This window comes from Empidonax traillii, unplaced genomic scaffold (genome assembly GCF_003031625.1).
Source record: "Empidonax traillii isolate 1590-97213 ecotype Southwest subspecies unplaced genomic scaffold, ASM303162v1 scaffold1:size7828297, whole genome shotgun sequence".
Taxonomy (NCBI): domain Eukaryota; kingdom Metazoa; phylum Chordata; class Aves; order Passeriformes; family Tyrannidae; genus Empidonax; species Empidonax traillii.
Genome location: NW_020955194.1, coordinates 521,615 through 587,568, shown reverse-complemented (window position 1 = coordinate 587,568; position 65,954 = coordinate 521,615). Strand labels below are relative to the sequence as shown.

At 42.7% G+C, this 65,954-nt stretch overlaps 2 protein-coding genes across 7 annotated transcripts; one reads left to right on the top strand and one right to left on the bottom strand.

Annotated features, from left to right (window-relative positions):
- Positions 1-8,033: 8,033 nt before the first annotated feature.
- On the bottom strand, positions 8,034-28,584 carry RRP1B (ribosomal RNA processing 1B). Its single transcript, XM_027878517.1, has 16 exons — positions 28,409-28,584; positions 23,532-23,614; positions 22,988-23,045; positions 22,010-22,095; positions 20,918-20,979; positions 18,276-18,405; positions 17,593-17,657; positions 16,924-17,087; positions 16,661-16,752; positions 15,734-15,831; positions 15,224-15,243; positions 14,668-14,793; positions 13,133-13,869; positions 10,267-10,413; positions 9,459-9,525; positions 8,034-8,344 (listed from the first exon to the last, which is right to left on the bottom strand). The coding sequence occupies exons 1-16, from the start codon at positions 28,539-28,541 to the stop codon at positions 8,154-8,156; spliced, it is 2,259 nt and encodes a 752-aa protein (XP_027734318.1). The 5' UTR covers positions 28,542-28,584; the 3' UTR covers positions 8,034-8,153.
- Positions 28,585-29,599: 1,015 nt separating this feature from the next.
- On the top strand, positions 29,600-59,124 carry HSF2BP (heat shock transcription factor 2 binding protein). Of its 6 annotated transcripts, none has more exons than XM_027878233.1 (9): positions 29,639-29,719; positions 30,080-30,169; positions 31,478-31,625; positions 35,651-35,754; positions 39,826-39,975; positions 43,757-43,895; positions 45,527-45,644; positions 49,672-49,775; positions 58,394-59,124. In XM_027878233.1, exons 3-9 carry the CDS (start codon positions 31,544-31,546, stop codon positions 58,600-58,602), a joined length of 906 nt encoding a protein of 301 aa, XP_027734034.1. In that variant the 5' UTR covers positions 29,639-29,719; positions 30,080-30,169; positions 31,478-31,543; the 3' UTR covers positions 58,603-59,124. The 6 variants fall into 6 exon arrangements, with proteins under 6 accessions (XP_027733875.1, XP_027733792.1, XP_027734200.1 ...); XM_027878153.1 differs by having other exon boundaries at positions 31,475-31,625; XM_027878074.1 differs by lacking the exon at positions 30,080-30,169 and having other exon boundaries at positions 29,600-29,719.
- The last annotated feature ends 6,830 nt before the right edge of the window (positions 59,125-65,954 follow it).

Sequence of the window (65,954 nt, the reverse complement as noted above, 5' to 3'; positions counted from 1 at the left end):
TTGCAGAGGGCAGTGAGGTCTCCCCTGAGCCTCTTTTTCTCCAGGCTAAACACCCCCAGCTCCCTCAGCTGCTCCTCACCAGGCTTGTGCTCCAGCCCCTTCCCCAGCACCACTGAAGAGTACACCTGTCCAAGCCATGACCAGCCAGTTTTTCCAGAAGAATGCTGTGGGAAACGGTGTCAAAGGCTTTGCTAACATCTAGACAACATCCAATTGTGCATTCCTCAATCAGAAGACCATCTCTATTTTAAGATACTGATTTTTGCTTGTCAGTTCAATGTTTGCTAAGACAGATTGTAAAGCACCAATTTATGACTGTGATAGTAACCATAAGCTATTAGCAACATTTGATGTAGGAGGGACTGTTGTCCACATTTTGTGCCAAGTTTTCACTTGGCCTATATTAAAATGATTAACTTTGTCAGGAATTGTCAAAATTAAGAGATGATCAGAAGATCAAGTGAGCTATCTATTCACTTACACCTCTGACTGGAACCTGTTCTCTTTCACTGACTTGACAAATCTCCATATATTTTGAGCATTTTTACCTCCAAATACCAGGCCCAGTCTTGCAATCCTCACATCCATTGTTTTACTGAGGTAAATGGAAGTGCTTCTGGGATGGCATCCAAGGCGCTGGGTGTCAAGCTGAGAGACAGGCCAGTGATAACAAAGTTCTGTTTAAAATACCATATTGCTGTCAGGAGTTGCTGCAGCTGAACAGCACCACAGAGCATGGCATTCTTGATCCTCTTCTACTAAAATACACCCTCAACCTAGAATACACCTTTTAGTAAAAAACATGCAAGACCACTCTGCTGTGAAATTCTAAGCTAAAGCACTCCTTACGCTGGTACAATTCCCAGTAACTATACACAAATATTTTGGCTGGTGCTGATGTCTGGTGCATGTTTAGGTTCCAGTGTCCATTTAACAGAATTATTCAAGTTAAAGAAAACCAGGAGGCCTCCTTTGCTTGGCTAAGGGAGCTAAAGTGCTTCAGATCAGCTTGCAGTTTTGTCCTGAATGCTCGTGTTTGCACCCCCAGGACCCAGTTCTGTTGCACTCAGTATCCACTACATAATATTGGAGAAAAGAAACTCATTAATTTAGGAGTTTAATGCCGTTTAACCCTGTTTGTCCTTGAAAAACCATTCACCAGCATTAAAGGGGCAACAGGGTAAGTGCAAATATCTCTTTGCCAACCAGTTTATTTCCAGCAGCAGACCAGAGGGGATAGGAGATGCAAACAAAGGGATAGGAGATGCAAACAGTTACAGGGCAATACAGTACAACATGGCTTGTGTCATGATACCAGCTTTAGAAAAATTAATATGAATGTTTATGTTTTGCTTCCTTTTTAAGGCATCTGCGGGGAAAGCATGAAGAAATCGGTGACATTTCGTTGCTTTTAATAATTTGATTTCACAGACACTTCATACCTGGTTTTTGATATTTAACCTTGAAAATTGTTTGACTTAGATTTTGGGTCAGAAATGCCACACACTGCATGTTTGCTTTCTCAAACATGATAACAGCTGGAAAAGAGCGAGGCCTTTCCTGGCAGCAGGAATAAACCTCTCAGCCATGAACTGCATCTCTCAGCAGTTTGTCCTGTGCGTGTCTTGCATCACATGCTGTCGTCTTGCAGTCATGAGTCACTTGCTTCAGCTCCCACTGCTCAGGGATATCAGCTTGGCAAAACCACGGAGCTTATTCCCTCATTCCCCAGGGAAATGTGCACACAAAGCAGTGGGAAGCCAGGCCACTGCTGTGCTGGAAACAGAACAGATTTGCATTTGAGTTCAAGCTGCAGGGTGTACATGCTAAGGCTGATACCACATCTATTTCTAGGTAATTTCATTTTGTTCTTTTCCTTCAGTGGTTACAAAAAGGTTTTCTACTTTAAGTTAAGCTTTGAAAACCTGAATGAAATACAGTAAGTTCAGAAATGAGCTACTTAATTTTTCCAGTTACTCTAATTTTACTAATAAGCAAAATAGCAGTAATATTAGAGTACAGCTTTCAGGAGTCTGAGGGGGGCTAGTTCTGTCCCAGGGTGGAAATTCCTTTCTAATTTGCTCTTTTCTTTGCTATTAGAAGACAATTCTCCCCACTCCTGTAGCTTTGACCATTGTGACCAGTATCTAAGTCTAACCTAAGTAGTTCTGGAAGTGTCATGGATTTTCCTCTTTCGTACAAAAATATAATGGTAGGATGAAGTTAGCAGATGTTAGTGGGACCAGGATTTCATACCAGACTTTCAAAATTTCATCAGGAGTTTGAGAGTGATCTTGAGTGTGCTAGATTTACCATTTACTGGTACACACACACAAACACACACACAAACACAAAAACACACACACACACACACAGAGAAATGCAACTCACACAAATAGCCAAAGCTGCAAAAATTTGGATGAATACTAATCATGAAGTTCCATTCTTGGAATGTGAATAATGAAGAGTTCCTTTCTGGAACCCAGGCTAAGATCCTCTCAGCAAACAGCAGTGATCCAAAGGCAGTGCCCCAACACTCTGGGAAAAGCAAAAAGGATAAAATGAGAACCCAACTACAGACCATTACTATAACATGAGTGAAATGTGTGACATAGAATCTGAATTTACACTTCTGGAAAGGGAGGGCCAGAAACCAGAACATTTTTTTGACTCCGTGTCCCACCTAAATTAATGCAAGAGGCTTCATACAAGATTATTTCTTATGAGGACCTTTCATCTTTGTAAATTTGATATTCTGGGATTGAAGAACAAAGAACGTTTTTCCATAAAAGTTACCAACACAACGTAGTGAAAAACACTAGAAATTTTTCTTTAGGAACAAGATTTTTCTCCAGGAGCAAGATTTTTCTCCAGGATAACTGACAACCTCTGTAATGAAATGAACTGATAATAAAAGATATGAAGATTGCATGAGATAAATAGGCAGAAATTAAAAAATAGCCATCTGGTTCTGACAGATACTTGAGCTGTGTAATAATAGCAGCAGCAGTGGTTAAGTTTCTTGGGCAGCTGACATCATTGCCCACAGCTGGTTAGAAATAATCAGCAAAAACTTCTGTATCATGTGCAAGCCCTGAACATGCCAGTGGCCAACTGCAAATTCCTGTGTCTGGCTTTACAGTCCAACACAATGTTTTCTACTCTTGGCAAGCAACTCCATGGAGCTCAGCCCCTCAGTGGCCAATTTTGCAGCTTGTGAACAACAAAGAGCTAATTTCTTCCCCTCTTGCCAGAAAGGGCTCCTGAATGGATTTCTAAGGAAGAAACAGTGAGCACTGTCTGGTCTCTGACTATTGGAAGGCAGTGCAGACCTGAATGATTCCTGTCCTTCCCTTCAAAGGCATTAATGGCAGGGAAAGATTTGAGCGCTTTCTTTTCAGAAATAAAATTATTCCATGACAATATTCTGCAGAGACAAGTACACATTACTGGATTATACAAGTGCTTAGAGCTTTAGCCTTCATTTTATAGCAGATGTCTCCAAGATGCTTTCCCACAGTGGCAAAGCCTGTGAAAACATGGGTCTGCTCCCTAAACTGAGACTGGAATTCACTTCCCTGAAAAGCCTAACTCCTGGCACTTCCAAGTTTTTTCACAGACCTGTCTCAACAAGGTGGGATTTAATCAGGGATTCTCTCCACATCCCCATTACTTAGTAGTAAAGAGCAACATTTCCTCACTGAGAGCTAATTTAGTACTGTATCCTCCTTTAAGCAAGATCAGGGAGAAGGGCCCAGGCTGGAGCCTGACCAAGCCTTCATTGAACTTAAGCATTCAACAGCAGAAAGAGATTCTAAGAAATATTATTGGATTTAGAGAAGTCTGGCTTTTTTTGTCATTAAGAAGATCTTGAATTCTTTTCATCCGTTCAGTTTAATTCTTTATCTTTCTGACCCCATGTGATGATCTCTCATCTTCCCCCGGGGAAAGCTCTTGGTCCATGTAGCAGTTCCACACTTCCTCCTCCTCCTGGGTCTCTGGCACTGGCAGCACTGCCCTCCACCAGTGCTCCTTCCCACTGATCCCTGAGGGCTTCCAGGTGCCAAGGCCATGGGCTGAGGGGGCAACAGGGGCTGTGTGGGGCAGGGCCCGGGCTCTCTGCCCCTGCTGCCTTCACCTGCTCCCACCAGGCAGGAGAAGGTGCTGCCTGTGCCGACTCTTGTGCCTGGGGAGTGAGAGGGCTGGGTCTTGGGACCAGGGCTCTGGAACATCTTCACCAATGACATAGACTAGACCACAGTGACTGTGCAGCCATCAGGTTTCAAATCTCTGGTGCCTTCCTCCCAAGATGGATCAGGCACAGGCCAGCATGACTGGAAAAGCAGCATCTTTTATTAACGTGTCCGTGGATGAAGCCACCCCCTGTCGTTCTCTCAGGGCCAGCCTCTTTAACAGGACTGTGTTCTGAAGGAAATCGGTTCCCATTTTATCTGGAGGTTTAAGTTTTAACTTCGCTAGCGCCACCGGTATGGATAGATCAGTTTTCTATGTCTGAATAATTATTTTTGCATTTCTGGAAATTCTGTGCCTGTCAGGAGATACAGATTAGTTTTTGTAACTGATCCTGAGCAGGAGCAGGACCTGTCAGCACCTGAGGTGGGGATGCAGCTCGCTGGGGAATTCCTGTCTATACACAACTCCATGGGGCATGCTGATGATAACAAACAGGCCAACAGCTTTCAGAGTGTCCATCTCTTACCTGCTTTGGCTCTCTGTAGTACACATCTCGCCATGTTATCACTCCAATTAACAATTTTCATTGTCAAGCAATGACAGTGTATCATCTACTTGCTTCTCCTGGGCAATCTTTTAGGTGCTGCTGTCCATGGTGAGCAGCTCAAGGTGTATGAACAGGTATATCCAACTGCAAACCTACTCCTAATATGTCTGAGTCTTCATCAGTTTTGGCTTTTTATGCCATAAAAATAAAATAAAAAGAGAGAAAGGGCAGGTGCACGTGGGCAAGAACAGCTTTTTTTGTACTTTCAAGTGGCCTCCCATCTCCCAAATTTACAGATTTAACCAACATACAATGTCCACAAAAAATATGGTTTATTGGTCTAGATTAAATGATGTCAATGCTTAGACACTGTATTTGTATTAACAGTGCTCTTGCAGAGGTACATAAAATGATATTTTTCTGCCTGTAATTAAATCTAAGCACAGGTAATAAATGTCAAAGGGCGTTTGATGCTTTCCAAGTCATGTAGCTTTCATAGACTATAAAAGACCTTGCATATCCAATAATTTAAATACAACTTCAACTTTTTGCCTTGCTGAATTCATTTTGTGCTTTTGAGTTCTCTTGAAGCTATAAAGAATTATCAACTATTAAAGAGCTTGAGGAAGTTGATCAGATTCTTAACAAAAATGTAGAGACAATCATTACAAAATACTGTCCTTTAAAAGTTATGTCACATTAGTTTTGACTCAGAGCATAGCTGGCAGCTGGAAAGATGGGATAACACTGAAAAAAAGCTATTAAGCAACATCAAACAGATCAGATGAGGTTTTCCTTTCTTTTTTCCTATCAATACACCTCTCCTTACAGTGCCATTGTGTCTGTGCAGTGGATATCCCAGATGTTACATTTCTTTCTCATTTGTTTTTGTCTTCAGTGTTTATTGGAATTTTCACTATCCAAATATTTTGGGTAATTTGTATTCCACTTAACCCAACCAATGCTGACTAAACTGCATTGACAGTGAGTTTTGTTGGTAAAGTTGTCCTGAGTGAAATTCCGGACACTACTGAAGACAATACACACTGTATATGTAATATTTACAAAACATTCCATTCCACCAGATTCATGGCACAGATGGATTATGGATGAATCCCAACGAGCAATCACAATCACATCACTAAAATTATAGATCAAAATCTGGCTGCCATTTCTGGCCTCTCCTTTTAACACCATGGGCAACAAAATATTTGTACAACCAACGGGTTCAATGGATCCACCATCAGCAGAAAAGGATCCAGACAACCATTCAAATACATTTCCATAATAAGTTATATGTATTAAAACCAAACCAAACCCAAACCAAACCCCAGTGTGTCCTGATCCTGGATTTTTCTGTGCACACCGGATCCACTGACTGATTGTTTGCCTTGGTATCCTTGGAGGAATGTGGCATCTTCAACCTAAGGCATCAGCAACCATGCACATACAAATGCTTTTTATGCATATTCCACAACAGACTTTTCACCCACAGTACAAAATAACAGTACAACATATTGAACAGGCTGTTACACCCTACTTACCATCACCTCGTTTAAAAAAAAAAAGAAAAAAAAAAAATCCATTATGCTAATATACAATGAGAATTTTTTTAAAATATAAAGGAGCAATACTTGCTCAAACAAGTATCATTAATTTTATCAGTGTATTCTCCAGAGTTCTTTATTGATCAGTCAAACAAATACAGCCTAAACCAAACCCAAAACCAAATGAAATTTAGTCCTTCACTGTAAATGAGAAAAGACAAGAGCAAAGTGACTTTCTGGCAGTACCACAAACCATGGACTGTTGCAAACTTAGTGCAAGAACTGGGACGGATGAGAATTGAGCAGCTGAGACCAACCAGCAATCTGCAAGCACACCAGTATTTTGAAGCAATTCTAGATAAGCTACAAAAGAACAGTTTCAATCAAGAGGAGTCATCTGGCAGAGGACAGTCAATAACAAGGACTGGTAAAAAAAAAAGCCCTGAAATAAGCAAATATGACACAAAATGTAATTCTGCTGGCTGAAGGAGCTAAATAAACATTTATCAGTTTATTTAACTGATAATCCAGTTACCATAAGACAAGGGAATGAAGCAGGTTCACCCTCTCTCTTACAGAATCCCAGAAGTAACAAGTGGGAAACTTCAGGAACAACTTTGCTCTGGCACCAGGTTGTGCCTTCAAGCTGAGCTCTAATGTAGAGATCTGCTGCAAAGCCTTTGACCCATCTGCATTAGCAAAACTTCCAACAACAACAACAACAAAAGTCAAATCTTCCAATCATATCCAAAGAGTTTTTATTTTCATTTGCTCTCCCCTTCCTCACTGTTCCCCCTAAGAGAACATTAATGGTCTCTCATGGAAAGGCACCTCATTCTTTACCGAAAAGCAAAGAAAAAAACCAAAACACGCAGAGTAGCAATAAAATACCCAAATAATAAAAACTTAACGCCAAGAAACGCTGCAGGCAAGAGTTCTTCTGGTTCTACATCAAAACCAAAAACCAAGCTGCCTGGGCTTTAAAGTTTTACCTGTACTGAGAAGCATCAAAGCTTTCAGAGAGATGTGCGTCCCACCCAAAGATGCAGACCTTCAGGAAAGGCCACAATTGGGGGCTGGGGGAAAGGCCTGGAAATATCCAAGATTTCTCCTGTGCAAGAGCACGATTTCAGTTAGGGCGGAGGGAAGGAGCCAGCTTACAGTGGGACAGCACAAGCCAGCTTTGGCACTTGTGTTACTGAGAATAACGGGGTGGCTGTCCCCACCTCAGCAGGCAACCAGCTGTGAAGGTTTACTTGCAGCAGTGACCACTTGAGCAGCGAGGCATTTCTCATCCCAGGGAAAGCTTGCTTGCTACCTGTGAAGCTACCCAAGTCCAGCTGCTACTAAAACAGAGACACGAGGTAATCGCTATTTCCAGAAGAATTAACAGGATGCCGAGGGTGACACACGAAAAAATGTCAGAGTAAAATTTTAAAATAATGAACACAAGTAGGCTTAAAATCTACATTGCCTTTTTTTTCCTTTTTAAGCCCTACCCAATGAAAGACAGTTTAACAGCATGAAGTGCAAGTTGTCTTGCACTGACTCAAAAAAATCAAACCCTGAACATTCCTTAATTAAATGGAGAAGTCTCTTGGGAATGACACGGGCAGAGACCATACTTTTTGCACACCAAACCTGAGCAGAGACTGGATTTTGTTTCTTTTCTGTAAATACACAAAACAAGTATTTTTCAAGATACAGCTGAAGTGGTTTCAAAATAGCCATGACCCAGGTCACAATCAGAATTTTGTATATACAATTCGTATTTAACTTAAAAAAATAAAGAAGTTCAAAATACCTCCAGAGAACATTCTAGCTTAGCAAAATGTCCTGTACAAAAGTAGGCCACATCTGTCGCTTTAAAAGAAGTCCACAGCAGTTGGTCTCTTCTTAGCTGACATAGTAAATGGTTTCTTCATCTGGGGCTCTCTCGCTGGGGTAACTGTGGGTGACTTCAGCACCCCATGACGAGGTTTCTGTTCAGGATTGAAAGCCACACGGGAGGGTCCCTCTGGGCTCACTAATATACTTTTGTCAGTCTTTTTAAATTCTGTTGAAAAACAAGCCAACAAGTTAAAAGAAATGCATCTCCTGGAATAACTGGGCACGTCAATCAACAGTGGAACTGCCCAGCCCTGTATGTCTGCCCTAGAATCCTTAATTGCACTAAGGATCAGAAGCCTAAGGCTGCAGAGAAAACGAAGAGATGGTGGTGAAGCACATCACTTTATCAGAGTCCCTCGGAGAACAGGGTCTGCTGCAACCCACTGAGAGGCTGTGAACCATTCCCATGGTTCCACAGACCACCAGAGACTCTGGGCCTACTCCTGAGACACAAGTGTTCCAGCTATCCTGAAGCACACCACACTTGAACAACGTTGTTTAAAAAATGATGATGGCTAAGAAATGTCTCTACTGATTGTTAAACAGCACTGCTCTAGTGTCTCAAGGTCATCCCTTCTGCCAGCAGAGGCGCTTATCTATCATTTTGTGCAGCTGTGTTGCACTAACATAAAGATACATATCTAAATACACTGTTCTCCATGTAAAGGTGACTTATTGCACACCTCAGAGAGTTAAAAATTAGCTAAATGAATACATGGAATACAAATCTATGCTATGGAGCAAGTCATTTATTTAACAGGTAAAAAACCATTCTGCTTAACAGAAGGGAAATGACATTTATCAGCTCGTGACCATCAGTAAACCACCGGCAGCCAAGATAAAAAGGAAACTTTTTATAACATAGGAGACCATGTTAAAGTCTGATCTTTTCAGCATATCAGCACCTTTGTCCCGGGAAACAAGTGAGCAATGAAACTGCGAAACCCACGTGTTTCCCTCAGAGGTGCCCTGCAAACAGGCAGCTCAGGAAGGCGACTCCATCGCTCTGCTGCAGTTTTCCATCTACGAGGCTCCTTCTGCAGGTCAGCAATGCAGCACCCTGGCATTGCTCAAGTCTAGCTGTTGGGCTCAATGTCCTAAACTTTCCCATCTCCTCTGAAAAGGAACCTGAGGAGGGTTTGTGAACTGTATACAATCATTGCAACAAAAAAGGATCAGAATCATCCTGTTCTAGAGGTGTTCTCTAGGTGTGTGTGAGTGCTTCCCCCTCCCTCAGCCACAAGAGACACGGTGGACACACACAGATGCATCAGACTCACCAGCAGTCATGTTTTTATTCAAGCCAAATGTGACTTTTTTGCAGCTGGGTGACTGCAGCTTGTTCAGCTATAAAACAAAATGGAGACATGAAAAAAAAAAAAAGATTTGTGAGGCAATGCTGTGAGTTCTTTTATCTGCATCCCACCAGTGGAAAGCAGCCTGCTTCCTTCATCTGATTTGGAACTGTCACAGTCCTCTAGCACTGACCCCTGCTAAGACAGCGCTCTTTTTCTAGCCAAAAGCAAACACACTCCATTTGTGGAGATATCACAGACTCTCCCTAATGTCATTACATAATTCAACAACAAACAAGAAGATATTTGTGTATTAAATAGAGTGGCCCCACTGCACTCGGGCCTCAAAGTGCTGAGAGGGCTTGAAAAGATATTACATGTTAAAAGGCTCAGAAAAGAGGGCAGTCTTTTGAAGCCCTGTGCTGTTAAAATCTCCACAGATGGGAAGAAATGGAGGCTCAAAGTCCCTTTGCAAGACTGAAAGTCAATTTATGCTTTTGCTTTCTTGTGAAATGAGCAGATTCAGAATGGTGTGTATTCAACAAGAAAGTACTTTTGAAAGCAGAGGGGAAGGAAGAAGAGGTTTTAGAGGTGCCTACAACTCATTTTCTGAAACTCTGCAGCCATGTGTGACTCCGTCCACGGGGAAATGCAACAGCATTCCCAGTTTTATCTGCTCATGTTAGGAGACTAAAGCAGAGTGGAAAAGACAGCACGAGTGAGGTCACACCCTTTGGTGGGGCAGGTCTCTTGGGAAGAGACTTGTACCCATCCCTCTGTGAGATCACCTCACCTGCAAGGGTGTCCTGGTGGAGGAGATGGTGCTTCTTGCTTTCCTGAAGAACACGCCCTTTGGTAAAGTCGTTTTCTCAAATTTTACAAAATCGCTCCCTGGTTTTGCTTTCTTTTTCTTTAACGGTGACAGAGCATCACTGCTTTCCTGTGAAGGGGGGAAAGGATCAGTACAACAGCACTGCAATTAACTACACCTAGTACATAAGCTCATGGTCAGGATTAACTCTTAAGACACAATTTTGCAATTAGCATGACTGAAAGCAGAAATTTAAGGCAAGCTCTGCACAGAAATAGGAAACTGTCAGTGCAAAGCACAGAAGGAAGAACTTGTAATAGATTTGCCAAGCCCATCAGAGTGCAAACAAACAAGCTTTTCTCCATGTGGATGAGATGAGGCTGCCTTGCAACTGATCCAGCTCTCCTGCACACAAGTGATTTTTTTTTTTTCCCCCTGAGCAGAAGCAAAAACCATTCTGTGCTACCTCTGGATGCATAAGATACACAACTAATGACCAAACCCACCTATGGGCTAAGATGGAGACTTTGGAGAAAAAAATTAAGCGGAGTATGAAGTCTTTACACTGTCAGAAATCCAGCTGTTGTGTATTGCAGCTGGTATGCTGCCTCAAATTCACACTCTTGTGCCATTTAAAGTAATTCCTCCCTCCAGCAGAAGGCAATTAGAACCTGTACTGGAAGAGCTTTCTAACATGCTGTCTACAGACTGTGGACCAGTCAGATACCTCTGGACTACAGTCCACAGTTATGCTTTACATCAACCTACAGATGGGAAATTCCAAAAGCAGTTCACTGACAAGCTGTGGAAAATGTCCAGGGGATATGGCCTCTTTTGATTTGAAAATCACTTGTGCTTAAATAAAGTGAAAAATCACAGGACTTTTAGCTTCCTGAAATTTGGATACACCCGTGAAATAATGCTGATCTTGTCTGGTTTTTCCCCTTCTCCTCCTCCTCCTCCTCCCTCTCAGGATTTGAAGCTAATTCTTTGGAGGTTTGTGTTGCCCTTGAAATCAAGAATCAAAACATGCCCCTCATTTCTGGGCACAAGGCCAGGATTACGCAACTAAAAACCAGGAAATAAAACAACATGTTATTTCTCAAGCAATGAAAACAAAATTAGCAAAAGCTTTATTTCCTCTGCATTTGTGCATTTTAGCTTTACCCTGCCCTCCTCTTTCTTACCCCAGTACTCTCACTCTCTTCCTGATTCCCAGATATCTCTCCTTCTCTCCATCCCCATTGCTCCCACACAACCACCTGGACTGGGGGTTGTGCTGCTGCTTTTCCCCTCAGTGCCTACGTTAATTTGTGCCAACAACTCATTTCCCTGAAGTTTGCAGGAACTTATCTTGAATCTATTTCAAGTCCTGGGAGCCCGCTGGGCAGCTGCAGCAAAGTTTTACAGAAATAGATGGGGGTGGCATAATCCTATTTTCTTAGAAATTACATAGACAAAGACAAGGTATGCAACACGGAATATTTATTTAGGCTACAGGAGACAAAGCCAGTGGTTCCTGCTTTGGAAGCCCTGCAGTGAAAGAAATGCAGTGGGGAGAGAGAAATGTTTTGTTTTTTTCCTGCTCAGTACCTTACCATCAAAAACCAGGAAATGCCAAAGCTATTTTATTACTATTTAAGCAATGTTTCAAGATGCATTTTTCCTCCCTTGAAGGGCCGAGGAGTTAATATCAAGTTCATTTACAAGGCTGCATTACTAAAGTTTAAAACTGTAGGATTAGTTAAGTCAAACAGAGGTGAGCTGACGGGCTACAAATGTGCACTTTTAAGCCAGAGGAAGACAGAGTTGTTTTGTATTCAGTATCTCATTTATGTTTTAGGAATCGTCTTTCCACTGAAGTGAGAGTGCCAGCAAGACCTCCAAGAATGTAACTGAACCCCTAAAAGTGTTAGGGTGAATATGCACATGGGAAGTGAGCAGATGAAAAGAACTTCAGTGGCAGAGGAGGGGACAACCCCTGCATTCTCTCTCATAGCCACACTATCAAAAATATACAGTGAAAAGTGCTTTTTGACTCTCAAATCACTGAGCAAAATCAACCTTATTCTACTTATTGCCAAGAAATAAACAGAGGTGGGAGGTAGAGGCAGGGGAGAAAAATTTCCAACCTGCAATGCATACATCTTTGAACCAGACTACAATCAGACCTTCCTAATGAAAAAACACTGTCTTTATAAGAAACTGGACTGCTCACAAATGTGATCATACAGGCTCTGATGACATTAAAGGTCACAGGACCACATTCTCTGTTCCATCTTCCCCCAAAGGCTTTCCCCAGACAGCCCTCTCAGTTTGTTTAAGATGGAGAAGGGAGTGAGCAAGAGAAGCCACTCCCGGAATTGCTGTGGGCAGCTTCACAAGGAGTTTATACTAATCTAAGTGTGTGCTGCTGCTGCAAAAAGGCCAAAATACGCCCTTTGTGAACATGCTGTGAGACCAACCAGAGACACAGTGCAAAAAAATAATTAACCCAGGGACAAAAAAAACCAAAAAACCAAACCAAACCAAAAAACCAAACCAAACCAAACCAAACAAAAAAAAAAAAAAAAAAAAGAAGATAATCCCATCCTGTAACATCCCAAATTTCAGCTAGATGGGCCCTTCAAGCTGAGTATCTGGCACAGGTTTTAGTGTCATTGCACAGGAGGGCAGGAGACTGTAGCAGCTGTGGATTTCTAGGGATAATTGAGCTCTTTTTGGTGACAATGTATGACGACATCAGCATTCAGCCCACGGAGCCCCACACTCAGAAAGCTAAAGCCAAATTTGAAATTGAGCCTGGCAGCTCATGAAGAAGGCAGAGGAAAGAATGAGATGTACATACCCCCTTCCTGCTTTTCTTGCATGCAGTCTCCAGAATCCCATTGGCTTCGACAGAGTTCAGCACCTCTTTCACTTTTCTCTTCTTTTTCAAGGTTGCTGCATTGTGACTGGAGACTTTCATCCCTTCCAAGCCAACCAGCTTTGTCTTCAAAGTGACCTTTCCAGAGGGCGCAGATTCAGACCCTGCATTTTTTGGCAGGGTCCCCAGAAATCCCTCCTTGTCGGGTTTCCTGTCACTTTGCTGCAGAAGGGGATCCCCATTCACCACGACAGCCCCTGCTTTCTGTTTCTTCTTCACAGCCTTAGGAGTTAAGGGTGTGTCAGACGGGCTGGCATCCTCTGCTGCACTGGCATTAGCCGGTCCATTCTGACACGCTGGTTTTGCAGGAACATTCTGTACTTTTGGATTCATTTTCTTCAACTGACTCTTCTTACTGTGTTCTGGGACGGTCAGACTGTTCTGTGCAGAGATACTGGGATTTTCTCTGGTGTCAGTTGCTACATTTGTGGTCTCATTGGCCTCATTTAGTAACAATTTCTTTTTCTTCTTCTCTTTGATATTTTCTGGCACCTTTTCCTGGCTAGAAACATTAGATCCAGATGTTTCAGCTATTCCCTCCTCACAATTTCCATCAGCTGTTCCAGGATCAGCCTTTGGGCTGTCCCTCTTCTTCCTTTTTTTCCTCTTCTTCTGGGGAACTGATGGCATCTTCACACTTGAGGGCTCTTCCTTATCCTCTAAATCCATCACAAAAAGAATACCATATAACACAGATGTGAAACACCAAGTTGCTTACAACAAGTTAATTCTATCCTATTTTTGTTCCTTTCCTTTTCTTTTGAAACAGGTGTACCATTTTCCTGCTATCAGCCTGCACAACAGTTTTACTGTTCCACTAGCCAGGACACTGCAGTCCACTGACATCTGTCCTAATTAGTATTTTGCCAATCCTGCCTTGCCACAACTAACTTCTCAACCATTCCCTGTGAAAACCCAATTTTTTACAGCAGTATTTCTAGAAAGAGTTGTTATTACCCACCTGTTAAGCCCATCAGAAGGGCAACTCAGGGGTTCGATAGTTTGGTTGGATATTTTTGGGCAGGGCTGGGCACGTGTCACATCAACATAAGCCATGATGCTACAGACACTTGCACCTTGTTCTCAGTAACTCTCTTCACCTTTCAAGAAACACCCCCAAATTCTTCTATTCTAACAGTCATCTTGTTCTAAGACTGACATGTTTCTGTTTTCCCATACCAAATGCAACTGCTCAAAGGGGCAATGCAAACACCTGCTTCCAGTTCTGCTTTTGATAGAAATTTTTGGGGTGATGCTTGACTCAGAACTGGTCAGAGAATTCCCATCACTTACGAAGAGAACTTCATTTCACATTTAACCTTCGTGGCAACAGGATACAAATCAGCACATCCTGAACAACAGTGTTGCCCTCTTCAGAACAGCTCGTATCTGACACTTTGCCAAACTGCTCAAGTCACTGCAGATTGTCTCTCTTCCAAACGTTGATCTTGCCTTACCTTTTATTTTGTCCAACTCGTTTTTCTCCCAAGGCTTGACAGCTTTTTTCTTTCGCCTTCGCCTGTCAAATTCGTCATCGTCTTCATCCGGAGAAACATCTTCAGGAATATCTTGGGGGAAGATTCCTGTTGAGGAAGGATAAGGTATCAGGAAACTAATAGTTTTATTTCTATTATTATTATTTTATGCTGTTCATACACAGCAGAACTCCCACAGAAAGAAAAAAACAACTCCTTTTTCCCCACTCAATCTGAAGGAAAAAATCACTTGACTGATTCCTATTTGTTTAAGTAAAAATAATCATCTTTCATTTAAGGACAAAGCACAGGTTGCTTAAATTGTGAAGGGAATTTGGCCATCTCACCAAAAACATGTAATGCATCTTAAAGAGTTTTAAAAAAACCACAAACCCCTAAAATAATATTCTTGAAATACATATTTTAAAAAAAAAGAATAAAGTATTTCCAATACACATTGTATGGGAACATTGAATATCCTTTAATGGAAGGAAATTACTGTCTCTGTGTGGTGTTTAATTACTGTGTCTGCCCTTACCTTCTGCTAAGTCCTGGAACCTGGAGGTGGGGATGGAGGGAGAAAAGAAAAAACAAAACAGTATTACTGGTTAAGCACCAAAAATAAGAGTAGCAGAACACTATCACTGTACTTACTATGGTTTTGTCAAAACAGGAACCACGTATTTTGCACAGGAAGTTACAAAGAGCCCACTCTGCAAGAGACCTGCCTCAGAAATCCCTAAACTCAAACCAAACCAACGAAAGCACCGAGAAAACAGCGATTTAACACTTCTACACCTGTACCTTGCAACACACACAACCTGACGTCACATCCTGCAGCACAAACCCACCCGAGGCAGACAAAACCTCAGCTGGCCGCAGCTGCATCAGCGAGGAACAGCAGCACAGGCAGCTCGTGCACATCATCCAGGACTGTGACCTGCTCTCGTGACAGTTGTCACTGGGACAACTGAGGGTGGGCAGAGAGCAAAGGGACAGTTGTTTAGGGCAGGGTGGCACATGCAAGGTGTGTTTCCACGGGACTCACTTTTTGACCAGCTTGTACAGACGCTTCCTGTTCAGGGAAGGTGTGTTTTTCTTGCTCGCCAACTCGAAGAGTTTGTCAGCAACAGACTTGTAATCGAACTGTCAGAAGGAGAGTACCACACAGCGTTTTTGAGTTTGTTCATGCAAGATGATCCAATGCAACTCATGTTGCCAGTACTTCAAGTATTGAACTCAGTAGACAGATGGTAAAGATATATATCTTTAAACAGCCACTTCCTTTAAACCCAAAATACTTTTCTCTGTTGAAGTTTATGCCCCATTCACACACATATACTGACTTTTCCAGATTGTTGCTTCATTAACAGAACAGCTGAACTCTGTATCACTGTCTCAAATGTTCTTAACCTTATTTCTTGCTCAACCTACTTCAAAACTCCCATAAATATTTAGCTAAATATCGGATTTAAAGTGTGTCACGTCCTAATTCTTGCTTGAAAGCCACAGAAACACGAAGTGCATCTGTTTGATGGGTGGATCTGTCAAAAACACACTTCACTGCACTGGGTTTAGAAAACCCAAATTGTAGCATACTACTCTCGCTCCTATGTATCCCACCATCCCTTACTTTTGCCTTTATTGTCAGTGAAACTTAAGATGATTTCTTCACCACCCACAGTGACCTGGCTTTTAGGACATATTTTTTAACTCGTGAAACAGGAAGGGAGAGGTAGAAAACGGAAGGCAGGGGAGAGAGGAAAGAAGAATTTAGAATTTACACTTGGATTTATTTTACTACAACTCAAAGGATACACATTACACTTAAGATCACCTTACATTAAATCAGAAAGAAACTAAATTTTTGTAATAGTTATCCATTAATGCCTTTTACTTTTGTACCTTTTGAAAGGGATAGGAAAAAAAGAAAAGAGAGGAGAAATATCAATAACAGAGCAAAGAAGCCACAAACCTGAAGAACAGTCCCGATCCCATAATCAGTATTTTCATCAATATCCTCTGTTTTTTCAGAGCTCTGTGCTGATTTTCTTGAAAAACGTCTGTCTGCTATGACAGAAAAAAGACTGAGTATTAATACTTGTTGGAGATAGTAAATCCAAAACTGCAAGGAGGGAAGACAGGAAAACACAATTATCCTTACAACACCCCGAACAGAGCAGAAATGTATTTTCGAGAAAATCTTACCAGGGCGATTTAGAACCTCTTCCTCCTTACCTTTGGTTTTAGGCACCTCCTCTTTTTCCTGTTTGTCGTCTTCAGAAACATCCTCCTCATCACTGTTGCTACCCAGTTCTCTCATCAGGTCCTCGATGGCGAAGGGGGACTGATCCACAATCAGCTCAAAGATTCCGGTGGCTACAGCGTGCAGCAAACACCGGCTGTGCGAGGAGAGAGCAGGGGCAGAGCTGAAAGGCAGAAGTGTAAACACCCTCCCCCCTCACACTAAATAAAGTGGAAATCTGAGGGACACAGAGAAAGAAGTAGAAGAACATCTAGCTCTTCAGATGAGGGAACTGGACAAGTTACTCCCTAAACAGAAGTCCTTCAATCCAGTGTCCTGCTGGTGTCCCTCTCTTAAATTTCACTGCTTATACATTGCAACAAAGACAACCAGCTCAGCTGCTCTGTAAATGTTAAAAAAATAAAATAACTAGATATATTAACCAACAGAGGTTGGTAATAGTCCTTATAAACCCATGATTACCTATAGCTTTGATAAACACAAGTTATTTTCAAAGGACTGTGCACACTACTGGTAAAATACCCTTCCTTTCTCTGCATTCTGAGGTTAAGACACTTCTTCAATCCATTTATTACCACGTGGAGTGGCAAATTCAGATTTTCTTAATTTTTAAAAAATATTTGTCTTCTCATTAAACTTACTCCTTTGATTTGGCAGCAAGTCTGCAGAACGGTTCAATGAACTTGAGATTCTGGTCTGCTGTGAGCTGTATGATCAGAAAGAAAAAAGCAGTGAGTACAGTAAATATTGTATGTGTACACTCAAATTCCTGGAATATTTGGTGTTTGGGTGATCTTCTTTAACAAAGTCTCTCAGCATACTAATTCCAACTGAGAGGAGTATTTAAGGATTTTTGTTACAGGCACTTCTCTGTTGCAGAGGCCTTTCCTCTCACACCCCACAATCCAGAAGCACAAAAGCTGCGGGCAGGATTGCCTGCAATACTGCAAGGAATACAAAAGCAAAATTGCTAACAGCTTTGCCCATTGGAAGGAGAAGGATCAGAGGCCAGAGACAAGGGAAGGTAACTGAGCAGGCTTGATGTCAGTTTTTGCAAAAGCAAAGACTGAAAAACATGTTCACACAAAGGAAAAGACACTAAGTCCCTTCTGTTGAAATAAACAAATGAGACTGGTCTAACTTTTCTGTTGCTATTTCCAACCTCAGTTTGGAGCAGCATAGCACTTTCTTCATGGTTACTCCACGTGGCTAGGTTACAATTAAAACTGTTAAAAAATACATAATCTAAAAATGACATTTCTTCTAAAATGTTTCATGCTACGGTTAACATAAACAGGAAGAAAATGACAAGGTATTTTCTAACCTCCTTTGCACCAACTTTCGCCAATTCATCCAGATAGATATCAATGAAATGTAACTTTATCCCACTGGGAGAATTGCTGTCTGGGTCCATAACTTCTTTCATTAGCAGCTGCAGCAATGGTTCAACCAGACTAAAAAAAAAAAAAAAAGAAAAGAGGAAAAAATTAGAAGAAATTCATATTCAATTGCTCATGCTTTATTTGCCTTGAAAACAAACTCTAGTCATCCACAGCTTTACTAGTTCTTTACAGTTCTGTATGGATATCCAACACTCATGAAAAATAAATCCAGAGATCAAATTTCACATCTTAAAGCAAACTTTAAAAAGATCCAACTATGATCAGAACTCCTTACGATCTAGGTGACTTTGCAGCATCAGACAATCCACTCAGCACAGTTTGCTACAATGAAAATCACTGTTTTAGAATCCACACCTCAATTTGGGCTGAAGTTTATTATGCCATGCTATTGATGGATAGGAGGAGGAATTCTACCATTTGAGCAGCTGTTACATGAATCCATCCTCCATGGGCAGCACCTTGTACCCTTCCATTTGAAGATGGAACTCTCTGCCACTGTTAAAGCTGGGTCTGGCATTATTGTGAATGATTAAAATTGCCCTTGTTAATGATGAATAAGAGAAAGCTGTAGGTGGGAAGTTGGAGTGAACATAGACAAGGGAAGAGAAAGGGTATCTGGAAAGAAAGGGAAGAGAATGTGATAGAACATAACTTGTTTAGACTGCAGGTGCCAATGGCAGTAAATAGAGGGAAGTGAATAAAAGAAAGAAGGAAATAACATTCATTCACTTGGGTCTGTGAGGGGAAGGATGCTGCAGTCAGTGCAGTAAAATTCAAGGTACTCCATTTTCCTTTTTTCTAGAATCTACCTACAGAGGCACAAATGAGACCCAATTTCTAGATACAGGACTACTTCTACATAGCCAGAGATGCCAGTAATCTTCTTTTATAGTTAGACCTGATGATAGGAAAGGAAGAGAAGCCCATGAGACAATTTCCATTTTGGTCAATGCCCAAGGATTAAATTTAATACTGAACCTTCTCAAACTCATTTCAGCTGTGCAGAATTTGCTTCCGTTAAATCATGGTATTCACTGTCCCTTACAGCAAAACAACCACACTGAAGAACAGATTGAGAGCTAAACTAGGCATAAAAAAAATCACCATTCCAATTGTTCAAGCCAGAACTGACTGAGAAGTCCACAAGTAGCTCTGTGGCTCAGTTATTCACTTCTGGGGTACTAACAAATACTGCTGGAGTGACATTGCTCAGAGACATGCTCTCACTGCTGCAGCTGAGCAGCAGTTGGGACTTTTTTCCTTTTCTTTTGTGTTTTATTTTTTTTTCCTTTTTTTCCCAAGGCCTATCATTGCTATCTTTCAGGAAAGTGAAGCTATTTATATTCCAAGCTTTCTCCCCTGGTGTTCTTTGGCCCTTCCTACAATTTTACCCAGAACAAACATTTCCAGTCCCAAAGAGAATTCAGAGCATTCAAAACCATAAAGATTATTTTAGTTTAGTACACCTTCTTTCAAAAGCATTTTAAAAGAAAAGAGAAATGAAGGACATGCCAGGCAGCTTCCAGGCTCCACTTAGGAGGGAAAGGCAGTTCTTGAGCTCCCTCACTCTGCAAAGAAAGGAATCATGAAATTCTCCTCCCACACTGCCTCCACTGGTGCTGAAGAGCCTTCAGGAAATCCTTCCAGTGGCACTGGAAAAATGGAACCCAAAGCCATAAGAAACCTTGTCAGAGATCAGTTTGGGTGATCTTGTCTCTGCCATGGAAATGTGTGTGGGGAAGAAAAGCTTTGGCTGCATCAACCCCCCCTCCCACACCTTCTGCTCCTGTCAAGGAACATTTTCATCTCTTCAAACCTGTGGGCATTTACCCAGTGCAAAACTAAGGTGGAACAGGAGGGACGTGGTGGACTTCAGCTCTGCATTCCTTTGTGCTTCCACAAAAACATGCCTGGATGCATTCCACATTTCAGAAGGCAAGAGAGGGAAAAGATAACCTTAACAGGTGGTTATCAAGCCCTTTCAATTAAAATACGTAAATCTCTCCATCAGTTTAATGACAAAAAGCTTAGAAGTGGCACAAGAGCTCTAGACAGGGCAAGTGACTGCAATTATTTGCCTTTTGACAGAGTATAATACAACCCAAATCACTGATGTATAGAATGAAAAGGAAGATAGTTTACAGTTAAGGAGTTCTGCCTTATCAAAGGAGAACTCACTATGATTAAACACAGTAAAATAAAAATAAAATAAAATAAAAAAAACCAACCAATCAGAAAAACAACATAAACAAACAAACAAATTCCTTTTCCATATTTTATGGTTCCCTGTCAAATCTCTCTGCAGACGATATTGCATTGATAGTTCTTCTGTCTAAGTCAGAAAATGAAATACATTAAATACTGTATTTAACTTGAAAAAGTATAGCACCTGACTCTGTTTCTAAACTTCATAAGTGATCTGAAGAACAAACAACCCTTAATGTTAAGACTCCATAACAGTGCCACCTATGGAAACAAAGGATCTATTAAATGAAAATATATTGGATAAAATGTAAACTAGGTGACTTCTTTATGATGCAACTCCATTCAGGAATCTCCTTACCTTTCATCCCATTCATTTCTTTTCAGCACCTCAAAGGACTGCCTCAAAATCAGACGCATCAGCTGCAAAGCACAAAGTTTGTTATACATGTTGTTCGTGAAAACAGGCAAAGGGGTCACTGCCACTGAAATATGAACAGACTTCTCAGTAAACCTCTTTGTAGCACAGGGTGGAAGCTGCCTCGTGAACATTCTGACAGACTCCTCTATCATATAAAGAAACAGAAGGATGCTGTGAAGCTCAAAAGACAACAAACTATTTTCATATACTAAGCACAGAAACATCCATGACCATTCCCACTATCAGCTTCCTCTTGCTCCATCACCCTGATTTCTCCATAACTGCTGCCAAATCTAAGCTTCAGCTGAAGAAACATGGGACAGATGACAACAATAATAATTTAACTTCAAACTTGCAGTAAGAGACAGTCATATGTAAAATAGCTTCATTCAGCTTGCTCAAAACACTTCACTTACTGAAATAACTGGTATCTGCTAACACTGTGAAACAAAAATCAGCAGTGAATGTGCTGCAATTAACTTTTTTCCAAAGACAAGGATTAATGGGATTCTGTTCCTTACAAAAGCATGTCTTTTAAGTTTCTTCTTTCACTGATTTTACTGCTTGTTTTAATATACTGTTTCCTATAGAATGAATTCAGACAGCTGAATGTACTACAGCGGATACTTTAATGGTAGAAAATTGGAGCTCTAGTTACAATTACTTTACACAGAGCCATAAAGAAGTCTTTAAACAGTCTGATCTGAATAATTATGTTGGTACAGTGTCCTTTGAGATTGATTTGTATATGGAACATAAACACTATGAGGAAAATGTTATAAAGGCAGATAAGAAAGCACTTGTATAAACTTGTATAAACTTATATAAACTGCGATGCCTTTTAGATTTGCAGTGGTGAGTGAAAGACTTTAAAACAAGTATCTCTTGCAGTGGGTCAGGAAGATGGTCCCTTGTCTTGTCTTACAAAATATATAAACGCACATGCAGGGAAAGTTGCCTTCCAGCACATTTATTCTAGGAGAAAAATGTATTAAATTTAAGTACAGGTTGATATTTCAGGTGAGTTATTACCATGTAGTACTTGTCGAGGCGCAGGTTGTCTATCCCGCTCCATTCACGGCTCATCGTTTGCCAAAACGTCTGGAGGAACAGGTGTCCTGGGAGAGAGTGAGGGAAAAAAAACACCTGCAGGTCTGGCACAACAGGTTAATCTTGCTAACCTGAAAGAACCTCAGGAAATCCCTTCAATGTGACAAAGGGATGCAGTTTTTGGTTTTTTTTTAAAGTAAATTCCCACTTTACCAATAGTTTTGTGCCTTACTAGGGACTTATTTTGATAGAATACTTCTAGCAATCAACACATTTATTTCTGTATGAAACTAAATCAAAACCCCTCAGCAACCGTAACGAAAATACTTCCAATACAGTTAGCCTTGAGTTGTAGGAACACCCGAGTTTTAACAAATATATTCAGCAAATAATATTTTCACTACTGACAGCATAAAAATTCTAGCCAAATTCTGACATCACAGAAGGAAAGTATTACATGGAAAATAAAATTCTACTCTCAGGGAGAGTTGCTCAAAAACTGGATCTTTCATGACAACAAACAAGTGAGAGCAAAATATCCGTTCTGCACCTTTTTCTACCCATGCAAGTTTTAGCACTGACCGAGCACTCTATTTCAAGTGCATTTTGAATTATTAGGGGCTTAACAGTCATGAAACAAGAATGGTTTTGAGCAGTAAATACACAGAACAGTCTGTGCAGAATGGAGAAGCAAAGGAAGAAGTTTGTTTTGCTGCCCATCCGGCAAAGTCTCCCCTTTATCACACTGGAGATACAACTCCCTCTGCAGCAGCCACAAACAAAGGGTATTTCGTGCTTCCCTTAATGCAATCACACACACCAGCTGGACAAAAAGGGAAAGGAAAAAACCAGAGAGCATCCCTATCTGTCTGACTCTATTCTGGCACTGTGATAGTGGCCTAAAAATCACCAGAAATTAAAGCACCTCAGTAAAGCATTAAATGCTCAAATAGTACTTACGAGCCTCTGTGTTTTGAAACACGTGGATAAGCTGTGAGATATTTGCTGCAAGTTCCTCCTAAAAGTAAATAAATATAGTTAGTGTAGCACGTTTCAGAGCTTGGCCTCCAGAGCTTGGCCTCCTCGCTAAAGAGACAACCAGAAAAAGCAAGAAGTAAAGATTTCATGAAACATCTCTCAAGATGAAAAATATTCTCTCAACAGCTGCTTTAGTACTACAGTTATCCTTCCACTGGGTCAGCTGGAAGAGACATTTGGGGGGCATCAGAACCTGTTCATTTCACCAGATCGCTGCACAAATTATCTTTCTGACAGCAGACAAAATTAGATGAGGAGGAGGAAAATCCTGTGTACTTGAATTAACAAATGATATAAAACTTCAGGGGAACTCTTTTCAGATAGGTAAAGACAGTGGAGCTGTCTGTGCTACATGTGAGAAAAATGTTCAGACAGACAAGCGATTGGAAAACTGGTTAAATGAGGTTACTGAGAGCTGGTACTCCAAAACCAGACACAAAAGAAAATATAAAAACAGTTACTATACCTGTAGCAGCGGTTTATCCTGCATCCACATACAATAGAACAGGCCTTTCCATATTTTCAGCAGTTCTTCCTGGCTGAAGCCACCTACAGTGCAGAAGAAGGAATTAAATGAAAAAAAAAAAGCTCCACATTTTCACAAAAATATATTCATGCAGTTCCCCGCTTTCTTCTCTGGTTTTGTTGCATCTCTTGGGTAAATGTTGGTTGCTACTGTGAACACACTGACTGGAAGGCAACTTGGCATAGATCAGTGATTCCACCTGGTACCAAAGTGAAAAAGACTGCAAAGAAATCACAGATGAGATAAATACCAAGATAATTCTGATATATCTCTAGAATATTTTTAGCAGCGAGTCTAAAAGACATTTTTAATGAGGGCATCACAACTATTTTTGCCAGAGAGGTGATGTGCAGATCCTCAAACATAATTGATACGGCTTTTTTGTTTGTTTGGGTTTTTTTAATGTAAATTACCACTTTACCAACAGTTTTATTCCTTACTACAGGCTTGTTTTGATAGAATAAACTTCTAGCAATCAACACATTTATTTCTGTATGAAATGTAAATCAAAAATGCTCAGCAACTACAATCAAAATACTTCCAATAGAGTTAGTCTTGAGATATAGTAACACCTGAATTTTAACAAAAATATTTAGCAAGAAATATTTTCACTACTGACAGTATAAAAAATTCTAGTCAAATTCACATATCAAAGAAGGAAATTATCACATGGAAAATAAAATTCTACTCTCAGTAAGAGCTGCTCAAAAACTGGATCTTTCATGACATCAACTATATTCCTGGGAGGTAAAATTATAACAGTATATTGGTACAAGGCAGCTACAATGACCTACTACGGCTATTTTCAAACTATGACCTACTAAGTACTCCCAAGTAATTGCAAGAAAATCACTTTAGAAAGGCAATCATCTTCAGTGAGCTCAGATCTGCTCCAAAAAGATCACTTTTGACAAACTTTCAGGGGGCTCCCAATCAAAAAGCCCGAGACCCAGTGCTAGATCTAAACTGGGCACCTCCTCCTTGGACCAACACATGCATCACTTAAACGAAAAAAAAACCTACGAACACAATAGTTGAATTGTCTGCAGTTGGGCTTGGTTAAAAGGAAAGGAAGCAGAGCTGAGTGAGGGAAATATGCAAAATGCTATGGAGGAAGAAACATGTTCAGTAATGCTAAGCATTAATTATAAATTTAACTTAGATTTGACACTAATGTTAAGAGTAAATATGAAGCAATTTGGTTCACTGATTTAATATGCATTGAAATATTAAAATTAATAACATTTCTTAACAGAATTATATGTTGTATACCTATCAGTAAGAAGCAGGCTGAATCTCACACGCAGATTAACCCTACAGGGACATGGGACAGTCATTTGCTGCCTGTGGAGATGGCTCAGGAGTTCACAGAATTGAATCAGACAATCATTTAGGTTGGAAAAGCCCTCTAAGGTCATCAAGTCCAACCATTAACACAGCACTTACCAAGATCACCACCAAGATGTCCCTCAGTGCCACATCTACACTGTCTTTTAAATCCCCTCAGGGAGGGGGACTCCACCACTGCCCTGGGCAGCTGTGCCAGGGCTGGACAAACCTTCTGGTGAAGAAAACAGATTTTCCATGGGGTTGCTTTTCATACATAAAGGGCTTTTTAAAGTGTCCTGGGCAGTCCTGTGTCCATTTGACACAGGATTCTAGACAAAAAGTTTCAGATCAAGCTTCTTATCCTCCTCGCTCGAAAAGTAGTTTCGAGATCGTGTTTTCTGTTTTTCAACTTTGTGTGCCATCCCCAGCCACAGCTGGAAAACAATAATCATTCAAGCAAGGTTATTTTAGAACCTGGATGTATTGTATTAGCAACCACAGCGCACAAAACTGAAGGACTTCTTTACCTTAAAGCTATCTTGAGAAATATTTTGGCTTTAGGGCTTGAATTGTAACTCTGTCCCCCAGTGTGCGGGCTTGGATTAGTAATTTTACTCTCATTGATACTTTAATGCAAGCTTTGTCAGCATTTCTGTTTGGAACTTTGCTTTGATATTGCTACCATTAAAATTGTTGCAATTTTTCCTATTCTAGGTAGTCTCCAAGGAGGAGATCCACATAGTCACGCTTCAGTGGAAATTACATAAATCCTTTCTAGATCTGGGCCCAAGTAAATGCAGCACTGTCAGACAGAAAACCACCCAGGAATCTTTCCTCTTTTACTAAGTTATTCCCCCTTTACTATTCCTTCATCAATTCTTTTATAAACACACCCTCCTATTTTTCCTGGCACGGTACAGCATGCTCTTCTCCTTCAAGGCAGCTAACAAGAAAAAAAAAAAAAACCCGACAAAAAGGATCCCTTCCAAGGAATAAGGTGCTCATCCAAGCTCACCTGCACACATGATGACTTCAGTAGCTCTACGAATTCCACAGAGTTTAATTTCTCGCTGGAAATTAAGAGCTCTGGCTCTCTGAAGAAGCTTCCCCAGCACAGACCACTCTGAGCAGTCCTGCCTATGAAACATCTGACTGAGGTGAACATCAGGTGAACTCCAGCACTTCCTTCAAAACCCAGCATGTCCTCAACTCCTCAAGTCAGGGCATCTTACCTGGGCTGTGAGTCTCACCCTCTCAGAACACTGGATGAATATAAGGCTGCTAATTAGTAAATTAATTTTAAAAAAAACTTTCTCCTGAACATGCTTTCCCTCCAAGCCCAAAGAAGCAAACCTTTACTTCAATGCTATCAGCTTGAATAGTACTTAACAGCAAGTAAATCTAAGAGCTCTGGAAATAAGTCCCCCTTGTTTCCAACTCATTTGCATGTCACGGTGTGCTGATTTTAACACGCAAAACGTTCACATCCCAGCTGAGCAGTTCCCCCAGTGGTGGTTTCATAATGTCTTAAGGCAGTAGCTGCACCTGCAACCTCTTCCCTCAGTCAGGGCTCTCCTGTCTGTCTCGTGGCTGCTTCCACAAACTCAAAGGAATCTGCACTTTGCAATGGGATGCACAGAGCACTGCTGAACACAGAGAAGCCATGAACGGCCTAGGAAACCTCCAGAGCTAAAAACAGCAAGAGGGTCAGAAAGTACTTGGGAGGTATATGATGTACCTTTGCTTGTACTAGTCCTCAGGCTATCCCTAGGTCTTTGATAACTGCCAGAAATGGGACAACGGGCTGTTTGGCTCCCTGGCCTGACCCTGTAAGGTTGTTTTATGCGTTCTTCCCTCTGTAAACATGGCTAATGGGTCAAATACTATTCGCGCAGGGAAGAAACAACACCTATTCCTCAGTGTCTCTTCAAGGAATTGACTCATCTCCAACCAGCATTCCAGGTGCAGTTTAGCTCACGGGGTCAGGTCTAAGCTAATTCCCCAAAGCCAGAGGGGTGTGGATGCATAAACCTCTGCAACAGTTTCCCAAATGCTGCAGGAAACTTTATGAGGTCAGACCCAGTGCTCTGAAAATGCTCATGACCAGCTTTCCCTCATCACTGTGTCCAGCTTACACCACAGTGTGCTGGAAAAAGCAGTCCAGAAACACTGGAGACGCCCAAGATCCCTTGGGCATGTCTGCACTGTGCTCCTGATCACTCCACCAGGAAGGTTTACTGAGCTGGATCCATGAATTCACATAGTGCTATGACTGACCTCACAAGCTTATAAAATGTATAAATAAAAAATATAAAAATATAACATATAAAAATATAAGAGATAAAATATAGACTTCTATCAATAATATATGTATAATATACGCCAATACACAATATAGACATACTATGTAATAATATATAATTTTAATATGATATATAATTAAATAATGCATAGAATAGCTTATAAATATATATTTTATATAGAAAAATTGTAATTATTTATTTATATGTTATATATTACCTATGTTATATATCCTTTTATAGATAGATAATATAATACAAGGTTATAGGAATAACCTGCATCCATATGGAAAGAGTGCACAGGAGGCACTTTTCAGGTGTAGGCAGCTTCAGACTGGCACTGCCAGACTCAAACTGTCTAAAGTGTCTCCAGGGACACCACTAGGTTCTAAGGTGCCAGTACAACGCTACAAATAGGATTTTTGGAAACACTTGGGAAAAAAAGTTTTGGGTATGTGGAGCTAACGAGTAACCCAGACGGTTAATACAGAATCAACAGCAATTATACAAGTGCTGAAACACTCCTGAGCTTTCCTCAATTCCCTCCAACGCTCCTGAACATGATTCATGGAAGCAGGCAGCCACCACCTCACAGAAATAACTGAAAATAAAACTTTATGACGCATTTACAGGGCTGTTTCCAGCCTGGATCAGCTCAATGCATTTCCATCCTGTTTCTGCGAACGGGAGCACAGGAGCCACCCCGCTCCCGTCCCGGGAATGTTAATGCTGCCAGCAAGACCATCCCGCGGTGAAAGGGGATCTTCCCCGAGCCCCTCCAGCCTCTCCAGTGCCCGGAGACACTTTAGGGGAGGAGAGGAAACGCGAGTCTTTTCGCTTCTCTAAGGGAAGCTGGAGGGAGCCTGGGGGCAGCAGCGTGGCGAATACTTCCTCTGATGAGATAAACGCGTAAAATAAAATAAATAAAAAAAAAAAAAAAAAAAGAGGAAAAATCAAATAAATAAATAAATAAATAAATAAATAAATAAATAAATAAAGGAAGGAAGAGCAACGAAAAGAACCCACAGGAGGCGGGTCCCGGCTCTCCGCACACACGTGGTTCCCTCCCCATCCCGTCCGGCACCGGGGCCGGTCCCAGACCCCTGTCCCGGTCCCAGATCCTTGTCCCGGTTCCAGATCCTCATCCCGCTCCTTGCCGCGGTCCCCCCCTCATCCCCCGGGCCGTACCGGCGAGGCGCTGGGTCCGCACCCCGATGTAGCCCCGCAGCTTTTTGAGGGCGCGGTCCCGGATGCGCTTCTCGTTGGCGGCCAAGCGCTGCGCGAACTGCACCTCTGGCGGCTGCACGGCGGCGGGAGCCATGGCCGGCCAGAGCCCCTGTCCCCGTCCCGTGGCTGCCCCGGCCCAGCCCGTCCTGCCCGCGGCCCCCCGGGCTCCGCCTGATGCCGTCACGGGCACCGCGCTCTGCCGTCACCGCGGGGAAGGCGGAGCGCCGGGATGGGCGCCGGGATGGGCGCCGGGAACGCTCCCGGGAGCGCCACGGAAGGTTCGGGAGCTCAGCGGGGCGGCGACACGGGAGGAGCCCCCACGGGATCATTTAGGTTGGAAAAGAGCTCTGAGGTCATGGGGTCCGACGTGTGACTGATCAAGCACCTTGTCAGCCAGACCGTGGCACGGGAGAGCCACGTGCAGGCGTTTCTTGAACGTCTCCAAGGACGGGGACTCCAGCACCTCCCTGGGCTGCGCATTCCAATGTTTAATCACCTTCTCTGTGAAAAAATTCTTCCTAGTGTCCAAACTGAGCTTTCCCTAGCCCAGCTTAAGGCTGTGTCCTCTCATCCTGTCGCTGGTTGCCTGGGAGAAGAGACCAACCCCCACCTGGCTACAACCTCCTCTCAGGTAGTTGTGGGGAGCCATACGGTCCCCCCTGAGCCTCCTCTTCTCCAGGTTAAGCACACCCAGCTCCCTCAGCGGCTCCTCATCAGGTTTGCGCTCCAGACCCTTCACTAGCTCCGTTGCATTTCTCTGGAGTTGCTCCAGCACCTCGGTGTCGTTCCTGAATTGGGAGGCTCAGAACTGGATACAGAGCTCGAGGTGTGGCCTCACCACCGCCGTGCACAGGGGCACAATCACTGTGCTGCTCTTGCTTGTCACACTTACACAGGCCGGGATGCCACTGGCCTTTTTGGCCACCTGGGCACACTCTGGCTCCTGTTCTGCTGGATTTACTGCGGGTACGCTCGATGATGTCACCCGCCAACACAGCGACAACGCAGCACGGCCAACCTCCCGTTCCCCGTGTTATCCCGGTCTTATCCCGGTGTTTCCCGGGGCCCCTCCCCCCGGGGTCGGGGGGCGGAGCCTGCCTGGAGACCACGCCCATCTCACGCACATGGCCCCGCCCACTCAGCCGAGGGGGCGTGGTCACGGCGCGGCCTGTCCCGCCCTCAGTCCCTCCCGTCCCGCCCCCCCGAGGCTCTGTCGCCGCTGTCGCCTCTATCGCGATGTGGCGCTACGCCGGCCTCGCTGGCGACGCGCAGGTATCGCGAGCGGCCCGCCCGGCGCATGGGCCCGGCCCGGGGGTCGCTGCGGGGTGACCCTGCAGGGGTTTTGGGGGGTTTGTGGCGTCCCGGGCCTTGTGGGGCCCTGAGGGGCCGCGGGGACAGGGGAGCGCGGTGGGGGCTGTGGAGCGGTGCCGGTGGCACCCTGGGGTGGTGGGGGGTGAGTGGAGAAAGGGCTGGCAGCGATTCCATGCCGGGTGTTCATCGCCAGCTGGGATCTGCTCAGATCCCACTGAGAGGTGGGGAAGGGGAATTCCCTTCAGTGGGAGCTCTGCCCTGTTCAGATCCCACTGCCAGACAGGGAAGGGGGATTCCCTTCACCGGGTTCACACCACGCAGGTCGTGACCTCAGGTGCATGACTGAGTAACTTGACCCTCGTGGAAGAGCTCTGGGAGGACTGGAGTCAAATCCAGGCACCTGGTGTTCCTGTGAGAACTCGGCACAAAACTCCTCCGTTGTCTGTATTTGCTTCTAACACACTGTTGTAGTGCAGGGAGATGCTTAGAAAATAAAGCTTGTCCATTGGAGCTGCAGTACTGCAAAAATCTTTGCTTGCAGTGGGAACTGTAAATGAGAACTTTCTCCTTGCCATATATTTCCTATCTCCATCGCAGTACTTCACAGTGTATTTGGTTTGAATTTAGCTTCTGCAGGTGAACAGAGCTGTTTCTATGCTTTTAAGCCCCAAATTGTGCTGCCTCATTCTGAGCAGTACTGAATTGTCTCTGTCCTTCGTGGTTGCTGACACGCAGATGGTTTTCCTCTATAAAATCCCATTGCCACATTCTTATTCCATGCTTTCATGAGACACAAACGAGTTGCATTTTTCTTGAGTCACGTCACGTGGTGTTGGTATTTGACCCTACTCACTTGGCCAAAAGCACTTCCCAAGTGCAACTTAGAACACGTAATTCCAGTTGAAAGCAAAGAACCCTGAGTTTTAGTCAAAACACATTAAAAACCTTGTGTATGTTGGTAGCATTTTTAAGATCCAGCAGTGTGCACATGTACGTACATCAGAACATAAAGTTTAGGAGCTTTTTGGTACAGAAGTTGTATAATCTTGTAAACTGTAAAATCTATAATTTTAAGGTTAGCACACATTCTATTGGAATATGGAAACAAAATTATTTTAAAGCAATAGCTTGGAAGAAGAGGAAACCGGTAAACATTTTCTGTCTTACCTTGGGTTCAAATTATTTATGTGAGATTTGTTTGCAAATGGCTGCGCATAATCTTTGCTCCTCACAAAAGATAAATTTATTTGAAAAAGTACCATTTCCTCCAAAAGAGTTGTTGTAATTTAGGACTGGGGATCTTGCAAATATTTGAATTAATTAAAAAACTGAGTTATTGCATCCTTTGCAACAGTCGTGAAACAACAGTTTGGCACATGAATAGCTGCTCACATTTTAAAATGTGAGTTAATTTTTTGCAGCACTCTGGGGTACATTGCACAAATTTTGGGTGAAGAAGCAGACACAGAGGGGTAATGTAGCTTTAGGCCAGAATGGCAAAAATTAAGTTATAGCAAAGGGTCCATCTCAGAGACTTTTGGGTTTAATTACTGGACCGTTCTCTTTTAAAAGGTTATGAACTTCTGAGATTATGTCACACAGAGGAATATTGTTGTCATAGAAAACAGATTCAAGCAGAAAAGCACTGCAAGGCTGTAACAGAGTCTTTGGTCCTTGGTTTCTTTGTTTTTGTTTTGTTTTGTTGTTTTATTTCAGAAGGCTGAGACCAAAGAGGAATTTGTTCAAGTCAGAAGGAGGGATTTGGAAAGGCTGACAACTGAGGTTATGCAACTGCGGGATTTCTTACCCAAAATAGTGAATGGAGATATCCTGGGGACACTCCAGAAACTGGATGCTATTGAATCAAGTGAGTAGTACCATGTTACAGTCTCTTACAGCTTCTGCCTAAACTGCTTAGAACAAACTGCTGTGCCCCTAGAAATAGTTGTAGAGTTTGTGGAATTATTCCGGATTAAACTGTGCTGTTCAGTGGCTGCTTCAGCAAATTAACCTGTCTGTAGTGAAGGAAATTACAGACTGCATTAGAAATAATCAAACATGTCAAATTAATCTTTAAAAATATTTTACTGTGGATAAAAACATACTTGAGACAGGAAGGGGAGCTGTATCAGGGAAAAAATGTTTTCACTTTGAGAGAAGGTGAAAGCATTCTGGTTTTCAAAAAACCACTTTGCACAGAAAAATAAAAACAAAAAATCATGGTAAATAGCAATGGATAAAAAGTTAGAGACAACATCACTGTATTTGGTATATCTTATTTTTTGGTGTGCATATTGTTATTGCTATAAATATTAATAATATAAAAAAAAGGTGAAGACTGTAATAAAAGTGTTTTTACTGCTGTCCCCAAAGACAGTTGCTCAGTGTCATGTTTCTCTATGCATTATGTTTTTAACAATTGCACCATTCCTAACATGCCATGAGGACCAAACTGGAGTCAGCTCCAACCCTAACCTGTAGCTTCCATGCAGCTGTACAATTCAGCTGTTATCCTAGGAGCTGGTTTTGCCTGAAAAGGCACAGGACAAGCACTGAGACAGATTACAGTGTTGTCTCTTCTAGAATATCAAGTGATAAATGGAAAATTAATTTGCTACAGCTAGCTAGGAAAGAGTAAGATAGAGCCCCAGGGCCTGTCTCTGACCAAGCAACACTGGGGCAGAACTTCCAGCTGCCTCAGTGAGCCATACTTTGGAAAGATTCTTCCATGCCATCAAATCCTAGCAAAGATGGGAAGGTTGCACCACCTCTCCTGCTGCTAGCTGACATGTCATCCCTGTCACAAGCAGAGATGTAGGATCTGGAACTGTTCTCTTTGTGCTGTTGCAAGGCCTCAAGAACTTGTTTCCAGTTGCATTAAGTGTTCAAGATCCTCAACTAAGTCAGATCCTTCTTTTTACCTAGTTATTTCTCTTTCATTTCTCTCACTGATCCTTCTTGCGCCCCTTGTGCCAGGCATCAAGGAGACATTGTCAGGGTCCTCTAGCAGCAGGTTTGTGGAATCAACAGGGGGATTTTAAGACTTCTTTAAATGAAGAATTAAGACTCTTGCAGAAGCCTAGTGTGTGTGATTTGTGCATCTCTCTACAGACTTTTATCTGCTGTTGCAGTTTTCCAAGTGCTGTGAACACAAAGTTCCTCCTCTTCTTGGCATGTTCCTCAAGAAGTACAGATTATAATCAGAGACTTTCAACACCTCTGGCCCATTTGGTTGTGAGACAGATGAAGTCTTGAATAGCTTTAAGAAACCTTGAGATCTTTGCATGTTTTACTGGTGTGTCTGGGTCAGTAGGACACCCATTTCCTATGGGAGCTTCTCCTGAGTGGTGTCTGAGATCTGAGCTGGCAGTGCTTGGTGCAGCCAACACCTACTTTTCAGGCTGATGTCAAGGTCTTCATAAGGGTTTTGCCAGGGTAATTGTTCATTTCAAAAAGAAAGATTCTGTTTTGTTCTGGCTACCCTCCTCAGGGAGAGTGTTTGGCTCCAGGAAATTTAGAGAAACAGCTCCAAAAATCTTTCTGTGTTATTACGTTCAGTGGAACATAAGGATGGTGCCTAACTCTTTTCGGTGGTGTCCAGCGACAGGATGAGGAGCAATGGCCGTAAACTAAAACACAAGAAGTTCCACCTCAACATGAAGAAGGAATTTTTTACTTTGAAGGTGGCAGAGCACTGGAATAGGTTTTAAAGAGAGCTTGTGGAGTCTCCCGCTCTGGAGACATTCCAAACACACCTGGACGTGTTCCTGTGTCACCCGCTCCAGGTCTTCCTGCCTTGGCAGGGGTTGAACTGGATGATCTCCTGAGGAACCTCCCAATCCTGACTATTCTGTGATTCTGGGAACTCAGTCCACTGGGGAAGTGTTAAAAATAGCATTTAACATAGATCCAGCTTTTGGATCAGTAGGATTGGAATTCCATCACTTGTCAGCATTCATCCTAATTGCATCTGGTTCTCCACATCCCAGAGCTTTGAGACTCGATCTCTGGTCCAGAAAATCTCTCCTGCATGGTTGAGAATGAGTCAACCTCACACCTGAAATGTGGCCTCCTCTTCTTTCTTGTTCCCAGTGCCTTGTTCTGCTGTTGAGTCTCCGTCTGTCTCAGGAGCAAATGCCACTTCTTTCCAGAGCCTGATTTACCACTGCAGTGGTGAAGTTACATATTTCCTCTTGGTATAAGGATTCCATTTCGTATTTGTTTGCTCACCCAAGCTGATAGTGAAAGCTGCTTCTTCCTCTTCAGAGCAAAGGCACAGCTGGGAGGGCTGACTGGGCATAGTAGGGGAGTTTCCAGGAATGAGGCACAGACAGAAGTAGGACTCTTTTCAGCAGCTTCCAATATTATCCTTCTTTTTTTCCTGCAACATAAAACATCATGATACCTTAGAGGATGTTGACACATCCTTTTTTATCTGAAGGACTTTTAAAAATACAGGTTGCATTGTGTTAACACTCAGTAGTTAATACTATTCGCCTTCTGGCTCAGGTTTTGTTCCAGGACCTTTGAAGTCTGACAGTGAAGGATGTGGCACCTTTGTGTGTTTGCTGGCTGGATTTAGTTTGGATCCATCCTCTCAAAGGCTGGAAGTTATTCTTCTCTTTCAGGAAATCTTGTTTCCTTGCAGGGACAAGAGATTTTCACTGAATGTACCTGAGCAGAATAAACAGGTTCTTGGCTGCTATTGATGAGCAGGTTCACTCAGGCTCAAAACGTCTTTCTGTCAGCTACTTAAGACTCACACCCACACAGTCAGAGGTGGATAAGACCGATTTTTGGATAATTTTTAAATGATGTTGTCTTTTTATGATTGAATTCGATATGATTTCTGGTAACTACATTAAAAAGTATTGACCACATGTAAAGGGAAGTATGTGAAGCGTTAAGGCATAGACCAAACTGTCAAGATCAAGTGTATGGTGCTCAAAATGGGCTGTAATTAGTGTTGGTTTTTTTTTTTTAAGCTAACCAAAATTACAGTAGATGCTGTTTGGACATTTCTTTTTGGAACTACTTAAATGTATTTCCTTTTTTTTCAGTATAAATATTAATCATCCAGGACTATGGCATTTAAAGTGAAATAGAATACACAACTATTGTTAAAAATATCCCTCCAAGTGAATTTTTTTAAAACTGGCACCATGATGGTGAAATAGACTTTTAACTTGATTTCTGTTCACTAAAATAAAGTGTCTAAGTTGGAATGTATTTCTGGTAACATCAAAAATTAACTTTTTTAAGGGAATCATAAATTTTGCTTATGTTTAAACAGTTTATAAAATCACATTATAAAAAGTTTATAAAATTATGGTTTGGGTTGGAAAGGATCTTAAAAGCCATCCAGTTCCATCACCCTGCCATAGGCAGGAACATCTTTCACTAGACCAGGTTACTTATAATATTTTATAAACATTAATTTAAAATGTCTTGATTATTTGCATTTCGTTCTCACTGTTTATAGAAATTGTATGTTATATATTGAAACACACACTTTTGACTGATCTTGGTGTTTTTCTTAGGTTTTCAGTATACTCTCTGAATTGAGTGAAATTTCACCCACTGAATTTTCACGAAAACCGTCATTTAAAACAAAGCAGAAAACTGTGTAAATTTCGATAAACATTATCAGCACACAGTATTTTTCAGCTAGATGCGATTATTTCAGTCTTTCCCCGTTTTAAACGAGAAACATGTTCGTTTACTTGCTCGGAACCGTTGTGAGATCCCCAGTTTAGCCACGGGGAGGTGATCTCGCACAAGCAAACAGCCACAGCACCTCGGGAGAGCTGCACTCGGTGGATTCTCTTTGCCTTAGCGCAGACCCTTGGTCGTAATGTGTCACTTCGTTTATCTTGATTTATCCTGCCACAGACCTGGAGAAAAAGGAGGAGGAAGTTCAGCAGCTGAGAATGGATTGTGAACACTTCAAAGCCCGTCTGGAAGCAGCTCAGGCAGATTGCATGAGAGAGAAGAAGGTAGATGTGCTGCCAGAATATTGGTGTCTGTGTGCTTGAGTTTTCATGATAAAAGCAGTAATTATTGTTTTTTTAATGTTCATGTCACAGAATAAATCCTCAGTCCAAAGAACAATTTGGGATTTTTATCCATATAGTCAGGTGGTGAGGAAATTATAACCTACAAGTTCTTAACTCAGGGGTTTTTCCCCTCTTGGTATTTCCAGAGCAAATATAGTCAAAATATAGTAGAATTTAGTCCCAAAAAGTAGTCAAAGTGTACAAACAGAGGAACCACTGAGGTACAAAACTCCTGCATACCTGCATGAATCTCTCACAGTCCATACTATGTGGGGTGTGGTTTATGGGGTCAAAATCCAAGTTCTTGGCAGGGTTTGTTTTGGTGGATGTGACTTTAAAAACCAAGCACTTGGTTTATATGAACATGCTGAAGTAAAACATTGGGTATTTGGGAAGACTGTGGTATAGCTGGCATGAAAATGTGCTTCACAGAATCAGTTCTTTTGACTTTAATGTAACTATACAGTATTTTCAAAGAGGACAATGGAAGATAATTTAAGCAATGCAAGGTACAGAATGAAACCAACCTCTCTTTTGGCTTCCTGTGAGCTATGCACCTTTTTTTTTTCGCTGTTAATAGTCTTTCTCAGTGCACATATTGATCCAATTGCCATGTACATCTGTGAATCAAAGAGCAATTACAGGGCTCCTTTTGCTCTGTCAATATTGTATTTAGTGATTATGAGAGAGGAGATTCTGTACAATGAAGGAATAACAAAGGCAGTGACTTCTCTGATTGTGGGTCTTCTGTGAAGCAATTGGGGTTCAAGTGGGTGTCTGTGAGAATCAGTGGTGATCGTTTGCTGCAAAGGATCATTTCCTTGGAGCCATCTTCAGCAGGAGCTCATGTTGTTGGAGTTCTGCAGCTGGCATTTGCCAGCCTTGGGATTGCACAGAGATAGATGAATCTGCAGAAATTATTTCATTTTTGGAAAGGAATAAATGAAGAGTTTGGACATGTAGTTTTAGTGAACTTCTGCATGGGCAGGTCATTCTGGAATGAAGTTTGGTCCGATGGAATAGTTGTCTATCTGGATATTCCTTCAAAGCAGGGATAGCTGTTGCAGTTCAGCAATAGGCAGTTTTGCTGTGCACCCACATCTTCAGCTGTGTAAGCACTCGGGATAAAACCCCTGTGAGACTCTGTGTTGCTGCTTTAGATATTAATGAAGTGGGTCCCTCTCCCATTATTCTTGTTAATACTACAAAACAAATGGCAGGTGGTTTGGGTTTGTGTTTTCTTTTGGATGAGTTTTACTTAAAGCATGGATGGAGTAGTTGTTTTGGTGTTCCTGATCAAAGCTCTTCGCGTCTTTGCTGTTGTGCAGTGTATGCCCTTGCCTAAATGGGTTCTGTTATGTGCCAGGAAGGTGTATTTGTCTGTGTGGATTGTGCTGATGACGTTGTGAAGTCCTTTAGCTCTTCAGGGTACAAGAAGATGGTGTGTGTGTATATGTGTGATTTTTATTCCTGTTAATCACTTTCCTGGTGTTTTTCATTTGGTTGCTGTTCTGCTATAGGCATCCTTGCATAAAGTTTCTGAACTATTTGCTGCATGTTCATCTTCTGAAGGAAAAGGAAATGATTCACTGAAACCAACATAAAGTAAATGCATTTTCTGGTTGAGAAGTGTCCTTTTCTGAGGCCATCATAAATCAACATTTTTGCATTCCAAAATCTCTGTGCAGAGCTGGATCACTGATTAGGGAGTTGCTGTGCTTTCTGAACCTGAGCAAAACTCGAAGTGCATGTGTTATCCTTGTCTGATGTCTTCTCTGTCTGTCCTTTTGTAGTTCCTTACTTGGGCACTGCTGTGTTCTTGTGCCTTGCCCCTTTCCTGAAGATGGTGGTGTTGCACAGCACAGGGATTGGGTTGTGATGTGAACTCTCACGAGTGTTGCTTCCAGTTGGTTATTTGCTTTTTCAGGCTCCGTTTATTTTCCTGGCTCCTGAATGTACTATTTTGTTTCCCTTGCCTCATATCTTTGTTCTGATGCTGCTTTTGATCTATTAAAAATTCTGGCATTTCTTGTGCTGGCTTTGCGTCCTTGCTGGGGGATATAGCTTTGGTATTTATTGTGTTTTATGTCTTACTATTCAGTGTTAGCATCCAAATGCAAAATGCAAATAAAATGTATTAAAGATACATTTTCCTAAGAAAAGGACAGTGCAGGAAAGACAGGAAGAATATAGGGATTAGGTAGGAAGATGCCTGTAGACATTTTGTTGATGCATATTGTGGCAGCAAAGTTGATAGGCCTGGCAGTGAGTGATGTAAAAGACAGAATCTGGCCAACTTACTTAAAAACGATCAAAGTATTAAGAAATAAGAGACTTTTCCCGGGAGGCTCTGCCTGTGGAATCACCAGCAAGTGTCAGTCTTTTGCATGTGTTAATCTGTAAGGTGAAAGAGACCCCAGAGAGTAAATATGCACAGAAATCTACTTGATAAATTTAATTTGAACTTTACAAATCCTCACCTGCGTGTTCCATTAGCAGCACGATAAAGCAGCGCAAATCAGGCTGTCAAGTGTGATCAGGGGGCTCAGCAGGTAATTGCTGACAGACAGAGAACAGGCAGCTTCGTGCTGGTTGATACCACATTACATAAATTTGCAGGTGAGTTTACATTTCTGTTCTTTCCAAACCCTCACACAAAACATTGAGGTGAACCCCCAAAATTACAAGGCATTGATTTTAAAAACTTGATGACAATATACGGTTGAAAGTCGTGTTCTGTTCAGGTGCTTTAAGAGTTTACACAGAAAAGAATCCTTCTCATTTCTCACATCCTGATATCCAAACATGCTGAGCTGAGGAAGGTGTTTCCTGTGGTGAATCTGAAAATCCCGTGTCTATAAAGGGGGCCAAGTAAGATTCTTCTGTTCTTTTGATGTTGTGTGATCTGCAAATCTCTCTCTTTCTCTCTCTCTTCTAATATGTGAATTAGCATCATTTTTCTTGACTGGCCTTTGTCTTTCCATCATCGCTGTCTAAACCCACCCTACTTGCAGGTAGTAGGGAGCTCCCATCCACCCTGAGAAATCACAAACTGCAGAATCCCTGCCTGGCTCTCCCTGTCTGTGCTGGCTCTAAGCTGAGAAGTGCATCAGCTTCTCTACCCCTGTGGCAGTTGTTTGGAAACCAGTGAGACCTAGAATCATACCCAGTCTCAGGATATTTTTCCAGACAGCTTCCCGTGTGATTGGGAAAAAGTCCTGCCAAATTGAAACTGTGCTCTGGTCATGTAGGGTTGGTCACTTCTCTCTTTATGCTTTGTGGCAAGAACCACTGAACAGTTCACTTAGGTGATGATAGAATCATAAAATCACAGAATAGTTTGGGTTGCAAGGTACCTTTAAGAATCATCCAGTTCCAGTCCTCTTGCCATGGGCAGGGACACCTTCCTCTAGACCAGGTGGCTCAGACTCCCATCCAACCTGATAGATGCACAGTGGTGCCTCAGTTTTCTTGATATGAAGGGCCCTCCAAACTTCAAACCTTAGATATGTTTTTCCAGGGAGTCTGTGTTACTTTACTGATCAGGAATATGCCAATAGAAAAAGGTTGGAGGAGACAACAGTATTTATCCTAGGTATCCAGCCATGTTGGCTAAAGCAGTTCTGAAAACAGAGCAACCCTCCCTTCCTGTAAGACGTGTTCAGTATCTCTTGTAAGGTGCCAGGGAAGGCTGTCCCCTGATGCTGAAATCCCCTCTCTCCTGAGGAGACATGGAGCTGTTTGCTCAGGAGGAGATGACTCTCCTATCAGGCTTCTCTGGGTGCCACTCAGTCTCAGAGGGTCACTTGGTTTGACCTTGTGGACAGGCTTCTGGATCCTGTCAGCCTGCACAGAGCCCTGGCTGCTTAGGCACAGCTCAGGGGAGAAGGTACATGTCTGCCACTGCTCTGGGTGCCCCTCCATTTCAGCCCTGATTTCTCATTCTGTCCCTTAGCCTGGAAACTTGTGGCTGATATGAAGTGCAACCAAAATTTCCTTGCGCTGTTCCAGGAGAAGCTGGACCTGCGGCAGCAGCTGAACGAGGCCAAGCAGCAGCTCCTGCAGCAGGCAGAGTATTGCACAGAGATGGGGGCTGCTGTTTGCACCTTGCTCTGGGGGGTGTCCAGCAACGAGGAGGCTGTGAAAACCATTCTAGGAGGAGTAAGTATGGCAGGTGAATGCTGACCCCTGGTAGTGCTGTCAGGCCTTTCAAATAAGGACCTTGCTGCGTGTCACACTCTCAGGATATATTTCAGCATGTTTTCTGGTTTGCATGCTCGTCCATTCTCATTTAAGAATTGTTGGAGTTAGGGAGTGTTATGAATAAATTCTCACGTTTCCAAACAAGGGGTTTTCTGTTTTCCACCACATACAGTTGAACTGGAAGCAAGGCTACAGCCAGCACAATGTAATTATCTTCACGAGCTAACAGAAGGAGAAAATAATTCCTGGGCACATGCAGGAGTTTCCATGCCTGTAGGGAGCTCGGAGGAGCTATTTCCATGGAAGGAAGACAGATCCATTGATTCCCAACTTACTTTAAGTGTTTGTGCTGCCTTAATACTTGCATGACTCTTGGAAATTAAGAGAGCCTTGCTGCTAGTGGATCTGAATAAATCTTCAATGTTAAAGCTGGACAGGTAGATTATTTAAAAAAAAAAAAAAACAAAAAAACCAACCAAACAACAGTTGATGACAGTGGCAGTATTACAGCTAACACAGTTTCACTGCCAAGTACAGCTGATGGAATTAGGAGTGATCAGAGGAGCAAGCCTGATAAAAATATGATTTTCATTCCTGACACAGCCAACATGAGAAGGAATTGCTGTATTTAATCTGAGTGAACCAAAGCCACTATTTCTTCTGGCTTGATTTTTCAGCAGCACGATGAGCAGCTGAGTGAACAGGATTAGTTCATTATAGTAAAGTAGTGTGTTTGTAGAAGCTGTTCTAGTTTGGATGCACCAAAACGCAGTTACAACAATATTGGATATTAGAAAGCTGTACAGTGATGCCTTTTGGTGATAACTTCTGATGATTCAAAATCCAAGCAGCAACAGTTACTAAGGGAAAAAAGTCTCCAAAACCACCATATGAAGCAGATAAATTTTAAAACAAAAGGCAGGTTGTTGAAAGCAGTCTTAGGTATCAAAATTCAGTAGAATTAGGCAAAAACAAAACTTTTACCTGAAGATTTGTATAAAGGTAAAGATCATAACTGTGAAGATGCAATACTTTGGGGTTTAGGTTGGTTTGAAATGCAAAATACTTATGTAGTTGTTTCCAGCAACCATTAGAGCTTGTTGAACTGCTGTACTTCTGGTGAAGCTCATGGCAACATTTCTGGGCTTCATTTTCTTATGATGGTGCACACAACGTGGTAAAAAACGTGCCCGGGTTTGCAACAAGACTACCTGGAAAACCTAAATGGACCATGTGGCATTGTGTCAACCACAGATTACAACTGGCAATGAGTCAGGTCATTAAAAGATGATGGGACATTTGTCATACAAAGTTTTTTGTTTGGGTTGTTTTGGGACAAGTTTTACAGCCTGAAGCATCTTCCCCCTCCTCTGAGAAGGTGCCATGAACTACAGAAAAGGGGGAGGACATCAAGAGTGCTTTGAAACAGATGCTGATGTTTGAGCACGTGGGGAAGGCGGCATCAGTTCAGAATCATTTCAGGCCTTAGGGAACAATGCCCAAGCTTTTTTTTTTGGTATTTGCAGCAATACAGAAGTAGGTGTTTCTTACAGTCCTACCATGCAAGTGTCAGTGACCAGTACACCATTTGTGTCCACGTGGGCTGGGAAAATCAAAACTCAAGCAGCAGATTTGAAATGTGACACAACTAAGTTTTTAAGCCACTGGGGGCTGTTTCTGCCCCTGTGTGATGTTCCTAGAGAGAACTTAAAGAAACATCCAGAGAAGCAGCATGAGAGTGAGTTCTCAAGGTTTCCTACCTGCATGTGCCAAAAAAGAAGTAAATTGATCCCCATGACATCGTTTCAGATGTCTTTCAAAAAGCTGCAACCAGATATGACGACGTTCTCGCATGGAAATGCAGCCTGAAGGTTTGATTTCAGAATGACATCAAGGTTTGCTTCAGGTTGAGAGATTTGGGATCCTGCAGGGTGTTCTGCTACTTCATTTGTCTGCTGTGGTGACAAATGATTTTATGGCAGCAGTTTTATTAACTGGTGATTTCACACAGGAGTTACATAGACAGCAAAGGGTTCATGCACCATTTGAGCTCAAGCACCTTCATGGCTGCTCTCAGAACCGCCCCTATCTCTGTGTCTGTGAGTGAGACATTCTTCAGTCCCATGAAGATACTGTCAAGCTAATAAGATGCTGTGCAGAGTATGCAATGTTTGCTATTTATAAACCTCATGGGTCTCTGCTGCAGCTCCTCAGACCTCAGCACTAGTGAAGTAATGGCTATTTGGACAAGAGGTTCAGCAGAGGGGACGCCAGTGGCACCTCAGGAGATCAGCAGAGAAGGTTTTCCTTGTTTTCTGTGCAAAATAACAACTACTCAGTGTGCTGATTGCTCTCTTATGTTCCCATGTGAAGCTGTATTTTCGTCATAGGCTCTCTTCATTTTCTCTCTCACCTTCTGCTTCTTGAACTGTGGTCACTGCTTGCATTAAAATTGGCATCTTTGAGATGTGGTGACCATATAAGTATAAAAACTACATCCAGCACATGCAGAAGTGCAGTTGTTTCCATCGTCTTTGCCCATAATCCCTTCATTCCCGTTACTCTGGGACCGCAGCATCACTTCTGAAGATACTGAGTGTTGGCCGAGCCTGCTTTTTGTATCCTGTTTCTCCTGGAGTCACTCCACGGCAACTGAACATCTCTGATGTGGTGAATTTGCAGCAGTGGAGGAATAAATAAATGTTACCAGTAGCTTTGCATGTGTTGTGAAAGCAGTAATTTTGAAAAGGTATTAAAATTTTCAGTGGCTTTGCAAAATGAATAAAAGTTCAGGCATTTCTTGAACTGTTCCATTGGATCACAGCTGGGAATGACTAAAAGTTTCAGCTGCTTCATGAAACAGATGGAAAAATTAATAAAGACACCGGGAAACCCAGCATTATGGGCTCTCTGCTGCACTGTTTTGGTTTTGAAAACCTTCATACTCTGTATGAAGTAGCATTCCAACAGTGTTTTACTGGTCAGGATTACCAGTAAGCAGAAACAGGTCCCTCCATCCGTCTCTCTGGACTCTGCATCTCTGGCCAAGCTCTTTGACCTTCCCTGAGCTTTGTACCAAGTGGCTGCTTCCTCACCTGAGACATGGAAATGTAGCAGTATTCCAGCTGAGGGGAAGAGATGGTGACGTAACTACAGCCTGTACTCCTGTTTATGTGCTCTGATGGCATGATGATCTTTATCACATGACACTGGTGACTTGAATTCAACCTGTGACCCAAGAGAGACCTCCATTTCCCTTTCTAAAGCACTTCTGCCTTCAGTTCTTACCTTTTTTTCTGGATGCTTCATTGATTATCTTAGGAATTTCATGTTAAGTCTCCAGTCTTCATCTGGTTTTGACAAAAGCTACTGTAATAGCTCAGGTAAATGTGAAACACCTGGTGCAGCTACTACAAGGCCAAGAGATAATAGTCTCACTTTTGAAAATAAGCTTTAATTCTGCTGGTTTATATATATATTGTAGGGTTAGGAGGTAAATATGCAGTGGTCTAGTTTTATAAGTAAATGTAGCATTGAGCAGTTTCACCATTTTCTTCTGAGGTAATTGTTTCAAATTTAGGGGATCGGTCATCATTTAGTGAATATCTGGTGTTTTCTGTTGGTTTTTGGAGTAACTGGATGTGTAAATAATTTGGAAGATGGTCCAGTTTTACTGTAGGATCTAATAATTACTATTTGCTGTGGTGTGTGTAACCTTTTTTCTCTTCCACGCTTGCAGAGTAAAGCAGCAAAGTTTTTCACAATCACTGCCCAGACCATGGAGAGCTTTGTGAAGTCATTAAGTGAAGACATGAAACAGCAGGATTTGGATTCTGATGAAAATCAGTTTGTATTAGCCTTGGCAGGGATTGTAACAAGTAAGTTCACGTTGTCCCTCAGAACAGCATTCCACGTGTACTGGGAATCTCTGTTGCCTCAAAGAAGCTGCAGTAAATAGAGAGCTTTTCAAAGTTAAGTATTTAGTCAGTGTTCTTTTAGAGTTCCAGCAAATTTTGTTACTAATGCTTCTGTGAGGAGGCTCTGTGCTGTCTGTGACACTGTTAAGGATTAAATGGGTAAGAGCCATTGAATTCTGAAATTCCTGTTTAATCTGGAGTGAAACAAGGAGCATTCTGCTGGTCTTGCATGGTCTCCTTCATTTGTAAATGTCAAGCAATTTGCTTTCTGAATTGCCAGTAATGCCAACACCCTCAAGATGTATGGATTGCAGATGGTGTGAGTAGATCAGCCCCAGTTTAAGGTATGGACTAAGTATTTTGAAACTGCTTAAATGTTTTGTTGCTGTCAGATGGATCATACCTTTGCTGTCCTGAGAGAAGTAAAAGGTAATAAACCTGACTCCCATGCTAAGTGTTTCTTTTTAGGGCCAGAAAATAAGTAGAAAGCCACAGATCTGTCATAGTATGACGCCCCTTGGCTTGGAAGGCTGTGAGAAGTAGGGTTGATGCATCATCTGTATTTTTGTGAAACGGCGTAACCATTGAAATGCCACTAATGACATGATGCAAGATAGATGAAGCAGTGGTTATTTATACAAATAAGTGAATCTTGCATGAGTAACTTTTCTGAATGTGTGATTTTTAGCTGTTGCAGTGCCATTAAAGACTGTGATAAAATCAGTATGTGATGCATTATGCCACTGTACCGAGGAGGAATCCAATTCTCTCAAATTGCTTCATTGGAGGGGGAGGGAAGGCACAGCAAAAGTAATGTCTGAAAAAAGAAAGTGTTTAAAGACCGGGTGGGAGAGGTGAGGAGGGGAAGTAGGGGTTCCATCTGAGGACGAATCAGGCACAGGAACCTGTTTAGTCTCCTGCACCAGGTACCTGGTTTCCAGGCTCTGTCACTAGTTACCTACGCTTGTGCCTCATGGCTTTGGAGGAGGCTTGGCCAGTTGCACATGTGTGCGACGGAGCTCGGGCTGCTGGAAGATGCCTCTTGCACATAAGGATGCCCTAAAGTGTGGGGCAGGTGTAAGGGAAAAATACCAGTGGCAAGTCTGCTTTGGAGCAGTAGCCTTTGGACATAATTTTGTTTTCTGCTTCGTGCTTGAACAATGCCACACTTGCAGAGAGGTAGGAAAAGGGCTTTGGTTGTGTAATGTGCCGGGGATACTGAATCAAGCAATTGTAAGACAATCTGCAATCATCTCGATTCTTTGAAGTGGAACCTGTAATGGTCAGCTGTGCTTCAGTTCCACGTCATTTGCAGGTGAATAGAGCCTTTTGTTCCATAATTCCCCGTGTTGCTATTAGGACACCGGCCATTCCGAATAAATGTTTTAATTACCGAAGCAGAATTAGAAAGGAGCTCAACCAGTGTAACTTGCTGCTTCAGTATTTGCTATACATGTGAATGTAGTTCGAAGTTTATGTAAATGCCATGGTTCATTCCTCACAGCAGCATATCTTTTTAGCAGTCCTGATAATTGCCATAAACCTTTGTTTGAAACATGTTTTTTAAGGTGCTGCTTTGTGCTCTCTCACAGATGTGGCCGCCCTGGCGTGTGGCCGAGAGTTCTTGGTGAGCTCCAGTCGTGAATTACTGGACACGATGATGCACCTCCTGGGAGACATGAAGCCAGGACTCTGTAACAAATTTAAAGTGTATGATCACTTTTTGTTTTTCCCTTTCAAGTGAAATGCATTATCTTGCAGTGTAGGGCACAGTGATTAAAGTAGTTTTCCCGCTTTCCCATCATTCCTTTCCTGGAGAGGAGACATAGTTTTTGGAAGCTTTTTTCCCGGTAGCATTCCTTGAAGATATACTAGGATTGGCTACAAGGCTTTATCCAGTTTTTTTGTCTCTTTGGAAGTTTCTTAGGCACCATAATATTGTGAAGATGAGCAGGGATGCTCCCTTCTACCTTGGGAGGTGTCGTGAGTTGAGTGTCAGATAAAGGAGATGTGAGTTTGAAAACAGAGAGGATGTGGGAAGTGTGGACTCGAATTTATTCCCTTCCAATATGAAGACTGTAAAATGTCACATGTGCTTAGTGAAGAAAGTGAGTTATGGATCTGCTAAGAGCAAAAATAAATTTTTTTAGGCTACTTAGTAGCCAGACTCACCACACCCTTTAGTTTGTAAGGGTTATAGACTTAAGTTTGTTAAAAGTTAGTTAATTCCTTTGAAAGGACCTCATGATACAGCATTAAAGGCAGGGCCCTGTTACAAGAGTTCAGATACTGGAAAGTAGTTTTTGGTTGGTGAAGAGATGAAAGAAATTATTTTCTTTGCCTGTTCCTCAGAGATGTTATAAGCGGAGGCCGGGACTGAACAAATTACTGTGGCTTAATGAGCGGCTCATTTGCTAAACTATGGGCACTCGTTCATTTGGTCAGGAAGGTGGTTTAAGCCACTGTGATGTTTTTTCATAAATGGGTCACACACACACACAAACAATTCCTGCCCCAGCCAGCTGTCACAGCTCAGCTGACAAACAGCAGCCACAGTAACCTGACCACGTCCTTGCACACATTTAGGCAGGTTGTCTGGGATAGGCCTGGAATCAGGCTCAGTCTGCGCTTTGGAGAGGTTTTATCTGGCCTGATCCCAGCTATCAGAAGGGCAGATGTCAGGCATCTACTGGCTGCCTGGACTTCTTCCCACAGAGGGTGCTGTCAGATGATTGCTCGTGTGAGGGGGGGAACAAGTTGCCCTCTGGAGGTGTTTGTCTCTCCCTTTTTGGTGTTGAGGGGAAAGCTGAGCAGCCTGTGCTGTAGGTAGTGGCTTGATCAGTTAACTGCTCTGTTTCCCAGGTGTTGGGCCTGAAGGTCAGCAGTAGGTGTTTGGGTTTTTTTAAGCCCCAATGGAAATATTTGTATGAGGACCTCAACTTAAGAAAGAAAAGGTAATTTGTGTAAAAGGAAACAAAACCAAGCAAACAAACAAAAAAGCCCAAACAATAAACCAACCTTGAAAAGAGAACCTATACTGTCTCAGAACTTGTAAATTTAAAAAAAAAAAAAAAAGGACTTTGAGAGGAAGAGGGAGAGGGAAGTATTCCCACACACACTCACAAACACTGAATTTCAAGTGAATTTGTACCTATGGATCCAGATAAACTATTTTTGATCATTTCAGTTTATATTAATGTAATTGGGTGATGTAATTGGATTCTGAGGGGCCTTTCTTTTGAATGTATGTTTTGGGTTGGTTTTAATTATATTTCAAAATCTGCCTGCCTTGCAGAAGAATTGCACATGGTGATATAAGCTTGGCTGCGATACAGCACTGCTGGTAAAATATACATAACATAGAAAAATCCCACAAGGGATTCCACACAGGCCAGATTCTTAGGCCAACAAATGGAGGGAAGCTTGGAAAAGAGGTTGCACAAGGCAGTGGATAAGTGAGAAATGTTAAGCATATGTTAAAATAGCTTGAATTCAGCACAGTGATAATGTTTTCTGATATTCCACAGAGCCAACATTTTCTTTTCTTGCTCTGAACTTGTCATGTGACAAAAAAATTGCTGTATTCTGACGTTAGAGCAAATGCCAGAAAGGCTGTTTCTTCATGGCCTTGTCATTGAACCAGGGAGCCCAATTTGCTCAAATCTTTTAGTGCAAAATGTTTCCTCTGTGTTTGCCTTTCATGTCCATGATCAGGTTCCTTTTTTGCAATGAGCTCCCTGTGTGTCTTGTCACTATTCAGTTCTAAAAACCTGTTATTAACACTGGATTTTTTTTCTTGTCCTTTTGGGGGATTTTACAGTCTCCCAGCCCAAAGAAGGGTTTGGGGAGTTGGTTGATTTGTTTTTAAGTTGCTCTCTGCCTGTAAGGTTTTTTTAGCTGCTTATTAACCTTAATCTACATTTTCATAAGCAGATATGTCAGTAGAACTCCCTTTTCTCCCTACCATAAAGAACATAAGGCAGGACAAAATGAAAGACAGTTGTGAGATAAGGTTGTGATAATTACCATAAGTTGTATTGCAGTTTCTAAGTTATGTGAAGAGGGACTCTGGAATCATCATAAATAATATTTACACGTACACTTATATACATGTACACACAGACAGATACATTTTTAAAACTATACCTCACAGCTGAAAATGTCTGTTCATTATTTTGGAAATGCAAAGTATTTTTCTCAAAACCACCATGGTGTTACGTGGGAGAACATCAACTTGCAATTTAATCAGTTAAGGTTTAGCTTATTATTTTAAAGGATATGGTTGTTCTTTGCTTAGTTTTGAGGTTTTACAATTCTTTTCTAGCTTTTATTTTAAAAAACGTTTTTCATTGCTGTGTGACAAAACAGGACAAACTATGAGTCTAATTCTACACTCAGAAATATCAAAGCAAGCTGATAAAGAGGAATTCTCTTACTTTCACTTGTGCAAATGTATAAATAAAAAAGTTACATGGAGAACCTATGATTTATTCCAAAAGTGCTGTGATATCCGTTGTAGCCTGTGAGTATGGAATAAATATATCCAAGGCATCAACGTGAGTGCTGGGCCTGCAATCTCATGGGTGTCGTTGCCTTTCTGAAATAGCAGTGAAGTGAAAGACTTGAGGTTTTCTTCTCACCGATGTAGGGTTTGTTCAGCATTTGTAGATGTTATTCAGTAAACATATACATAATTATTCATTGCTATAATTGAATAGTTAGGAACATTTAACTTTGCTGATGTAGCAGTTGAAAGTAGACAGAAGAAATATGTACTTTGGTAGATATTAGCCTGTTTTATGCACTAATCCCATGTATTAGGCAGACAAGAAGGGGCTTTAGCTGTGCTTTTATAGATTTTAAAGAAAGCATTGACAGATACAGTAGTACAAGATGTTAATTAAATTTGGCTTGCCTCAATAGGAAGATTATGAAGTGCATAATTAAAACACTCTCCATGTTAAAAAAAAGAAACCAAAACAGAAAGTATTGTTTATTCCATAATTATGTGTGCCAAGTTTGCTTCAATAAGCACTTTTGCCATAATTATTGCCAAAAATACTTACTAAAATGTGCAGGTACTAGAGGTGAAGGTGGTATAAAGGGCCTGGAAATGCTTCTGTGTTGTGCCCAGGAGAGTGTGTTGGATTAGATGTGCTATTGCATATCAATATGCTACTGCACTGGCTTGTGGGGTGGGTTATGTCATCTCCCAGCACTCCAAAACCTCAGCTCTTCCTTGGAACTCCACCACCAGTCCCTTTTGTCTGCACAAAGCAAACAAGTGATACAAAAATACAAACACAGCAGTACCTTTTTGCGTCACTTTATTTCTAACTGCAAATGTCAGACAGATTAAGGGTGAAAGACCTTCTCAAGAAATGTTAACATTCCCATTATAAGATACTGGCTTATTGATCATTTCCCTTCTGGCTGATTGCAGGGAGTCATGACTGTGCTCCTTTCTCCAGGGTTTGTGTTCTGGAAGCCAAGAGCTTCAGGGGCTGCGTGAAAAGCATATTTTTCCATGTGTTTGGAATACATGATTTAATAGTAGAAACAGTAGAAACAAGCACATATATATTGCTGATATATAATTTGAGACTTGTCTCTTTTTCCAAAATATAAATTATTAGCACGGGCTTCTGCATCAGCAGATGCCCGACACAAGTGGCAAAAGGTGCTAAAACATGCAAAGAAATCCCAGGCCCTCACATCTTTTTTCTTTCAATTCTAGGCTAATGCTAATGTCACTTTACAACGTGAGCATCAACTTGAAAGGCTTGAAGTACATCAGTGAAAGTCCAGGTTTTATTCCCTTGCTTTGGTGGCTGTTGAATGGTGAGTTGCTCTAAAAACCTTTTTAAACGGTGACTTTCAGGATTTCGTAGATTTGCAGTGGGTGTTGCAAATAACAAACCAGAAATGTATGTGATTAGCTTGTGACAGATTGAAAGTAAACGAAAAGGGCAAATAGCTGGAGGGAGTTGTGCACTTCCCATAATATTTTTGGCATTGTATGTAATATTCCATCAATAATTTGTGGGTAGTAGAATTAAAAAATAGGGAACGGAGAAATTTGATGAAGTGGATTTAAAAAAAAACAACAAAGCCACCTGTATCTTCACATACCAACTTTAAAGTAAACCCTGAGGGAGAACAACCTATCAGCTCACTAGCATTTAACAAAATAAAATGTACACGTTTTGGGTAAAGAAACCAATTCTGTAATTACACTGACCCATTGCAAAAGTGACCCTTCTCGAGCTGAAGAGAGGCCTCGTGCTCTCACATGGTTTGGGTTTGCAGAGTTTGAGTGCTATTCCCAGCTGTCTTTGGCCAGTGCAGGACTTGAAGGACGTCAAGGGCTCGTGTTGCCTCTGTCAGGTACGTGAGTGACATCCAGGCCCTGCTCTTTGGGAGGCTGGAAATCCCTGAGTAGGAGCCAGCAGGGTTTGACGTTGCCAGTGTGTGCACAGCTCATGAGGGACAGCAAGGACAGCAGTGAGGACAGAGCTGTGACACTCTCCTGCCCAGGAACTGCTGCTGGAGTTGCTCTGTCTTGGTTTTCTCAGGTTTTTGTGGGAAGATTTTGGTGTGCAGTTCGTAGGACTGGGGAGGTTGATTCTCCCTCTGTGCTGCAATGCAAAACCCTGTTAAAATGCAACTGGTAAAACACTAACAGCAAGCTGGAGTGAGAGAGGTTGCATCTGCTTTTTGAAGAAATTATTTTGATACTGAAGTTTTGATAGTGAAGGAAAAGCTTTGGTTTGGGTTGGTAAAGTGGAAGTTACTTGTATTGCTCATAGTTCCCATAACTTTTTACAGAAAATGTAGCTACTCATACTTTTTATCAAATAATTTCCTGCTGTGGAATGCCACAGGCCCTCTCTTCTGAGGTCTCAGGAAATTAAGTAATCCTTGTAAGGGAAAACACCAGTTCTATAGAATTTCTAAATATATTTTGAGAAAAATGGTATCCTCAGAGAACATCAAATACGTGGTCCTTTTTTCAGCTGTGCTGAGAAATTTAACATAAGTTACTCCAGGCTTTCCTTTTACTCCATGTTGGCTAGTATAGACATAAGCTGTTCTATGAAAAAATACCAATCCAAAACACCCTCCAGAATCCTGTCCGAGTTCCTAAAGATGCCCTTCTAAATGTTGTGATGAAACAAAGAAGATAATCATTTGATGCAGTCAGTTGTCTGAAAAGGGCTCCTAGGTCACACAACAGGATGAAAATTGGGGCGCAGTTGTAATTAATTTGCAGCTACTAATGGAAATAAGAAATGGAAAGGCTTCTCTGCAGTTTGGAAGTGTTAATTGGGTATGTCTGGGTTGTAGAAAGGAAAGACAGGCATGGCTAATTCCTTCACTTTTTGATAAAAAAGTTCTCCAGTTACAGCAAAGGAGGGAGATTCTCAGATAAACCACTTCTCCTGGCTCAGATTCCTGACTTTGGAGGAAGTCTGCTTGCTGTCAAGGGAGAGAGAGGTGATTAGTTTGTATATCAGATAAGCGGTCAGATCCAACACCCAGTCTCGTTCCCATCATTTTGTGTGGGATCTCTGTAGCCTTCTCTACAATTAATCTATTTCTGAATGCTTCAACTTGCAAAATTCAGTAGCTTCCTCCCCAGTCTTGTTTCCCTGGCCAGCATCTTCAGCCTCTGCTGGCCATGATTCAGCTTATAAACACCTGGAGCTGCTAGAGCATAAGATCTTGTTTTTTCCATGCGGGAGCAGAGCTCTACGCTGTGCTGGCAGAGTATCCTGTACGTGCTGCCTGCCTGCAGGAAGCTTCTTCAAAGAGTGTTTTGATTAAGGCTTATGAGATGACTCAGCTTTCCACAGTTTTGTACGCTTTTATCAGCATTCCCACTAAGAGAGGCCCCAGAAATCATCCTCTGATTTTTTTTTTTTCATTTCCAGAGATCCATCCTGTTTGCTTTTCCATCATCAATCTACAAGTGTCTGTGACCTCAGCAGATACATCAGACCCATTTTTCTACCATTTCCTTGTAAGCAGCTGATAAATCCCTCAAATTCCTTCTCTGAATTCTCAGACTCTGCCCATCCTTGTCCCCCAAAGAAGAATGTCCTTCCCATTGAGTGGAGAGAGCAAATAATTGACTCGATATTCTTTATTTCCCCAAGTTGTCTCTCAGGCTTTTTGAAGAGACAGACACTTGCCTTGATGTTGAATACATGAATTGAGGAGAAAGGAGTTAAAAATCTAATAAAGGCTCCTAGTGGAGTAATAATGTTAACAGCAAACTGTCCTACTGTCTTTGGAAATTTTGGATGAGCTGGTATGGCTTCGTGTTCACTAAGAACTCCTCTTCTGCTGAGGCTGTGCTGGTCACAGGAGAAAATCAAATGTTTTACACACTTTTTGAAGGTAATGCAGGTCTCTGTAGTTTTAGCACTTTATGAGGTGGGCTACCTTTTTCTTCTATTTTTTCCCCTGCCTTTTTAAAACTGTCTAAAAGATGGGCACCCTTTAATAAGCAACACCAATCACTGAAAAATATCCTCTGTGTAGGTATCAGCTGTGCCTACCTACATCTTCCCAGCCTGGTGCCAGCATAAAACACATGAATGATGACTCAGATTTCTGTCCATGGAGCAGCTTGTGGGATCAACAGAGTTCTCTCCTCATGGAGCACCATTTGTCTGCAGAGCAGCTGTTCCCATCTTGGAGAAAACAGGCAGCTTTAGTTTCCTCCATCAGCTGCTGCCCCTGTGTTGATGTCTTGGCTGAGGGTTTCACATAACTTTCAGATTTAAAGAAGCCCTGTCCTCAGCAACAGAAAAAGAAGCTTTATCATTTTGGGTAGAAATCCACCTGGGATTTGGCTGGGTTTTCTTCCTGGTTCTTTCCATCTATAGATGCAATAAGACTTCCATCCTGTAATTCCCAAAGAGGTAGATTGGGACTTTTCTCTGCCAAGATCTTTTGAAGAATAAGAAGAAACAGTCAGCTCAGGTATTAATCAGAAAGACTAGATTTATGTTTTTCATTTTTGATCTTGCAGAGCATCTACCAACAAATGAGTGCTGGAGAAAAGGAGTCTAGGCTCTTCTTTTTGTTTAGGTGGGTGTTTTTTGTTGGTTGTGGTTTTTTTTAATTGTTGTGCATCTTTATTTTGTTTTATTCCCACTTTTCTTTGAATGCAGTTTCAAAAATTTTCAGATACATGAGAAAGCGTGGAATTCAGAGTCACTATGTCAGTGACATTTCTGGTCTGTAGCTGGGAAATTACTCCAGGTACTTCATTAAAGAGAAGACAAAAAGAGGAGCATGACTAATTTTAGATCCTGCCCTTCAGTTTCCTCCACCGCAGTTCCACATGGAAATCTAACCTTGTTTACCCAAATCCCTTGCAAATGATTATAATACAAGCATTATAAATGCTTGTATAAAGCACATTCTCACTTTGCTGCCTGCACCCTTCAATATTTGCTTTCCATGACTAACCCTGAAGGCTTCTAATGCCTTGCTCTTTTACCTGAATTCATTATGGCTGTGAGAATTTTTGAAAATTCAGGCTATTTGCATGGCAGCATGTTATTTCAAAGACATCTGGACAAACAGAACCCCCATATTTATAAACTGTTGTCTGTATTAAAACAAATTTTGGTTCATAAATCAAAACCTCAGGTTACCGGTCTTTCAAGTGCTCAACACTTTCCTACCCTCCAGACTATGCAGTGAATCTTAAGAAGGGGATTGCCCTTCTTGCCCTTTAAGATCACATCCCTTTTAGTAAATGTGAAGATGTCAGCTCTGACGCAGGAAGGCCCTGAGCCACAGGGAGCTGGGAGGCTGGAGGAGAGGCCAGGGGGAGTCTCACTGAATGCTTGTCCTTTTCCATACTCAGACTTTTCCATACTCAGCTCTTGCCTGGATGGAGCTCCAGCTGGGTGCAGAATGGCTGTCCTTACAGGAGAGAGGGGAATGCTTGGTAGCTGAACTCCATGTGAGAGCAGCCACCTGGCCAGGGAGGAGACTGCAGGAAACCCAGCTGTCACACACGAGCTGGGGCAAATATTTTGCAGAGGGAAAGGGCATGTGTGTCTGTAGGAACTGCAGCAGCAAAGCTCAGGCTGTTATTTTTCTGCCACGGTGTGCTCCCTGCTCCTTCCCCACAGAGCATCCTTACTGCAGCATTTCTTACCTCCTCAGGCCTATCAGCAGTACAGAAATGCCTGGAAAACTCTCTGCTGCTGCAGGTGCTGCTTCAGCATTGGCAAAGCAAAGGGATGTTAACTGGGGGAAGCCGTGGCCCTGGCTGCCCCTGTGAACACAGATAAGTCTGACCGGCTCATAAAAAAGAAAGGCTGAGTGGCAGATCCCCCCTTCCTGCTGGAATCAGACAGTAAATGAGTTTAATGACACCTACAGCAGTGGTGGGAAGCTTTGGAAATTGTAAAATCACAGAATGGTTTGAATTGGAAGGGACCTTAAAGAAGACCCAGTTCCAACCTCCCTGCTGTGGAAGGGACACCTTCCACCTAGACCAGGTTGCTCAGAGCCCCATCCAACCTGTCCTTGAACTCTTCCAGGGATGGGGCATCCACAGCTTCTCTGAGCAACCTGTGCCAGTGCCTTACCACACACACAGTGAAGAATTTCTTCCTAATATTTAATCTAACCCTACCCTCTTCCAGTATGAAGCCATTGCCCCTTGTCCTATCACTACATGCCCTTGTACAAAGTCCTTCTCCAGCTCTCTTGTAACCCCTTTAGGTGCTGGGAGGGGCTCTAAGGTCTCCACAGAGCCTTCTCTTCTCCAGGCTCAACAGCCCCAGCTCAACCTGTCTTCATAGCAGAGGTGCTCCAGCCCTCTGATAAGCTTTGTGTCCCTCCCCTGGTCTCACTTCAACAGATCTGCATCCTCCTTATTTTGGGGATCCCAGAGCTGGATGCAGCGCTGCAGGTGGGGTCTCACGAGGACAGAGGACAGAGCAGAGGGGCAGAATCCCCCCCTCACCTGCTGCCCACCCTGCTTTGGATGCAGCCCAGGACACCACTGGTTTTTGGAGCTGCCAGTGCACGTGCCTGGGGCATGTCCAGTCCCTCATCCACCAAGCACCCCCAAGGCCTTTTCCTCAGGGCTGCTCTCAATCCGTTCATCCCCCAGCCTGTATTTGTGATGGGGATCGCCCCGACCCGTGTGCAGGACCGTGCACTTGGCCTTGTGAACTCCTCTGCCCCCGAGCACGGACGTAGCCGTAAACAGCCTGCTGGCAGCAGATCTCACATTCAGGTGGCCAGGGAGCGGTGTGGCCACGTGTGAATTGAGTTCACGCAGCTCAGAGCCAACCGTGGATAAGCTGTTCAGCACTGATGTAATGCCATTACCTAAACCCTGCTGCGGGGAAGGGTTCAGCTGAGAGCTTGGCGCTAATGACAGATGTGACTGAAATCTGGCCGCGCTGTCGGTTGCTTTTGTCAGTGAGTGACAGCCAGTGACATCAAAGGGTAGAGCTGGCAGCCGGCAGGACGTCAGCAAACTCCAGCAGTTTCAACACCTTGGTAAAATTACATCAGCATCTTATGGTGGTGGCAGGCTTGTGATCATCCCTGGCTGAGGCAAGCAGCTCGGTTTCTCCCCCTCTTCCCCAGAAATAACGGTTATAGTTTTGAAATTTTAACTGGGGATGTGTGTGTTGGTCGTTGGGAGGATGTGATGCAGTGATTTGATTATGGCTAAAAGGGTTTTGTTTTTTTTTTTTTTTTTGATCTTGCACAAACAAAATGTTACTCAGCTAGTGTAGAAATGACTAAATCTGGAAGCTATTGAGATAAATATAATGCTGAATAATGAAGATTCCTTACATTTCCCTGAGTGCTCTGTAGACAGGGCTTTTAGAAAAAGTCCCTAATGATATTGGAGACAAGAGAAAGGATTCTATGGTTTGCTTTTATTTATTTTTTTTTTTAATCCTCTTAGGAAACATGATTATCCGTAATAAGTAGTATTCTCAAAACCACATGTAATCCTAAGGGAGTGTATTTTAAGGCATATGTATTTATTTAACTGGGAACATCTCAGAATACATTCAAAACAATGGCAATCTGAGGTTAAATGCGTATTAAGTCATCCTCTGGTGCACGATCATTTCCTTCCTTTGCTGTGTGCCCACGTGCCTGATCTGTTCTTCATTTGAGTGACTCAAGCCGTTGAGCTTCCCTGGCTGCTGCTGGAGGTTCTTCCTAGAACCCCTTTGCTCTTACTGGAAAATGCCCTTGCTTGTCAAGCTGGAAATCATTTCCTGATCTCCTACAGATCCTCATTTTTTGTTGGCTCCCCTGCTAACGCTTCTTCCCTGATCAATTCTTTGCTTTCTACAGCCCTTAAACACTTGCAGATAACAGTAACATCGACGCCTGTAACAGTATTAATAAAAAAAAGCTCTTTTCATCTTACACATGTGAAGCTTCCCAGCAGTACTGCAACTATTACAACTATTAATGGCTTTATTTCATGGAGGAACTTTCCTTCCTTCCCAGGGAGGAAGATTGTAATGAACTACATAGATTTCACTCCCCAAAGCTGCTTCTTACCTATTTGGGCTATAGTTTGTGGCTGCTATTTCTGGTGAATAAACGTAGAATTCTAAGTACAGAAAAAGGGGGCAGGTGATTGTGTGCAGAGTTTGAACATTATATGTGGCAAAAAAATAGGCATTAAAAAACCAGAAAAACTGTGGCAGGCATGGAGACAAAAATGGAAGGAATGAGAGAATGAATTTGAGGCTTTTAGTCGTATTTTGATTGGTTCAGAATAAATCTGAAAGCCAGAACTCTTACCCAAGGTTTTTTAAAAAGGGTTCCCTGAAGTGTTGCTGCCCAGACAACTGGACATAAAGTGTTGCTGTCTGTGAGGCTGAGCTGCAGCATTTCTCCATGGGTTGTGGCTGCTTATAACCCAGAAAGTCACATCATGCTGGAGATGATGATGGAAAGAGACTCCTTGGAGCCTTCAGCCTGGGTGTCAGCAATAGGAGTGGCTGTACCATGGGTGTGCCCACTTCTGTGGGGTGTGCAGCACTAATCATGGGGGTTTTATTGATGGTTTGCCAAGAGAAAATAAAATTCCTTTCCTAAGGGGTTGGGTATTTCCATTTATGATGGAAAATGGAGGAAGAGAGAGAGAGAGAGAGTGCCTTCCTTGTGGGTGTAAATCAGATGTGACAATCTTTAATACTACACTTCAGCCATGTGCTACTGGGAATTACTTAAAAATCCCAATTTTAGCAGTCAGTTCCATGCTTAAAGCCATAGTCTTCTTCACTGTCCATCACATTCTGTTCTCTGCCCCCCTGGGTGCTTTCAACCCTTGTGCTTTAATGAATAATTCTCCTCAGTCCTTTCTCAGGTCACTGGCGTTAGGTATTAAATAAGCCAGGAAGGGAAAGAACTCACCTCAGCCCACCAAATGCTTCCTTCACCCTTGGTGCAGTGTGGTTTATCACTGCACTGCATTTGTGCTCCTTCAGTGAGATTTCGGCCTCTCTGGTGATTTTGTGCACAAAGGGACCCGAATTAATTTTCTCAACGTTTCTGCACAATGCCTTATCTAAAGCTTGCTGAGGAGTAGATATGCTAATGAAAAACGCATTAAAAATGCACGGCACGTGGGGCAAAAAGCTACTTCAGCCATAAAAATATATTAGACATTTTCATTTGGAATGTGCAGAATAGAGAAGTCTTTCTGCCACGTGCTTTTGATAAAGCTGTAAACCACTAAATGCAAATGGACTGTTGTGAATGATTAAAATATAATGCTCGTAATGTTTCAGTTAATTAAAAATGCATCCTGTGTTCTTAGCAGTGGAGTTATTACACGTCTTCCTGGCTTAAGTCAGTCAAAGGTCTTTGCTGCATTCCTGAGCAGCAGTGCTTAGCTCCAGTACCCGTTTCAATTTTGTGTGGACTGAATTAAACACTTGGAAGGTTGATACATGGTTACTAAAAAGTTTTATGAAGATCAATTATTTTGTTGAGCTTTGAAGAAATCCGAAGGCTCGCAGAAAAAAGAGTGAAAGAAAAGCCAGATGATTTACTGCGGATTTGATTCCTTGGTCTGTTTGTTTGTTAAGTCTGAATAATCAGGGGATATAGCTTGTTCTGCTCTTAAATCGGATTCCATCCAACAGTGCATCCTGAGTACTGGATAAATCCAAGTGGATAAATTCCCTGCTTTATAGCATTTTCAACATCTGAAAAACAAGGGAAAGGTTCCTGGTTATCTCTATCTCCCAAACACTGCTGAGTAGAGTCTGCTGAGAGAGGACCAAGATCCAGCCAGCGCCAAACGCCAGCTGGGAATTACGGTCCTTGGGTTATTCCCTGTCTGCCTGGTGGGTCATGAGGAATGGCACCTTTTAATGCTGCCTTTTTGGACTCGTAACAAACCCTGGATATTTTTTCTTTCCTGCTTCTAGACCCGGACACAGAAGTTTGCCTTCATGCTCTGAGGCTCCTGCAGTCGGTGATCCTGGAGCCAGAAGTGTTGGCCAGGACAGCCCCCGAGATGAGGGATACTCTGCCCTTCCAGCGCATCCTTGCCCTGTCAAAGAGCCGCAATGCAGATCTGCAAGCGCTTGCAAAAGAACTACTTGAAGATCTTAAAATATTTGAGTATGAAGCGTAGAAGGGCTCTAGGACACCAACTGCTCACGTCTCTACTGTATTTTTGTGCTGCAAGAGTTGTTGGAGATGGCTGAAAAAAAAAAAAAGGCCACTGCCTAAAGTTGCTCTGACAAAATCCTTTTCGGAAATTAGGTAACCCAACTGAAACCACACTTGGGAAAACATGTTGGGTTTTAGCTGCCCAAATACAATCTTAGGGGCTCTGGTAGAGATGGGACAGACTGAATTTCTTTGAGTAGGATTTTGCTGATAATGGGTTTCCAGAATGGTCCAGGTTATGTTATCTGTTTACTCTCTGGAGGGAGTAAAATAGTCTTCTCATTCACTGATAATACATAGTTTATGGCAGTGATAAAAATCCTTTTGGTCCATCCTTAAGAATTATTGTACTGGGAGGAAAACTTTGCTGCCTTTCATAACTCTTTTGTGTCAGAATGGACCCCACTTCCAGTTTTACTGTTGTTGTTTCTCAGCTCTCTTCTTCTATTCTAATAAAAGAAAACTGAAGTTCTGTAGCATGTAATGTATTCTGCTTTCAAATGTTGTATTCAGAGTCACTCTTAACTGCAAGTCGCCCAGGTCTGTGGCTGCCAGGCATGCTAGAAACTGAGCTGTGGTTTCTAGAAAAGTCCTGAGAAAGGAAATAAACTGCTGTTGCCCATGGTAGTCGTGTGTTGAGAAGAGGCTGAAATGAACTGCTGCTCTGTCGTGAGCAGCATCACTTCCCCTCTCAACCGTGGTGTTAGAGCCTCTGAGTAGAGCTTTCTTACCCTAGGGGTAGATGCAAACACTTGTGTGCTTGGCATTAGTGGAATTTACAATTTTTTTAAAGAAAAAAAATAGCATCCATTTCTGTGGTGACAAAAACAGGGCCAGTTAGGGGAGGCTGTTCAAAGGAACAGCAAACGAGAAGTGCAGTGCTGGGGCAGCACCTTTCTCCATACTAAAGTTACTGCACCTCAGCTGGGAACCCAATGCATTAACAAAATACAATGTGAACTTCAAATACATAGAAAACACATAGGATTTAAATATTGTGACTGACAGACAGCTTTGGAGGAAGACCAATATAAAATGTGTAAGTTAAGGTACGGGGCATCTCCCATTAGGCTGTTTGCAGAATGACGAGTGTTCAGAGTCAGAAATGTAACAAATCAGCTTAAAATTACTTGGCTCTAATGCTACAGATGGTAGCAGTCTGATTTGGGGCTGTAAGGTGAAGATTAAGATAAGAGATCTCACACACATGAGTGGGTTGCTTGGGGTTCTGCCATGTCTGATTCAGCCCTGCACTGAACTCACCAAGTGCAGGTTTTTGGAAGGCTTTAAATCTTCTGTAAAGCATGATTTCTTTGGATTTGTTTTCTTATCTTGCTATCCTAGTTAATCCTCCTAGAGTTTAATCCTAAAGGGATCAAAATGATAATTGTTAATTTCCTGGAATATCAGCTCATGAAAGTCTTCAGTTTTCAAGAAACACTGAAGGGCATCCACTTTCCATTTAATTGCTATCTGCTCATGAAGGTCTTTCATCAAACTTTGGGAAACCAGTAAATAACAGAAAAAGAAAAGAGTAGTTCTGTGAACAGAAGAGCTGATGAAGCTTCATGTCCTGTGGCCTTGAGATATTTCTTGAAAATTTCCTTGCCCTTCCCAAGCTGAAACCAAATCCACACAAGGGTCATTGTGGATGGCCAGGTTAGTTAACTGTGGGGATGGGCCACTGATACCACAGTTTTTCCCCAGCAAGCTGCTGAGATCTGATGATAGCTCTTTCAGTGTCTCCCAGGTGAATTTATTTTCACGTGTAGCTTGCCAGGACTGTTTCTTCAGAGTCAAACGATCCACTGACCTTGAGAAAGTCTTTTTTTCTGTATCAAGTGTTTCCTTATGCAAGACTGATAAATAAGAAAAAGTTTACAATTAATGTTGTGGTTTTTATTCTTTGTGTGGGTTTATGGAAAAGAAAAAAGACAACATTTTGGGGGGGAACTTGTTATTACAGGGAAGCAAATTCATAATACTTTTTGGTTCAGGGAAAAAAGCGTCACTGGAGTCAAATTGTGCTGAAGTAAGGTGAGTGGATAGGAGCCTTAATGAATAAGCCTTAATTAACCCTTAACATTTCAGAGTGTTTAAATTTCATCAAGGTGTCTCATGTTTAAATGTTTTAGTGAAATAAGATGGACATTACTAGTTGCAGATTGCACTGTGAGCCATTATCTTGTGTGCTGATAAGCTCAAGAAATCCCTGTTTAGAGGAGAAAAGTATTTAAAGGCTTAATTTGTCTTCGTTTGGTTAGTGCTAGAAATTAGGCTGTTAAATAACTGTGGATCTCCTTTGAATCTCCCTCTCCCCTGAAAGACATCTTTTTTTTTGACAGGTTATGAATAAAAGAAGATAGAGAAGCTCTGAAAACTCAGAGCATGTCAAAGCTTTATGCATGAACTTGAGCAATGGGTGGCACCCAGGACACAATATGACACTGCAAAGGGCTGCTGCAGCTAAAGACTGGTCAACACCTGCACTGTAAATCTCAGCTTTTACTTTGCTCCAGTCTGAAACTGTGGACCATTAGGAAGTTTTAACCCATTGAAAATCAAGAGTTCGGCCTGTGCTTGGGGAAACACAGGCTTTGGAGCGTTGCTTTTTCTGGATCCTGTTGAAAAGTTGGGATTCTTCTGCGTAGTAATTCATTAACTGCATTACTATCTCACAGGAGTGAAGGGGGTTCACACGGGCAAAGCCCTGGTTTCAGTAGCTGTGGCCAAAGTCCAGAGTTAATCTAGCGTTGCTGTTTCCTCTGTTGCACAATCTCAGAGCTTCAGTGAGGGAGAGAACGTGAGTTTGGTGTTCCTTTGGGATTATCAGTTACCCCAGATTTACACCCATATAACCGTAAGTGCAGTTTGACTCTCGTGCTGAGCTGTCTCAAAAGATGAAAAATCTGTTTTGTAAACTCTTAGAAGAAAAGGTTTACTCACAGTTTTATCTGCATGATTAAAAATTGAACTTGGCTCCTTTCAGTCTGTATACAGAGCACAGAAATTATGCCCATGCTGATGCTCCTGGGAGATACTGGCTCTTCGTATCTGATGCTGGCAAAAGGAAAATAAACTACTATCTCCTAAACTTATTTCCTGTAACTTAAGAAATTTGTAATGTTTTGTAACATAATGTTTGTAATGTAATGTTTTGCCCCACCAGTTCTTTGTGTGGTATCTCAGGTCAGTGTTTGGCCTGGACTATGAGCTGGCTGAAAAGAAACTGGAAAAGCTCAGCAAAAGAAAGTAAGACCCACTGTGAAGGCAGAGCTCCCCCTGTGGCTCTGTGCCCTGTGCATGAGTGGCCTGGCACCTCCAAAGAGCACTGAGAGATTTTGGATGGGAACAGCAACCAGCTGCCCAGTTATGGCTGTTTAAGGGAGGGAAGTAAGTCCCTCTTAAGGAAAAACGTGAGGAAGAACGGAAAGTGGTGGCAATTCAGTCCTGTGGCCACAAGTGAACTTTTCAGATGATTCAATTTCAGCTGGTTGCACCATTCATTTAACTGCTCCTTTGAGTTATCATTTGCACTTGTGATATGCACTGATTAGCACAAATTGGACTTCAGAATTGATAAGGTTTTACAAGTCTTGCAATGTTGTGTGATTCATCTCCCCTACAGCCTCCAGTCCTGCAAGGATGCAGGAGAAAGGAATTTTACTGGGGAATAAGGAACCTCTGTTTCCTCTGTTACCCCTGCCCGAGGCTTGTACGACAAGTTAAGAAATATGCAAAGCACAGCTGCCCCTTTCTTTCTCTTCACAGCATCTCATTTGCAGCTCCATCTGGCCATGTCTGTGTTGTTCTGTAATTTTCCTGGTTTGTGTGCAGGGACTTTGGCAACTGCGAGTCGCTTCTGGTATACGTGAGTTACAAGTTACAGCTGATAAAAAGTCATTAGAGAACTCCTGTGGTAAATACAGATTTTAACTTTGTGATGACCTTTGCAACCTATAACTTGCTCGGTCGGAAACCTTGAAAAGACTTTGACCAAAGCATAGCTACACATGTAATTTATGGGACTATAATTTTTACTGTGGGCGCGACTGCAGTTGAAGCTCTTCAAATGCCAGGTGCTGAGTTCTTCCAAATGCACGTGGTTTTCATTTTCTGTGCTGCCGGGCTGCACTCGGGAGATGCAGCAACCCCCGAGGGAAAGGCTGGTGAGAGCCTCAGCCGTGGGGTGAGGAAGAGAAAGGTGTTGTGTGACCTGAGGGGGAAAATTCTGCCAGGTGGATGGAGAAGGTCAGGTCTGACTGAGCTGCCTAAGAGGCTTTCACGCCACCTGAGTCTTGCTTTGAAGTGAGGCAGGAGAAGGGGTTGGGTGTTAGGAGAGCAGGTGAGCTGCTTGAAGCTCTCTGCAGAGATAATACCTCCTTGATTCTGTGCTTATACCACTGCTGGGGTCAAATAAAGTGCAGCAGTCACTCTGTACTAGCACAGAACAGGAAATGGAGAATGCAGGAGAACAAGCCCAGTTCTTGGATCTGCACCCCTTCCTCCTGAGCAGAGTCTGTGGTGTCCAGAATAAATTTCGTAGATTAACAAAATGGCTTGGGTTGGAAGGGACCTTAAAGATCATCTTGTTCCAACCCCCTTGCTGTGGGCAGGTTTCTCAAAGCCCCATCCAGCCTGGTCATGAACACTTCCAGGGATGGGGCATCCACAAGGGCATTTTGGCTTAGCCATGGCACATGTGAAAGCTGGTGGATGCAGCCAGCCCCTGGCTGCTCAGTGATGTGCTGTGGCGTCACCAGAGGACTTGCTGCTGTGGTTCCTGGTGTTTTCACAGCTGCTGTAGGGCTGGTTGGGGCCTTCAGTGCAGCACGAGGTCTTCAGGAGCACTTCTTCAGGCTGTAGGTTTCTGGGGGCTGCTGGCTTGGGGAAGAAAGGATGGTGGGCATCCAAAGCCCAAGGAGAGTTAGGGCCTTCTGCTTGGGTAAGAAGTCCTCCAAGTTCCTGTGGTGGGAGTCTGGATCTGTGTCAGTACTCCAAGGCATGTGCCAGAACATTGAATTAGAGGTGGAAGACCTTCAAGGTGATGCCATGGTGATGGCAAGGGAAGAGAAACATGGGGGCTGGGTCCTCAGGCCTATCTAAGCAGGGAGCAGAGCTCTGGGGTGCTGAGGGCAGGGAGGGCTGGGGCCCCTCCAGGCAGTGCCTTTCCTGCCCACAGGACTGTGGAGCTCCCAGTGGGGCCTCCTGGCATGGAGGGGATGGTGAAGGGACTGATGGAAAGTGGCCATGGAAAGGGTAAGACAAACCATAATCACCCAGGAGAGCCCTGGGAAGCCCACAGCCAACAGCCAGGCACTCCTGGCCCCTGCTGCCTGAGAGCAGGCTGGGAGCCAGTGGTAAGAGGGAGTGAAGTCTCTGAGGACATGACTGGAGGGCTGGGGACAGACATGGCTGGGATTTGAGCAGTGCTCCAGGCTCTTCTCCCAGCCTTGGGGCAGCATGTTTCTGCTCAGGCTGGGGGGCACTGGGATACATGGACCTGAATGAGTGTCCTGAGCTGCCTTACTTTGGACGGATGACCAAAAGCACCAGGGCCTTACCTGTGCCAGAAAATGGTGCTAGGATTTTGGAAAATGCAGTGGACACTTCTTCCCATGCCTGACACAAAGAGACACTCCGTGCACTCAGAAATTGTTCAGCAGCAAGAAACCACCGACAGCAATGGCTTTTCTTCCCAAACATCCTTTCTCTTCTTTGTGTTGCAGTAACTGGTTTTTTTTTTTCCTTCAGGATGATTTTCATGAACATCACCAGTACCCTGGTGCAGCAGCAGCAGCTTAATTTCTTGGAGACAAGAGCAGCTGAGCGCGGTGAGTCACTCATGTTCCAGTAAGGAAGCCCCTTCAGGAAGCCTCTCTAGCAATGGTGTCCTGCGCAGCCCTGATTCACTGCCGAGCTTTCAGCTCTAACAAAGCTGACAGCGTGTAATACTGCCCTGGAAACCTTCAGAGATTGCTTGTCAGGCACAGCCAGCGTCTCCAGTGCCCAGGCAGCTCATCTGGCAGCAGACAGATGCCGGGGGAGGAAGCCAAGGGAAAGGAGGTGCCCTCTTGGCTGTTAATGCCAAGGGACCAAACGGCGCTGGAGTCGTTTCATGAGCACCGAACGACGGCAACCTGGAGCACAGTCAGGAAAAAAGGGGATGGCCTCTGGGGATCCTGCAGTCAGCTGAAAAGCTGAGCTGCTAAAAACAATAGTGCTGCTGTCAGTGGCGTGGGGAGAGGGGAGGTTTCAAGGGCAGATTACAGGCATGAGAGCACAGCGACGCCGACGTGGGAGCTGCCGCGGAGCGATGTACTGAGCCTCTAACAGAAAGTGCTTGGTATCCCACAAGCTTTTGTCCCCGGAATGATTCACATTTTTCAGGACTGAGAAAGGGAGAAAGTGCATTTGCCATTAATTTTTAATTATAATGGAGGGTTCTGAAGTGATAGGGAGCTTCTACTGTACCGGCTGTCTGCGGCAGGGGGTGGCCCACCGGCAACCTTCTCACTGATAAAAGGTTTTCACTGCCACAAGAGAAGCACAGAGGAAAGGGCAGGAAAATGTTTCTAAGGCACTGCTGTAATACCACAAAAAAGCAATGATTGCTACACAAACGAAGCATTTCCACTGAAGTGCTCTGCTGCTACTAAATTTTAGCTTCTTAGACCTGCCTTTCAGTTTCTGTGGGCACAAGATCATACAGCTTGTGCTCCACTGGTGGCCAGGAGATGTTGTCTCCATGATTCCTGCTGGGGCTGGAGATGCAACCCTGCAGGATGAGGGCATAGCTGCTGGGCTTGTCTGCGACTCAGGGCATGTGGATTCAGCTCCCTGTGTAGTCACAGGCTTCCTGTGCACCTTGGTAAGCCACGCAAACAAAATTTGCTCAGGGGCTGAGTTTCTGTTGGAGCATTCCTGATATCAAAGGGAGTATGCTGGGAGGTTTAATCCTCCAAATTAGGTTTCTGCTATAGTTCTCTTTTCCTGATAACTCTCCCCCTTCCTGCCTTAGTCTGACTACTTTTATTTGGATTGCAAAAGTCTTTGTGATAAGTGACTGAAGTGGCTGGCAGACAGGAGGAGGCTCTCATCTCACTTGGCTAGTACTGCTTTCCAAGTAGTGGGTGTCAGAGGGAAGGAGAAGAAGGAGACAGAGGTATTGAGGATCCCCAAACTCCTGCTCCCAGCCTCCAGCTGGCTCTGGGCTTGGTTGTGTAGCTGTGGCATGTCCTCTACTGACCTCATAGTCCATCCATGGTACTGAGTAAGAAACCGTGCAAGCTTCCAATAGGACCTGTCTTTGCA

Bases quoted from the DNA above. Each gene is read 5' to 3' on its own strand.
- HSF2BP (XM_027877991.1), top strand. From the start codon at position 29,684: ATGTGGCGCTACGCCGGCCTCGCTGGCGACGCGCAG. The intron at 31,626-35,650 runs GTGAGTAGTACC...ATCCTGCCACAG, and splicing joins ACTGGATGCTATTGAATCAA to ACCTGGAGAAAAAGGAGGAG. The intron at 49,776-58,393 runs GTGAGTTGCTCT...TCCTGCTTCTAG, and splicing joins GCTTTGGTGGCTGTTGAATG to ACCCGGACACAGAAGTTTGC.
- RRP1B (XM_027878517.1), bottom strand. From the start codon at position 28,541: ATGGCTCCCGCCGCCGTGCAGCCGCCAGAGGTGCAGTTCGCGCAGCGC. The intron at 17,088-17,592 runs GTAAGTTTAATG...CTCCTCGCACAG, and splicing joins CTTGCTGCCAAATCAAAGGA to CCGGTGTTTGCTGCACGCTG. The intron at 13,870-14,667 runs GTAAGGCAAGAT...TGATGGATTTAG, and splicing joins CGAGTTGGACAAAATAAAAG to AGGATAAGGAAGAGCCCTCA.